At 40.2% G+C, this 72,089-nt stretch overlaps 2 pseudogenes across 1 annotated transcript; both read right to left on the bottom strand.

The window, feature by feature from the left end:
• Window positions 1-33,238: 33,238 nt before the first annotated feature.
• Window positions 33,239-34,051, bottom strand: LOC147636510 (peroxidase 70 pseudogene; annotated as a pseudogene).
• Window positions 34,052-55,956: 21,905 nt separating this feature from the next.
• On the bottom strand, window positions 55,957-58,016 carry LOC147636511 (peroxidase P7 pseudogene; annotated as a pseudogene). The gene has a single exon (XR_015266558.1). The product of XR_015266558.1 is annotated as a peroxidase P7 pseudogene (transcript).
• Between the last annotated feature and the right edge of the window lie 14,073 nt (window positions 58,017-72,089).

Genomic DNA, 72,089 nt, shown 5'->3' on the forward strand with positions numbered 1-72,089 from the left:
ATTTAACTTAGAAATTCTAAAAATAGGAAAGAGACTATACATATATATAAAAAGTGTGCAAAGATAAGTGTGATTTTATCCTAAGACGAGAGGGTGCATGCAAGCAAGGAGGGGAAAAGTCATTATTGATGTGCTAGCCATGATGGCAAAACACAAGGCAAGCAAGGCATCGTTGAAGACTAGCCTCGTGCTGTGCAACACACAAGGCAAGCAAGGCATTGTTAAAGACTAGCCTCGTGCTATACAACACACAAGGCATTATTGAAGACCAGCCTCATGCTGTGCAACACACAAGGCAAGCAAGGCATCATTGAAAAATTGCCTCGTGCTATGCATAACGCAAGGCAGGCACGACGGGTGATCATTGTCTGCCCGCGGTGCGGGTAAGGCAATGTTGATGAACGATGGTAACACACGACAACAAGACATCATTGAAGGGTTGGCCACAACTTGCAAGGCATTCTCACACAATAGCAACAACATGGAAAGGTTGCAAGCGAAAGTGCATGCAAGCAAGGTGGTTGGTTATGATAAAGAGGGTGGTTTTGTTAAAGGGCTAGCTGACTGCAAGAAGGCATCACATGGCTACAAAAAGGCGTCACATGGTGCAAGGTATCATGCACAACAATAGATTGTATGCGAGAGTAAACAAAGCAAGGCGGGTGATCATTGATGTGGCTTTACAAGAAAATGTCACACACAATGCAACCCTAGTAAGGGTTTGAATGGCAAAAGCAAGGCTAGAGAATGTGGTTGCTCATGGCTTGCACACAAGGCTGGAAAGGTGGCATCAAGGGCTAAAGCAAGGTAGTGCTTAGGACCGCAATCAAGCCACCACAAGGGGCTATTGAGCAAAGCAACATCAACACCAAGTGTTAAGGCAACAAGCCTAGCAGCGTCAAGCACAACGTGGGTGATAAGCTTTCCAAGGAAACAAGGGAAATTAGTGTAGAGAGATGAAAACAAGTAGCATAGGTTTTCTCTCTCTCTTTCTCTATGTCAATATGGGTTTTAAATTTCAACCACCTCTAGGATGAGGTAAGGTACGCCTCTTCCTCATAATGGAAGGCTCTCTCTCTCTCTCATGGAATGAGACTCTGCCCCCAAGCCTCATGTCATTTACCATGCACAGGTGCTGGCAAATCATCTAGGTGAGCAGTTAGCATTTTACTAAGAAATTCTAAAAATAGGAAAGAGACTATACATATATATAAAAAGTGTGCAAAGATAAGTGTGATTTTTTCCTAGATGAGAGGGTGCATGCAGCAAGGAGGGGGGAAAGTCGTTATTGATGTGCTAGCCATGGTGGCAAAACACAAGGCAAGCAAGGCATCATTGAAGACTAGCCTCGTGCTATGCAACACACAAGGCAAGCAAGGCATTGTTGAAGACTGGCCTCGTGCTATACAACACACAAGGCATTATTTAAGACTGGCCTCGTGCTGTGCAACACACAAGGCAAGCAAGGCATCATTGAAAAATTGCCTTGTGCTATGCATAACACAAGGCAAGCACGACAGGTGATCATTGTCTGCCCGCGGTGCGGGTAAGGCATTGTTGATGAACAATGGTAACACACGACAACAAGACATCGTTGAAGGGTTGGCCACAACTTGCAAGGCATTCTCACACAATAGCAACAACATGGAAAGGCTGCAAAAGCAAAAGTGCATGCAAGCAAGGTGGTTGGTTATGACAAAGAGGGTGGTTTTGTTAAAGGGCTAGCTGACTGCAAGAAGGCATCACATGGCTACAAGAAGGCATCACATGGTGCAAGGTATCATGCACAACAACAGATTGTATGGGAGAGTAAACAAAGCAAGGCGGGTGATCATTGATGTGGCTTTACAAGAAAATGTCACACACAATGCAACCCTAGTAAGGGTTTGAATGGCCAAAGCAAGGCTAGAGAATGTGGTTGCTCATGGCTTGCACAAGGCTGGAAAGGTGGCATCAAGCGCTAAAGCAAGGTAGTGCTAACGATTGCAATCAAGCCACCACAAGGGGCTATTGAGCAAAACCACATCAACACCATGCGTTAAGGCAACAAGCAAGGTAGTGCTGACGAATGCAATCAAGCCACCACAAGGGGCTATTGAGCAAAGCAACATCAACACCAAGTGTTAAGGCAACAAGCCTAGCAGCGTCAAGCACAACGTGGGTCTGTACACAAGCCTCTTATTAAGAGAGTGACGTGTAAACACTAAAGGTGTGTACACCACCCTCTTATTAAGAGAGTGATGTGTAAACACTATATAGGTGTGTACACCCTCTTATTAAGAGAACATAAAATTTGGCCTTGGTGCCTATATAAATCATTGTTCATGGTGGAAGCACACTATAGGTGTGTAAACACTATAGTGGGGTGTAAACACACCTATAGCGTAGACACTATAGGTGTGTACACACTATAGTGGTGCGTAACCACTAAAGGTGTGTACACCACCCTCTTATTAAGAGGGTGGTGTGTAAACATCATATGTGTGCACATCACCCTCTTATTAAGAGGGTAGTGTGTAAACACTATAAGTGTGTAAACATCATATGTGTGCACATCACGCTCTTATTAAGAGGGTAGTGTGTAAACACTATAAGTGTGTACACCCTCTTATTAAGAGAACATAAAATAGGGCCTTGGTGCCTATATAAATCATTGTTCATGGTGTAATCTTTTTCTATAATTGGTTGGTGCATCTCTCTCTTCCTCTTACTCTACCTATCTCTCTATCTATGTGAGAACCATTAGTAGTTAAGGGATAATGGGCTCTCTATGCCTACATTGAGTATCCTTGTAGATATGAGACAGTACCTCCATATACTAGTTGAAGTTGGAGATGGTCTTAAGAAGTGACTTAGTTTATAGTTTACTTCCATATGACCCTATGGGTTTTAAATTTCAACCACCTCTAGGATGAGGTAAGGTACACCTCTCCCTCATAATGGAAGGCTCTCTCTCTCTCTCTCTCTCTCTCTCTCTCTCTCTCTCTCTCTCTCATGGAATAAGACTCTGCCCCAAGCCTCATGTCATTTGCCATGCATAGGTGCTGGCAAATCATCTAGGTGAGCAGTTAGCATTTAACTTAGAAATTCTAAAAATAGGAAAGAGACTATACATATATATAAAAAGTGTGCAAAGATAAGTGTGATTTTATCCTCGACGAGAGGGTGCATGCAAGCAAGGAGGGGAAAAGTCATTATTGATGTGCTAGCCATGATGGCAAAACACAAGGCAAGCAAGGCATCGTTGAAGACTAGCCTCGTGCTGTGCAACACACAAGGCAAGCAAGGCATTGTTGAAGACTAGCCTCGTGCTATACAACACACAAGGCATTATTGAAGACCAGCCTCATGCTGTGCAACACACAAGGCAAGCAAGGCATCATTGAAAAATTGCCTCGTGCTATGCATAACACAAGGCAAGCACGACGGGTGATCATTGTCTGCCCGCGGTGCGGGTAAGGCAGTGTTGATGAACGATGGTAACACATGACAACAAGACATCGTTGAAGGGTTGGCCACAACTTGCAAGGCATTCTAACACAATAGCAACAACATGGAAAGGTTGCAAGTGAAAGTGCATGCAAGCAAGGTGGTTGGTTATGACAAAGAGGGTGGTTTTGTTAAAGGGCTAGCTGACTGCAAGAAGGCATCACATGGCTACAAAAAGGCATCACATGGTGCAAGGTATCATGCACAACAACAGATTGTATGCGAGAGTAAACAAAGCAAGGCGGGTGATCATTGATGTGGCTTTACAAGATAATGTCACACACAATGCAACCCTAGTAAGGGTTTGAATGGCAAAAGCAAGGCTAGAGAATGTGGTTGCTCATGGCTTGCACACAAGGCTGGAAAGGTGGCATCAAGGGCTAAAGCAAGGTAGTGCTTAGGACCGCAATCAAGCCACCACAAGGGGCTATTGAGCAAAGCAACATCAACACCAAGTGTTAAGGCAACAAGCCTAGCAGTGTCAAGCACAACGTGGGTGACAAGCTTTCCAAGGAAACAAGGGAAATTAGTGTAGAGAGATGAAAACAAGTAGCATAGGTTTTCTCTCTCTCTTTCTCTATGTCAATATGGGTTTTAAATTTCAACCACCTCTAGGATGAGGTAAGGTACGCCTCTTCCTCATAATGGAAGGCTCTCTCTCTCTCTCATGGAATAAGACTCTGCCCCCAAGCCTCATGTCATTTACCATGCACAGGTGCTGGCAAATCATCTAGGTGAGCAGTTAGCATTTAACTAAGAAATTCTAAAAATAGGAAAGAGACTATACATATATATAAAAAGTGTGCAAAGATAAGTGTGATTTTTTCCTAGACGAGAGGGTGCATGCAGCAAGGAGGGGGGAAAGTCGTTATTGATGTGCTAGCCATGGTGGCAAAACACAAGGCAAGCAAGGCATCATTGAAGACTAGCCTTGTGCTATGCAACACACAAGGCAAGCAAGGCATTGTTGAAGACTGGCCTCGTGCTATACAACACACAAGGCATTATTTAAGACTGGCCTCGTGCTGTGCAACACACAAGGCAAGCAAGGCATCATTGAAAAATTGCCTTGTGCTATGCATAACACAAGGCAAGCACGACAGGTGATCATTGTCTGCCCGCGGTGCGGGTAAGGCATTGTTGATGAACAATGGTAACACACGACAACAAGACATCGTTGAAGGGTTGGCCACAACTTGCAAGGCATTCTCACACAATAGCAACAACATGGAAAGGCTGCAAAAGCAAAAGTGCATGCAAGCAAGGTGGTTGGTTATGACAAAGAGGGTGGTTTTGTTAAAGGGCTAGCTGACTGCAAGAAGGCATCACATGGTGCAAGGTATCATGCACAACAACAGATTGTATGGGAGAGTAAACAAAGCAAGGCGGGTGATCATTGATGTGGCTTTACAAGAAAATGTCACACACAATGCAACCCTAGTAAGGGTTTGAATGGCCAAAGCAAGGCTAGAGAATGTGGTTGCTCATGGCTTGCACAAGGCTGGAAAGGTGGCATCAAGCGCTAAAGCAAGGTAGTGCTAACGACTGCAATCAAGCCACCACAAGGGGCTATTGAGCAAAGCCACATCAACACCATGCGTCAAGGCAACAAGCAAGGTAGTGCTGACGAATGCAATCAAGCCACCACAAGGGGCTATTGAGCAAAGCAACATCAACACCAAGTGTTAAGGCAACAAGCCTAGTAGCGTCAAGCACAACGTGGGTGACAAGCTTTCCAAGGAAACAAGGGAAATTAGTGTAGAGAGATGAAAACAAGTAGCATAGGTTTTCTCTCTCTCTATGTCAATATCTCTCTATCCTTCTCTCTAAGTGAATGGTTAAAATTATAATTACCTTGCTTATCAGGGATTAACAAGACTATGGTTGATTGGTTTTTCTTCTATTGTGGCACATAATAATTTCTTTGAGTGCTTGTGCTTAGGAATAATCACTATTTGAATCCCCTCTCTAATCTCCCTAATCTTATCTTAATCTCTCCCACCTCAAGGAGTAACTAAGTCTATATTAGGGAATTTAGAAAAATCCCAATTTTCGTTTTCATATGTTTAGGACAAATTAACCAATAATAGGTTGTTAAAATGCATTGATGTATTTTCTCCAAATTGCATATTTATGATATTGAGGCTTACAATACTCAAAGCATGTACTATATTTAAGGAGGAGAGTCTTATGGGAATGCTTTATAGAAATGGACATTATCTCTATCACGAATTGTGTAACCACACTCATCTTGTTGCCTCAACCACATTTCAAAAATATATAGAAAATATCTTTTGATCAATTCAAAGTCATTAATTAAAGAAAAACCCTTTACAAGGATAGCATGTCCTACTTCAAACTCAAACTTCACAAATATCTTTACTTCCATGAACTCATTAATGAGTGTGTCAACTTGATGATGTCCTTATGTCCATTTATATAACTACCAATATGGCATTGATTATCATATTTGTTTATAAGCTAGCCAAAGATAATGATGGAGATAGAAATATGATATCTACAAATCCAAGAAAATAACAGTTCTAGATAGACCGATTATTCAAGATAAGGCCTTAAGACACTTATAAATTACTATGACTTTAAAGAACCAATTCTCATTCTACTAAATAGTTTGAATGAAACATAATGACAAATAATGGACACTTAATATGGATGAGACATTGCAATCAAAACTCATAGTCGGCAAAGAGCACATCTCCCTCCTTGAGGTTGTTGGATATGCTCCATCACATGAACACATAAACATCCCATTGGTAGAGTTCAATTCAAGGGTCATTAAGGTATTAATATTGGCCCTTTTCACTCTTGTAACAAGTTCTCAAAGCAACCACGATCAACACGCCTTCATCCACCTTCTTTGGAGGTATTCTTAGAGGTAAGAGGTGGAGATAATCAAGGAGGGGATTATGCAGAAAGCTTAGTACCTAATCACTAGTTAATCTCATGTACCCATAGCCTATTTAAGAGGCATCAAACTAATGGCATTCAACGTCTATTGCCTATCATTTACAACATTATTATGATTAATGCTAATCACTATTATCAACCTCCTTAATTAACATTTGGTATTAAGAGCCAAGGTTCATCCTTACTATGCTGCAACCATTCAAAGTGCACTACTGAGGTGATCCTGATGTAACCGCATCATGCTGTAGTAACTTGACGTTCATTGTTGTGGTGGCGATCCTGCTGGTGACTCAACTCAAAGTTTGCTGCTGTGGTGTGGAGATCGTTCTGTCAACTTAACTCGAAGTTTGTTTGCTATGGCGATGCTGCTGATAACTCACGCATCAATTACAATGGGTGATCCTCCTTGTTAAGATATTGAGCTCAACTAGTGCTACGACGGCAGACATTGATGACTCGCCTAGGTGATACCTTCCACATCTACACCACTGACATGGTTGGTAAGATTATGGTGATACGCAGCTAGTGGGATGACAGGCTGTGTGATTTTGGATTACTAGAGATTGGCATAGCTATCGCGCCAGCTCATTTAGTCCGGTTCACATTATGGACCAACCTTTGTATGTTGTAGTAGTGATTACTAACCCATATAGTGTGTAATCTTATCTTTATGTTATGTTTGTTGAGTAGACCATCTCTCTCTTGTGTCTTGCTCTCTCTTGTGTGTGTGTGTTTTCTTGCCAGGGTTTGAAGCTCTCCCTCTCCCCCACATTCTCTTTATGGTATCAAAGCCTAGTTCATGTTAGCTAAGGAGCAGGGATTTCACTGACGTAAATGAGAACATGTGAACATGTTAATAACATATGTTAATAACACAAAAAATCTTGTGATCACATGTTATATTCACAAAGCTTTCACAAGGGCCTAAAAAAATTATCTTTGTCGGGCATAAAAAATCTTCTTAGGTGGGCACTGACCTGCTATTATGTGAAGATGGTAACATGAGAACATGTGAATAGCTTATTTCCCATGTGTAGCCAAGCTTTTAAGGGGTTCCCAAATGGCAAGTGACCTGTTATTTTGTGAACGGTAACATGAGAACATGTGCATAACTTGTTCACATGTGTTATTATCACAAAAAATCTTGTGATCATGTGAATATTAAATCCCTGCTAAGGAGGCAAGCAAGAGGCAAGAACAAGCAAGGAAGGAAGTGGTACTACACTGGTAAGAGCACCATCATCTCTTTCCCCGCCTCAGTAGCTTTGGGAGATACACATCTTTGATTGAGGAGCAATCTTCGCGGGAGCAGAGCTATAGAGCAAGTATGCTATCCTATTGGACAATAATTTTTCGGCCACATTCACGTTTCGGGCGCGTTACGGGCCTCGTTTCGTCACTCCAAGGTATTTTCAGTAGTTTTTTGAATTTGGTGCCATTCCCTAAAGGCAAGAAAGATATTGAGTGTATAAAGGTGAAACATAACAATGATGATAGCATAAGCAGGTCCAACGCTAGATTGGTAGTCAAAGGATATGTGCAGACACATGGGATCGATTATGAGGAGACATTTGCCCCAATTGCAAAGATAGTAATTGTGAGAGTTGTGATTGCGGTGGCTGCAGCGCTAAAGGCTGGTTTTAACATCAGATGGATGTCAAAAATGCGTTCTTACATGATGACTTGCAAGAAGAGGTGTATACGGACCAGCCACAAGGTTTTGAGTATATAGGTCACCCAGAGTATGTGTGTAAACTTCGTAAGGCCTTGTATGGGCTGAAGCAAGCTCCATGAGCATGGCACGACAATATTGCTAAGTATCTTGTCACTATTGGTTTTCATATGGTAGATGCAAACAAAATGGCAAGCTTAGTGCGGATGCAAGTTATGTGTTGGAGGATCCCACCATGTACAGTAGGAAGATTTTGGGGAGTTTGATCTATGTCACGATCAATAGGCCAGATTTGAGCTACACTATTGGCTTAGACACCCATTTTATGCAGGTTCCGTGCACAGTGTGCGACGCACACTTCAAAATTTGAGGACCATTATTGATTATGCATTGTTTTATGAAGCAGGTGTACCATTGGAGCTATATGGGTACACATATGCAGATTGGGGAAGTAGCAGCTCAGACACGAGATGTACCAGTGGATTTATGTTTTCATTGGGAAGTGCTACTGGAGCAAAAAGAAGCAACCCACAGTTGCCTTATCGGGTATAGAGGTAAACTATAGAGGAGCTCCGGTGGTAGCATGTGAGGTAGCTTGGTTACATTAGCTACTTGCTGATTTGGGGTTGCATGTGGAGAGAAAGATTGTTATATATTGTGACAATCTTAGCAGTATACAGTTGGCCACGAACACAATTTTCATGCATGGATGAAACACATTGATATGCATTACCACTTCATCAGGGAGAGAGTCCTGGCACGTGACATCGACTTGGCCTATGTCAGCACATAGGATTAGATTGTTGACATCCTCATGAAGGCCTTAGGAGCTGAGAAGCTCTGCAGATTTTGCGATATGCTTGGAGTTCGTGAGATGGAGTTGAGCTTGAGGGGGGGTGTTGAGATGTCAAGCTCAACATGAGCAAACACTCACGAGGCGCCTGCATGACCGTTTGACATTTATATCACTGGCGGGTTTGGTAGCTAGCACCGACATATCTTCATCAGAGATTCTACAGCTGTACTACACTGACTAGTCCACATCTATCCACTCCTCTTAGTGTGTTCACATTATGGACCGCTTGTATATACTCTATTATGTGTATTGGTCACTTTATCTTCTTTGTAGACCTCTTTTTTTGTGTGAAGAAGAAGAATTTTCAGCCTCTCACCTTGTGTGTTGTCTTCTAGGGTTTGTGTCAGTGTGTGTGTGCTTGTGCAAGAGCTCAAGCTCTCTTCTCCCCTGCATCTTTTCACCTCACCCTGGCTAAATATAAGGAGATACCCATCAGAAAAATCAATAAACGATGGACTAGAAAATAGGTACCTCACCCTAGCTAAATAAAAAGGGATATCCCTTATAAATTTAAAATTAAAAATTTCAAAGGAAGTAGTAAAACGAGTGGACAAAAGCGCTTGAGATGGAGAAAAGAATAAAGGAGACTAAGAAGAAAGCAAAGGGATGCAGACTGGTGACGGAGAGTCTACAAGGAAGCTTATATTGATTAAATAAATGGTTCTCTAATCACTAGCTTTCTTGAAACATCTTAGGATGGGTGGGCCCCAATGGGGGAAAACCTGGTCCATGGTACGATCTGTTGAAGGGTTGGCCACAGCTTGCAAGCCATTCTCACACAATAGCAACAACATGGAAAGGCTGCAAACAAAAGTGCATGCAAGCAAGGTGGCTGGGTGTGACGACAAAGAGGGTGGTTTTGTTAAAGGGCTAGCTGACTGCAGAAATTGGTTTAGGAGAATCAACCAATAATAGGTTGTTAAAATGTATTGATGTATTTTCTCCAAATTGCATATTTATGATATTGAGGCTTACAATACTCAAAGCATGTACTATATTTAAGGAGGAGAATTTTATGGGAATGATTTATTGAAGTGGACATTGTCTCTATCACAAAATGTGTAACCATACTCATCTTGTTGCCTCAACCACATTTCAAAAAATATAGAAAACAACTTTTGATCAATTCAAAGTCATTAATTAAACAAAAACCGTTTACAAGGATAGCATGTCCTACTTCAGACTCTAACTTCACAAATATCTTCACTTCCATGAACTCATTAATGAGTGTGTCACGATTATGACGTCTGTATGTCTATTTATATAACTACCAATATGGCATTGATTATCATATTTGTTTATAAACTAGCCAAAGATAATAATGGAAATGATATTTGCAAATCCAAGAAAAATATAGTTCTAGATAGACCGATCATTCAAGATCAGTGCCTTATGACACTTATAAATTACTATGACTATAAAGAACCAATGCTCATTTTACAAAATAGTTTGAATGAAACATAATGACAAATGATGTAAACTTAATATGGATGACACATTGCAATCAAAACTCATAGTCGGCAAAGAGCACATCTCCCTGCTTGAGGTTGTTGGATATGCTCCATCACATGAACACATAAACATCCCCTTGGTAGAGTTCAATTCAAAGGTCATTAAGGTATTAATATTGGCCCCTTTTACTCTTGTAACAACCACAATCAACACGCCTACATCCACCTTCTTTGGTGATATTCTTAGAGGCAAGAGGTGGAGATAGTCAAGGAGTTAATGTAGGAGGGGATTATGGAGAAAGATTAGAACCTAATCATCAGTAGTTAAGGTATTAATATTGGCCCCTTTTACTCTTGTAACAGGGTCTCAAAAAGCAACCACAATCAACATGCCTACATCCACCTTCTTTGGTGACATTCTTAGAGGCAAGAGGTGGAGATAGTCAAGGAGTTAATGTAGGAGGGGATTATGGAGAAAGATTAGTACCTAATCATCACTAGTTAATCTCATGTACCCATAGCCTATTAAGGAGGCATCGAACTAATGGCATTAAGCGTCTCTATTGCCTATCTGTTTGCAGCATTCTAATGATTAATGCAAATCACTATTATCAACCTCCTTATTTAACATTTGGTATCAAGAGCCAAGGTGCATCCTTACAATGTTGCAACCATTCAAAGTGCACTACTGAGGCGATCTTGATGTAACCGCATCATGCTATAGTAACTCGAACTTCGTTTTGCTGTGTGGCAATCCTATTGGTGACTCAACTCGAAGTTTGCTGCTGTGGTGGCAATCGTGCTTGGCAAGTCAACTTGCTGTGGGGCGATGCTACTGATAACTCACCCATCAATTACTGTGGGCAATCCTCCTTGTTAAGATATCAAACTCAACTAGTGCTACGTCAGACATTGATGACCCACCTGGGTGATACCTTCTGCATCTACACCACTAGCATGGTTGGTGAGATTATCGGTGATATGCGGCTAGTGAGATGATAGGCTGTGTGACAGCCATTTTGGATTACTAGAGACTGGCATAGTTATAGCGCAAGCTCATTTAGCCCGGTTCACATTATGGACCAACCCTTGTATGTTGTAGCAGTGATTACTAACCTATATAGTGTGTACTCTTATCTTTATGTTATGTTGGTTGAGTAGAGAAGAAGAAGATAGAAGAAAATTGAAGTATCCATCTCTCTCTTCTGTCTTGCCCTCTCTTGTGTGTGTGTGTTTGCTTGTTGCTAGTAGGCTACAGAAGATCGCTACGCAAATGCAACCAAATCAAGGGAGCACATCGGGAATGCCGGTACTTACATATAATCATTGTGGCATAGATCATTTGATTGCTCAATGTCCACATAATCCTAGTGCACCCAAGATTACGCCATTGAATTTGGTTGAGGTTACCAACCAGGCATGAGGAACCACACCTGTTGTACCTGTGAATGTAGTTACATGATCAATGCTTCAAAATCAAAACTACATTCTCGAGGAGAGGGATACTGCATCAATTGCTCGAGCCAAGAAAAAGAAGATGTGGCGGAAGAGATCGCTTAATGCCACGAGCTCCAAGCCTAGTTCCAAGACTAACATAGGAACAGGATACGACCCCGTGTATATGAATGATCCTGAAGATGATTCTGATTCAATAGAAACCATGGGGACCAAAGCCAGTACCTTAAGAGAGGAACCCACTCGGGAGCTCAATGAAGGGGAATCAAGCGAATACATAAATAAGGGGAAATAGAAGGAAACTTCCTCGGCCCCACAACCAAGTCAGTTAATGCCCTCTCGACCACCCAAACTGACTGAGACTCCCCAAGACAAGCCATGTGGGCCAAAAACCCTGAAAAAGTTTGGAACTGACCCAAACCCAATTGAGGAGATTGAACAAGTGCAACACTTAAGGGGTTTGGTGGAAGAAACACAAAGAGAACTAGAGCCAAACCCGAGAAGAATCAAAATTCTAGACACAGTGTTTCCTACACAAGTTCAGCCTCACAGGAGCCATAAACCGTTAGCTATACCTAGTATCATTCGGGAAGAAAGTGAGGATAGGACATCAGGAAGTGGGCAAACACCCTTCTTGCTGGAAAGAATGTTTAGTGAGGGAATGCCTGACCCCATCGAAGAGGAAGTGATTCCATCTTCACATCAAGGGGCGATGTCTCGAAAAGTACCGTTGAATGTGTCCAAACTAATGGATTTCATGTCCTCTGAAATCAGAACCATGATCATATCCAAGTTATACAGAGATCCTGAGCTATTCTTAGCTCTTCGAGCATTTCTCAATGGAGAACTGAAGGCGGGGTTACCACAATTTGTAAATATGGATAGACCCGACACGCTTCAAGATGAAGGGGAACATTGGGATCTACAACCCAACCTAGATGAAGACTCAGTCGTTGAAATACCTATTAACAAGTTCGGACAGTACTTTGAAGGTGACGAATCTAATGCAACCCTCCCCATTACTACCAACGGATTAACTCTAAAGGGAATCCTTGATGGTGGTGCTGGAGTGAGCATTGTGACTAAAAACTGTTGGGAATCTATGGGAAGACCTCACCTTGAAGTCACAAACATAGTGGTTAAGATGGCAAATGGAACTATTGCTAAACCTATTGGGATGCTAAGGGACCTTAAGATCAAGGTTCTAGGATACAAGGTAAGACATACCTTCATTGTAATGGATTTCTCCAAGCATCCTATGTCATATCAAATGATCTTAGGACGTCCTTTCATGAGGGAAGCACAAATGGTGCATGACTGGTTGAAAAACCATGACTACCTACAATTCTAGGACTCTGTCATTCGAGTTGATCTTGAGAATGGTCGTGCACATCCTTTAGGAAGCAAGATTATCATCGATAATCGATCGGATACCACTATTCACTCCACCCCATTAAGGTATTGCTATACATGCAAAAAAGAGATTGATGATGGGAAAGATTCTCCTTATATGGATGTCCTACCGGGTATGACTGAGTTGGATAACGTGGATTGGGTACACCTAGCGGCAACCACCATAGATACATGGGGAAATAGAGGCACAAGTTGGGTAACACCTGAGGAGCAAGATATGCCATCGTTAGTGCCAATAAACATGATAGGTGTTATGCACTTGACTCCTGATGGCGAGAAAGCGGCAAACTCCACTGACACTGAAAGTAGCGAGGACTCTGACCAATGCAACTCTGAGTATGAATCTCAAGAAGAAACTGACTCTGAGCCTGATGGGGGGGTGAATCAAATATTCACCCAAATGTGGAAGCAAGGTGCTCAAGGCCTAGGATAGTGACCTCCTACAGTTCACCTGAAAGTGAGGGGGACACAAGTGAAGATCGACCAAGTGAGTTCGAATTTGACAGAAACGAAAATCAAAAACTTGGTAAGAAGAAAACGAGACATAAGCGACAATGCTATCAAGCTAATGTACGAACTGCAATAAACAAGGAGAGATCCACTGCAGAATGGCTTAGTTATGTAGGAGCTATTGATGCTCATCGAAAGTTAGCGGGGCGGATAATTGGGGACCATACCTCCAAAGTGTCATGTGGTGTATTCCGCAACCTCATGACGTCACCCAATTAGAAATCGAAGAGAAGCCGAAACTAAGTCGTACTGGGAGAAGGCGGCAAAACCAAGAGTTAGCTCAGCAACAACAAAAGGAGGCGGAATTAAAAGAAAAAAGCCTGGCACAACAAGAACCAGTAGACTTATACCCCGCACCCGAGCATTTCAAATCATTTACCATAGGGGAACGTAAAGTGGTCTACACAAAAGCCCAACGAATGCCTACCAATGGGAGTAGCAGTGTCTACGATGGCCCTACGGGTAGTTAAGGAGATAGACTTAGCAGATCTGGGTGAGGAGTCAAAACCAGTTTTTATTGCTCAAGACCTCACCAAGATGGAGGAAGCTACGCTCAAGAAGCTTCTTAAGGAATTCAAAGACATATTTTCTTGGACATATCATGATATGAAGGGTGTTCCACCCTCGGTGGTGCAACACACGATTCCAATGATTAGCACTGCTAAACCAGTCCAGCAACGTCCGTACCCAATGAATCCTAAATATGCAAAGATTGTACAAGAGGAAATTGAAAAGCTTGTAAAATGTGGATTCATATACCCTATTGAGAACTCATAATGGGTTTCTCCAATAGTCATCGTACCAAAGAAGAATGGGAAACTCAGAGTGTGCGTTGATCTCAAAAAGGTTAATGCAGCCACCAGAAGGGATCATTACCCCCTTGCCGTATTCTGAACATGTGCTTGAAAGAGTTGAAGGCAAGGAGGCATATAGCTTTTTAGATGGGTACTCTGGGTACAATCAGATCACAATTGTAGTAGAGGACCAAGCTAAAACAGCATTTATCATGGAGTTTGGAGTGTTTGCCTTTCGCATCATGGCCTTTGGCTTGACCAATGCACCTGCAACATTTCAACGATTGATAAACACAACCTTCAAGGAATATCTAAGGGACTTTTGTGAAGCTTTCTTAGATGATCTTTGTGTTCATTCCTCTTGGGACGAGCACTTGATGTGTTTACGAAAAATATTTGAAAGGTGTAGATTATATCGCATCTCCTTGAATCCTTTCAAATGCCAATTTTGGGTTAAACATGGAGTTATCTTAGGGCATATAGTATCCAAAAATGGGATTTCCACGGACGAGAGTAAAATCAAGGCCATTTTGGAATTGCCCCCACCCACCAACTATAAGGGAGTCCAATGCTTTATGGGCCATGTTGGTTATTATCGAAGGTTTATTCTATTCTTCGCCGAGATAGCTCAACCATTGTATAAGCTTCTCATCGAGTTTATTTGGACCGAAGATTGTGACTGTGCATATGAGCTATTAAAGAAGGCCTTGGCGAGTGCTCCAATCTTGCAAATGCCTAACTGGGATTTAATCTTCCATGTGCATATTGATGCATCAAACTTTGCTATTGGGTGTGTGTTAACTCAACCTGGAGAACACAAACTAGACTACCCCATTAGCTTTGCTAGTCGCCAGTTGAACGATACTGAGATGAACTACACCACTACAGAGAGCGAGAAGGGTTGGCAATGATATATGCAGTAAGGAAATTTTGTTATTACCTTCTTGCCACCAAGTTTTTTTTCTATGTGGATCATCAAGCATTGTTGTATCTGGTAAACAAACCATGCTCCACAGGAAGAATCACACGATGGCTATTGATTCTTCTTGAGTTTGATTTCACTGTTGTTGTGAGACCTGGCAAAAAACATGTTATGGCTGATTATTCGTCTCGCATACCTAATGGTGAGGCTCCTACGGGAGTTGATGATGACTTACCTAACACTTCCCTGTTCATGGTGGAGACAATGCCTGAATGGAGTGAGAAGATTGTTAACTTTTTGGTTAATAGCTTTCCACCCAAGGAGCTTCGTAAAGATCTAGCTCGAAAGCTGATCAAAGAATGCGAACCCTATTGCCTGATAGCCGGGACTCTTTATAAAAGAGAAAAGGATGACATTCTTAGGCGTTGTGCCTGAGAGGATGAGTATCTATACATTTTGCAAGAGGCACATATGGGCGTAGCCGGTGGTCACTTCTCAGGAGACTTAACTGCGTGAAAGATCTTACAATTAGGGTATTGGTGGCCCACTATGTTCCAAGATGCATCACTTTTTGTAAAGGGTTGCGATGAATGCCAACGATACAAGAAACCCCAGCGGCGAAAAGATCAGATGCCCCTACATCCAATCAAAGTAAACCAACCATTTGAAAAGTGGGGTTTAGACTTTGTAGGTCCAATTAGCCCAGTGGCACACAACACACAATCTCGCTATATTATTGTGGCCACTGACTATATGACTAAATGGGCTGAAGCGAAAGTGACACGTAAGGTAGATGCAAGGACAACAGCCAAGTTCCTCTTTGAAAATATAATCACACGCTTCGGTTGTCCTTTTGAACTTGTGAGCGACAATGGTACACATTTTATAAATGAAGTGATTAAGGAGCTCACAAAAAATTTCATGATATCCCATCATAAATCTACTCCTTACTATCCGCAAAGCGAATGGCCAAGCCGAGAGTACCAACAAGACTTTAATCTCTGTTTTGACAAAGACAGTTGAAGCTCATCGCACAGATTGGGATCTAAAGCTTACGACAGCTTTATGGGCCTATCGTACTGCGTACAAAGTGGCTATTAGTTGCACACCATTCAAAATGGTATCTGGCCAAGAAGCAGTCATGCCGTGGGAATTTGTCATTCCTAGTCTTCGTGTTGCTACTCAAGAGGGTTGGGATGGTAATCCCTTAGTAGAGCGTCTATATATCCTTGAGCAGCTAAACAAAGAAAGACAATTGGCTATGTACAATGCCCTTGTGGAGAAGGATAGAAGGAAAAAATGATTTGATCACCACCTAAAGGACAAGGACATCAAGGTTGGGGATAATGTCCTAATGTATGGAGTGCGTAATGAAAAAAAGAAGCTTAAATATGCTGGTAAGGGACCGTATAGAGTATGTGAAATTACCCCACAAGGTACCATCCGAGTGGAGACTCTCGATGGAGTTGAAACCATTGGATTCCTTAATGGGAGTAAATTCAAAAGATACTATGACCCCCTGAGCCAAGAGGAGTTACATGCAATCTATCACAAGAAGGCAACTAAAGAACAAGCTGAGCTTAAGAAGATACAAGCGAGAGTTGAAGCCAAAGAACATCAACAGCGTGCTAAACGACAACGAGAAGCCAACTTGGGGATTACACAAGCATTTTTTGAGGAGGCACATGAGGATTCACTGGAATCTGACCTGCCTCTAAGTTACAAAGTCCTTACGGGGAGGTGCTGTATAATGCATTATTGGATACAGGAGCTCAACACAATTTTCTATCATATGGCGTGTGGTGTCAACTTAGAAAACCACCTTTATCCAAGAGTGCTATCCAAGTTAAAGGAATCAACAAGAAGAAAACCCCTGTCTCAGGAATTCTGCACACTCCAGTTGCCTATGACAAGGGGACCATAATTCAAAGCTTTTTGGTTATGCCTGCTGGTACCATGGAAGGGACTGTAAACTTAGGGCACAAATGGATGTTGGCCACCAAGTGCAATATCGATTGGGCAACCAGACGAGTCACAACGCAAGAACCAACACTCAGTATGACCGTTCAAAATCTCGCTCCTAAGCCATCAACTCTGGACAAAATGCTGGATAACGAAAAATCACAAAATCCACTGGCAAAACCATCTTTGATTGTTTGCCACCCCTCTAATGCTTCAACACCAAGAGTGGAAACAAGCACTGTGGTCTCCAAGGCTCTGCTTACTATGCCAAAGAGTACATACAAATGGGTCCCAAAAGCTTCATTAACAGCTAGTTCCCCTGCTCAATCTCGTTCAGATAGGAAGCCTCATAGAAGGAAAGCAGCTACCCACCCGAGAAAGGGCAATGTAACATCACGATGGATCCCTAAAAAATTATTAGTAGCCCAAGGGTATTACGAAGGGAATGACCAGATTTGGGTCCCTAAGCATAAGCTGAATCCCTCTACATCACCTGTTAAACCTTGCAAACAAAATGTTGCCACCCCAATGACAATTCAAGACCGTGGTAAAGGAAAGGTAACAGAGTGCTCCGCACCACTTCTTCCAGAGCTAGTTTGGATTCCCAAACGATATCGATCAATACCACCTCTAGCTCAGGAAGGGGGGAGCCACATGAAGCTTCTAGTTCCTCATGCCAGGCACACATTGATATAGAAGTTTCTTCATGCTCTACACCTACTCTTGTCAACACCCAACAAGAGACCAATGAGTCTATGTCTCCCCTTGTAATAGTATCATCGGAAACAATTTCCTCCATTCGTTCATGGGAGCGTACACTACCATCTCTGCAATTTGATGTGGCCACAAGGGTCATAAAAAGCTATTTGCCCACATCACTACCTATGACCCGCTGAACAAATTGGTTCCAAAAGGTTGCAACATCATTGCAGAAAATATGATCTACCCAAGGAAAGGGGGAGCATGTACTCACACTCGACATTCTATTGCTTCCTCCTTAACCTTCTCCCCTGACCATATAATTGCCAAATTCAAGGGGATGTATATATATAGCTTCATACACAAAAAAGAAAAGAAAAACAAAAAATAGTAAAAAGAGCAAGAGCATATTAAGAGCAAAAATATCCATATACAATTAGGAACTAGATTGACCTGTCATCATAAACCTACTGATGCTATATCTATGTTTGCAGATATGGCAAATGCACGAGCATCACACACTTCATCCACTCCCACCTTTGGTGAAAGGTATCATTTGTACCTTTCTCAGATATTTCACATGTGCTATCCTGTAATTGAAACTGAATGGGATCATATAGATGTACTAGCTAGAGAGGAAAATTTTGAGGAATTAGAATGGCTAATTCGCCTATTGACCATGACTGACCCCTACTCCATAGAGGACATATCCCTGATAGCCCAATGCTTTCCTTTTCCACAAGATGACTATCCTCGCATGGTTACATTCTTGATGAGTTTATGTGGATGGGAAAACGAAAAGGAAATATCTGACAATGATGAATGGACGGATGAATCTCATGGAACTACCGAGGCTGACTTTATTTATGTGGATGATGCGGATAGAGGCTTAGCTTTAGGGCTAGAGCCAGGACTCTACAACATCGTCTTACCATATCCTCAGTAGTAGTGTGGTGACTGATAGGTAGGTTAGTGCTTTCAAGTTGTTTCTAGTTTTGAGTCCTTAAACGAGTCTTTTATTTTTTCCATTGATGTGCCTCTCGAGGTATAGTGTTTGTTAGTTGGTTGTACAGGTTAAAAAGTTGAGATGGGTTTGCTTCCAAGGCCTGAGACTACCGCAATGTTCATTATAAATATCTACATCAAATTGCCAGCTTTCTCATCAAATCCAGGAGATCTCCAATTTACAGGTGTGATTCTTCCATGCCTACTATCTTTAATTTTTCCTGTTCAATTAAGGCATGACCACATGGAACTTGTCAAAGCACTACTTAGTTTTTGAAGTTACCTAACGTGCTAGTGTAAATCATTAATAAGTTTAACCTTATTGGATATATTCTTGAGAATGCATGAAGTCTTTAGTTAGCCTGGAATATGGTTGTCTTAAGTCTAGGGTTATAACCATCTTAATGTTTGAACACCTGGCTGTGTGTGTGTTGACCTCTAGGACATAGCTTTTACCCCTTGTTAAAAGGATGTAAGAACACATTTTAGTTCAGGAGCGAAGATCAAAAGAAATATATATATTTTTTTAAAAAGCCTACAATAAATGGCAATGCAAGTCTATTATGTGCTCTAAAGTTGGCCTATCGTCTTATTGACACTTGGTAGGCGAGGAGTATTCTACTCCAAACCGATGCCTTGGTTGGTAGGGGGTAGCCTTGCCTAAGGTGAACTAATAGATTCCTGGATAATGCTTTGTGTTAAACATGGTACTTGGATCGATGTTAGTTTTGCCTTAGGGAGGTCTCCATTGTGTGTAAAAATTGTCACGTGCATAAAGAAATAAAGGCAAAAGGCTCCTGTAACTCTGATGTTTCTTGTGTTCCTAGGCTCGTGGTATAAACTTGTTCTTAAAGTAAACACATTGTGGTCATCTGTTTATTGATTAAGCTTGGATATTTTCCCTGACTCAGGTCAGTTATAAACCTTGATTAACCTTTGACACCTTGCTAACTCTTGATTTACTTTCAATAATTTTAAACTCCTGTTAATTTGCTACACTAGCTCATTCATGTGACCCCTTAAACTAAGTTCTCATAGCAACATCCATTGTGGTCTAACATGCTTGAATTTATTACAATTTATATCTTTTGAATTTCAGCATACTTTCACTCTACTTCCCTGTTTTGTAGACAGTCTACCACAACAAACCCTATCGAGCTTACCATGCCATGGATTCCGAGGACAGAATCTACATCAGGAAAGGGGGCATGTTAACCTATGACGGTGATTTACTTTCAATAATTTTAAACTCCTGTTAATTTGCTACACTAGCTCATTCATGTGACCCCTTAAACTAAGTTCTCATAGCAACATCCATTGTGGTCTAACATGCTTGAATTTATTACAATTTATATCTTTTGAATTTCAGCATACTTTCACTCTACTTCCCTGTTTTGCAGACAGTTTACCACAACAAACCCTATCGAGCTTACCATGCCATAGATTCCGAGGACGGAATCTACATCAGAAAAGGAGGCATGTTAACCTATGTGACGGACATCCTAAACCTATGAACGGACATTGAGACGTACTATGTTTTACGTCATGTAGTTAATTTAAGTATCCTGAGTCATGGGCCGGGCTTGTCGGCACCATATGCAAAGGATAAAGGGATTGGGTGATCGCGCGGATGAGAGGCGCACCTTGAATATCAGTAGGATAAAGGTTATGATCGACCGGCCATGTATGGGTGCCCATGTGTGAACGGCCAAGTCACCTATCAAAATCAAATGTAACCCTAAAACTCTCATTCTCATGTGTTGAATACAGAAGTGCTCTTGCCTTATCTTCTTGGTTTCCTTCTCCTGCGTGAGAGAGAGAGAGAGAGAGAGAGAGAGAGAGAGAGAGAGAGCGATCGAGCATTGTGTGGCGGCACGGCGGCGGCGAGGCGGTAGAGCGGCGACGGCGGCTCCTTCTTCACTGCGACACGGGAATCCTTCACGGCGGCGGTTTGAGCGGTGAGTGACACACCTTTTGCATTCTGTTTGAGCTTGCTTTCCTGGTTGTATGCTTGCAGCCATTCGTGGCTCGCATACGGTGTTCGGCAAGGCCCCAGCCACGACTTGTGCGGTAAAAGCACACAGTGATTGTAGTGGCTACAACTAAAGGCTGGTTTTTACATCAAATGGATGTCAAAAATGTGTTCTTGCATGGTGACTTGCATGAAGAGGTGTATATGGACCAGCCACCAAGTTTTGAGTATACAGGTCACCCAAAGGATGTGTGTAAGCTTCGTAAGGCCTTGTAGCAAGCTCCATGAGCATGGCATGATAAGATTGTTGAGTAGCTTGTCACTATTGGTTTTCATATGGGGCAGATGCAGATCACTCTTTATATGTGCGCAAGAGTGATAAGGCTATTGTGATCATCACCATTTATGTAGATGATCTTATTATTGGGGGTGACAACTTGGAAGAGATTGAGCATGTGAAAAGTCTTCTCAAAAGGAAGTTTGAGATGAAGGATTTGGGAGATCTGTGCTACTTTTTAGGAATTGAGGTCATTCGCACACATAAGGGTATTTGGTTGTACAGAGACAGTATACATTGGACATGTTGTCCAAGTATGGGATGGCTGATTGTAAGCCAATCTTAGTATGATTAGATAAAAATGGCAAGCTTAGTGCGGATGCAAGTTATGTGTCGGAGGATCCCACTATGTACAGGAAGGTTGTGGGGAGTTTGATCTATGTCATATTGAGTAGGCTAGATTTAAGCTACACTGTCAGCTTAGACAGCCAGTTCATGCAAGTTCCGCGTACAGTGTGCGGCGACGCACATTTCGATATTTGAGGGCCATTGTTGATTATGCATTGTTTTATGCAGCATGTGTATCATTGGAGCTATATGGGTATACAGATGCAGATTGGGCAGGTAGCATCTCAGACAGGAGATGTACCAATGGATTTATGTTTTCATTGGGGAGTGCTGCTATGACATGGAGCAGCAAGAAGTAGCCCACAGTTGCCTTGTCGAGTACAGAGGTAGAGTATAGAGGAGCTGCGGTGGCAGCATGTGAGGTAGCTTGGTTACGTACGTTGCTTGCTGATTTAGGGTTGCCTGTGGAGAGAAAGATTATCATATATTGTGACAATCTTAGTAGTATACAGTTGGCCAAGAACCCAATTTTCATTGAGGTGGATTACCACTTCATCAGGGAGAGAGTCTTAGCAGGCAACATCAACTTGGCCTACATCAGCAAATAGGATCATATTGCTGACATCCTCACACGAAGGCCTTGGGAGCTAAGAAGCTCCGCAGATTTCGAGATATGCTTGGAGTTAATGAGCTGGAGTTGAGTTTGAGGGGGAGTGTTGAGATGTTAAGCTCAACATAAGCTGACACTCACGAGGTGCCTCCATGACCGTTTGGCATTTATATCACTGGTGCGTTTGGTAGCTGGCACCAACATATCTTCGCTAGAGATTCTACAACTAGACTACATTGACTAGTCCACATCTACCCACTCGTCTTAGCGTGTCACATTACGGACCGCTTGTCACACACTTTATTATGTGTGTTAGTCATTTTATCTTCTTTGTATACACTTTATTATGTGTGTTAGTCACTTTATCTTCTTTGTAGACCTCTTTTATTGTGTGAAGAAGAAGAATTTTCAGCCTCTCACCTTGTGTGTTGTCTTCTAGGGTTTGTGTCAGTGTGTGTGTGTGCTTGCAAGAGCTCAAGCTCTCTTCTCCCCTGCATCTTTTCACCTCACCTTGGCTAAATAAAAGGAGACACCCATCAGAAAAATCAATAAACAATGGACTAGAAAATAGGTACCTCACCCTAACTAAATAAAAAGGAATATCCATAAAAAAAACTAATTAAAAATGTCAAAGGAAGCAGTTAAAAGAGTGGACAAAAGCACTTGAAATGGAGATAGAAAATGATATTTGCAAATCTAAGAAAAATACAGTTCTATATAGACCGATCATTCAAGATAATGCCTTATGACACTTATAAATTACTATGACTATAAAGAACCAATGCTCATTTTACAAAATAGTTTGAATGAAACATAATGACAAATGATGGAAACTTAATATGGATTACACATTGCAATCAAAACTCATAGTCGGCAAAGAGCACATCTCCCTGCTTGAGGTTGTTGGATATGCTCCATCACATGAACACATAAACATCCCCTTGGTAGAGTTCAATTCAAAGGTCATTAAGGTATCAATATTGGCCCTTTTTACTCTTGTAACAAGGTCACAATCAACACGCCTACATCCACCTTCTTCGGTGATATTCTTAGAGGCAAGAGGTGGAGATAATCAAGGAGTTAATGTAGGAGGGGATTATGGAGAAAGATTAGTACCTAAATCTCATGTACCCATAGCCTATTTAAGAGGCATCCAACTAATGGCATTAAGCGTCTTTATTGCATATCTGTTTTGTAGCATTATTATGATTAATGCAAATCACTATTATCAACCTCCTTAATTAACATTTGGTATCAAGAGCCAACGTGCATCCTTACAATGTTTCAACCATTCAAAGTGCACTACTAAGGTGATCCTGATGTAACCGCATCATGCTGTAGTAACTCGAACTTCGTTGCTGTGGTGGCGATCCTATTGGTGACTCAACTCGAAGTTTGCTACTGTGGTGGCGATCATGCTGGCAAGTCAACTCGAAGTTCGTTGTTGTTGTGGCGATGCTGCTGATAACTAAGGCATCAATTACTGTGGGCGATCCTCCTTGTTAAATGGAGCTCAACAATTTCTAAGTCGGACATTGATAACCCGCCTGGGTGATACCTTCCACATCTACACCACTGGCATGTTTGGTGAGATTATGGGTGATATGCGGCATTTGGGATGACAGGCTGTGTGACACCATTTTGGATTACTAGAGACTGGCATAGTTATAGCGCGAGCTCATTTAGTCCGGTTCACATTATGGACCAACCCTCGTATGTTGTAGTAGTGATTACTTACCTATATAGTGTGTACTCTTATCTTTATGTTATGTTGGTTGAGTAGAGAAGAAGAAGATAGAAGAAAATTCAAGTATCCATCTCTCTCTTGTGTCTTGCCCTCTCTTGTGTGTGTGTGTTTGCTTGCTAGGGTTTGAAGCTCTCCCTCTCCCCCACATTCTCTTTATGGTATCAGAGCCTGGTTCGTGTGAGAGCTAAGGAGGCAAGCAAGAGACAAGAATAAGCAAGGAAGGAAGTGGTACTACACGGGTAAGAGCACCATCATCTCTTTCCCCTTTTTGGTTTAGGTACAACACCCCCTCAGTAGCTCTGGGATCTACACATCTTTGATTGAGGAGCTATCTTTGCAGGTGCAAAGCTATAGAGCAGGTATGTTGTCCAATCGAACAACATTTTGTCAGCCAAATTCGCGTTCCAAGTGCGTTACGGGCCTTGTTTCATCCATGTGCAAGGTATTTTCAACAGTTTTCTGGATTTGGTGCTATTGCCTAAAGGCAAGAAAGCTATTGGGTGTATAAGGTGAAACATAACAATGATGGTAGCATAAGTAGGTACAACGCTAGATTGGTAGCTAAAGGATATGTGCAGACACATGGGATTGATTGTGAGGAGACATTTACCCCAGTTGTAGAGATGGTAACCGTGAGAGTTGTAATTGTAGTGGCTACAACGAAAGGCTAGTTTTTACATCAAATGGATGTCAAAAATGCATTCTTGCATGGTGACTTGCAAGAAGAGGTGTATATGGACCAGCCACCAGGTTTTCAGTATACAGGTTGCCCCCCAGAGGATGTGTGTAAGCTTTGTAAGGCCTTGTAGCAAGCTCCATGAGCATGGCACGATAAGATTGTTGAGTATCTTATCACTATTGGTTTTCATATGGCAGATGCAGATCACTCTTTATATGTGCGCAAGAGTGATAAGGGTATTGTTATCATCACCATTTATGTAGATGACCATATTATTGGGGGTGACAACTTGGAAGAGATTGAGCATGTGAAAAGTCTTCTTAAAAGGAAGTTTGAGATGAAGGATTTGGGAGATCTGTGCTACTTTTTGGGAATTGAGGTCATTCACACACCTGAGGGTATTTGGTTGTACTACATAGATAGTATGCATTGGAGATGTTTTCTAAGTATGGGATGGCTGATTGTAAGCCAATCTCAGTATGATTAGATCAAAATGGCAAGCTTAGTGCGGATGCAAGTTATGTGTTGGAGGATCCCACTATGTACATAAAGGTTGTGGAGAGTTTGATCTATATCACGACCAGTAGGCTAGACGAGCTACAGTGTCGGCTTAGACAGCCAGTTCATGCAAGTTCCACGCATAGTGTGACGCACATTTTGGTATTTGAGGGCCATTGTTGACTATGCATTGTTTTATGCAGCAGGTGTATCATTGGAGCTATATGGGTACACAGATGCAGATTGGGCAGGTAGCATCTCAGACAGGAGATGTACTAATGGATTTATGTTTTCATTGGGGAGTGCTGCTATGACATGGAGCAGCAAGAAGCAGCCCACAGTTGCCTTGTCGAGTACAGAGGTAGAGTATAGAGGAGCTGCAGTGGCAGCATGTGAGGTAGCTTGGTTACGTAAGTTGCTTGCTGATTTGGGGTTGCATGTGGAGAGAAAGATTGTCATATATTGTGACAATCTTAGTAGTATACAATTGGCCAAGAACCCAATTTTCATGCACGAACGAAACACATTGAGGTGGATTACCACTTCATCAGGGAGAGAGTCGTAGCAGAGGGAACATCGGCTTGGCCTACGTCATATTGCTGACATCCTCACATGAAGGCCTTGGGAGCTAAGAAGCTCCGCAGATTTCGAGATATGCTTAGAGTTAATGAGCTGGAGTTGAGTTTGAGGTGGAGTGTTGAGATGTCAAGCTCAACATGAGCTGACACTCACAAGGTGCCTCCATGACCATTTGGCATTTATAGCACTGGCGCATTTGGTAGCTGGCACCGACATATCTTCGCTAGAGATTCTACAACTAGACTACACTGACTAGTCCACATCTACCCACTCGTCTTAGCGTGTTCACATTATGGACCGCTTGTATACACTTTATTATGTGTGTTAGTCACTTTATCTTCTTTGTAGACCTCTTTTATTGTGTGAAGAAGAAGAATTTTCAGCCTCTCACCTTGTGTGTTGTCTTCTAACGGTTTGTGTCAGTGTGTGTGTGTGCTTGCAAGAGCTCAAGCTATCTTCTCCCCTGCATCTTTTCACCTCACCCTGGCTCAATAAAAGGAGATACCCATCAGAAAAATCAATAAACGATGGACTAGAAAATAGGTACCTCACCCTAACTAAATAAAAAGGGATATCTATTAAAAAAACTAATTAAAAATGTCAAAGGAAGTAGTCAAAAGAGTGGACAAAAGCGCTTGAAATGGAGAAAAGAATAAAGGAGACTTAGAAGAAGAAAGCAGAGGGATGGAGACTGGTGAAGGAGAATCTACAAGGAAGCCAATACTGATTATATAAATGGTTCTCTAATCACTAGCTTTCTCGAAACATCTCAGGATGGGTGGGCTCCAGTGGGGGAGAACCTTGTCGATGGTGCCCTGAGATCACCAATGATCGGAATATCGATAATTAGGACACTCACATAGGCATGGCTCAACACTGCATCTGCGTATTCACTAAGGGCCTATTTACATGAAAAATCTTTGAAAACATTATCTATAGAATATATGCACGCACGTTCCAATCTACACATGCCATGTTCCATTATACAAATGTATGTTCTCATCAATGCATGCACACTCCCATGTTTCATTTGTGCATGTACGTTCACTTTTGTGCTTACACATACAAATGCATGTACGCTCTATGTACACATGTTCCTAAGATTGGTATGTGAATGCATATACACTCTATGTATGCATGTTCTTAAGATTGGCCTATGAACATATGTACCAACCTACATAGATACACTCCCAAGAAAAAGCCATATAAACAAAATTCCCCCGTCTTATTTTCCACTATTCACTCTCCAGCTAGGTAGACTCTTGCAAATTGTAACTTGAAATCCTCCTAGTATCCCAGCCCTATGTCTCCCCCAATGGAGCCCCAATGTGATCACGGTAGCTACATCAAGGGCATCAGAGACCTCCCCAGACACACAGTGCTGCTCACACCACCCACCAAGAAGAGGAAGGCCACAAGGTCCCCAAACTCTTGGAGTATTAGGTGAATATAGCCACCAATTTCTCCCGTCTCTCGGAGTGGATCTACTCCAAGAAGTCGAAGGCAACTTGATCCACAACAAGATCCGGTCATCAAGAAGAAATTGGAGCATAAGCTCATCATCCATCACACATAGGATTGCTACCAGGTCACCAAACAGCCAAAGATCATGGAGCACATGGATAGAATCAAACTCGGTAGGTAAGCCAATATTGATTATATAAATGGATATAGCCACCAATTTCTCCCCTCTCTCGGAGTGGATCTACTCCAAGAAGTCGAAGGCAACTTGATCGACAACAAGATCCGGTCCGAGAAGAAATTGGAGCATAAGCTCATCATCTATCACACATAGGATTGCTACTAGGTCACCAAATAGCCAAAGATCATGGAGCACATGGATAGAATTAGACTAGCTAGGCTAGTAGCTCTTCCAACTTGAGGGCCATACCTTAGCACATGCTCTAGATTTATTTCTTCTTGTCACACATATCTCATTAGTACTAGCACATCCAAAGATTCGACAGGAGATGACTTGACATTGGCCCTATAAGAAACTAAGTGGAGCATGGGGGGTGGCCATAGACATCATGAGAGGCCTAGTCAGCAAGGGGTGAAGTGGGAAGACATTTTTAAACTTGCTCTCCCCATCCCAGATCTTCCCCAATCACACACAAGCTCATGGGTAAAAAACCTGTGTGGTGGTGACCCGAGCTTCTCTAGGCCAAGTATGGGAAGGAGTACTGCTATGCTCCTAGGAATCCCTATTTGTTTCCTAACAATAAAACAAAGATGGGCCTACTATTGGAAGGAGTATTGCTATGCTCCACGGTATCCCTATTTATTTCCCCAATTGAACGAAGATGGGCCTAGGACCTCTTCGAGCAAGGACACCCAAAGCTGTAGTTTAATTTTCCCTGGATATCTCTTGCTTCTCTAGGCCAGTATTGCTATGCTCCCAGGTATACCTATTTATTTCCCAACTTGAACGAAGATGGGCCTAGGACGTGTTTGAGAAAGAGCTAGAGAAAAACCCAAAGCTATGTGTTGGTGACCCTACCTTCTCTAGGCAAAGCATTGGAAGGTGTACTGCTATGCTCCCAAGTATCCCTATTTATTTCCCATTCGAACAAAGATGGGCCTAGTATTGGAAGGAGTAGTGCTATGCTCCTAGGTATCCCTATTTTTTTTCCCAATCAAATGAAGATGGTCCTCGGACCTCTTAGAGCAAGAGAGCCCAAGGTTGTAGTTTAATTTACCCTGGATATCTCCACCTTCTCGAGGCCAAGTATTGGAAGGAGTACTGCTATGCTCCCAAGTATCCCTATTTATTACCCTGGATATCTCCACCTTCTCTAGGCCAAGTATTGGAAGGAGTAGTGCTATGCTCCCAAGTATCCCTATTGGAGGGAGTACTGCTATGCTCCCAAGTATCCCTATTTATTTCCTAACTTTGAACAAGGTGGACCTAGGAACTCTTCAAGAAAGAGCTAGAGAAAAACTCAAAGATGTAGTACAATTTCCACTAGATATCTCCACCTTAACCACTCGTCCTTCTCCATGAAGAATGGATGCTTTGCACAATGCAAAAACTCATCCAAGTGATGAGGTGTCCGACATGGTCATTACTATTTGCTTTTTTTAGCTCATCATTGTCCTCTTGGTGGAGTTTCCAAAAAGTATTTCAAGCAAGATTATGGAGACCCCTAGAGTCTTAAGAAATACATAGAAGTTCCCATAAGAATGTGATGCTTGTCAAAGATTGGGCCAACCTAGCATTGCATAATCGGATATGCCACATAATCTAATATTTCCCCCATTGAATCGTAGTGGGGTCTTGATTCTGTAGGACCATTCAAACTTTGTGCTCACACCACAGTGGCAATAATTATATTCTAGTGGCAATAGATTATTATACCAAGTGGGTTGAGGCTTAGGCTTTAAGTGATAATAAAGCCACTTTAGCTGTGCCAAATTTTTGTATGAGTTGATTTATGACTAGATTCATTGTCTGATTAATCAAGGAAGTCATTATTAATAAAGTCATGAAGAGCTTGACTCAACATTATAACAAAGTCATGAAGAGCTTGACTTAACATTATATGAAGTCATGAAGTGGTTGACTCAACATTATATGATTATTCATTTACAAAATTAGAATGTATCCATAAGTAAATGGCCAGTCTGAATACTGCAACAAAATTTTGAAAAAAAAATCTAAAAAAGGAAATCAATGAAAATAGGATAGATTCGGAAGTGAAACTTTGTTCGGATCTATATGGGCACTCCAAAGTGCTTAGAATTCAGCCAAACGGGACACAATAGGGTACACACCTTTTCAGTGGCATACAATCTCTAAGTAAAGGCTCCCATGTAATTTGTGGTTCCCAATTTATGGTAGAAATTTCAACCAGATTATCTATAGAGGATTCTGAGGAGCACTGAATGCAACAATTACATGCTCTTATTGAAAATCAAATCTGGCATTGTCTACCATCATCTCAAAAGTTTTTTGTGGATTGGAATGTAAAGTTTGGATTTTCAAAGTTAGTAATGCAGTTATTTAGTTTAATTTCGGGATGGATCCACATCTAGGAAAGTTGAGGTGGATGTGGGATTATTGTTTCTAGTGGACTTGGAACATGAAGTTTTGAACTTAATACTTAGGATGATGTCAACCTAGCTAAAGTTGTGCATGGTTTTAGATTGAAATCTTATTTTGACATATAATTGAAAGTGTTTCCTCATATGTTATTTTTATCAAATTTTTGCATGATGAGTTCTTTATCACGTGTCACCACACATGCTTTGAATTGCGGAAAGAGTAACTTGAATGTAATTATTAATCAAGGAGGAAATTTTCATTGGTTGTTTTTGTCACAAGGTCATCTCGATTTGTGATTGTCTTAACTGTGGTGATTATGATTGTGGGTGTAAAGTGATTTCCCATTGCAACACTCGTTTATGCTTTACTTTTGCTCCATTTTCAATTTTTTTTAACGAAATGATTACCCATAGTACTACTTAATTGTCAAAAAAATCCATGGGTATTTTTATGTTTGCAAATGAGGTTACTTGGGACAAAATTATGTACACTGAGCTAGCACGCTTAGATAAAGAACCTAAACCCTAGCTCATGCAAAACAAAAACTACCCATATTTGCACTATCCAGGTATTCTAGCAAGCCCAAGCACAGTACGTCCTCTGACTTTTGCTTTAGGACAGTAGGATATGCTGCACTTTGCTAAGAAAATAAGGAATGATAGCACACTAGAAATAGTGAAGTTGAGAGAGCAGCTGCAAAAACAACAAGGATAGCAGAGGTAGTAGAACTAATCTATTCAAAAGAGACTGGAGCATGCGTTACAAATGTTTCATGAAAAGATTACATGTATGCCTATTCATCAAAAGAGATTGGAGCATGCATTACAAAAGTTTCATAAGAAGATTACGTGTGTGTAAAGAGAATGCCTTAAGGACTTGCACATGAAGAATTGAGTTGATGTGTTGAGGCCTCGTTCACAACATGAAGTCGTGAGATGAGGGTAGCATGAAGTCCTCATGAAGTCGTGAGATGAGGGTAGCATGAAGTCCTCACGAGGATTCGATATATCTCCTTTTGAGCTTGGGGAAGTCAATAGTCACACGAACCCATATATCAAGGTGAGAGAAAAGGTGTTTAGTGTTGTGCATGGTAGTGAGCACATAGAATTAGCATAATGGTACATTTCTTTATGCCAAAACGATGAAGGTCACGAGGTGACGACATTTTTTTTAAATAAAAATTTAAGGAGTTTTGTATTATTAGTATCGATAAGATACAGCAAGCACTTCTTGGGTGTACAGGAAGGAATGTATACGCTATGGCACGTCATTAGAAGTTGTGTCCTGAATGCCATATGGGAAAACAGGAATGCGGCAAGAGCCCATCAAGGCGCTGGTAGGATCATTTCTAGCTCAAGACAATTTGTGAAAGAGCTCCCTTTAGAAGCTTAGAAGCTAGCCACAGATATTGGTAGTAAGATAAGATCAGTCACTGCTAAACTTCTTGGTAAGAAGCTAAGTAAACTGAAGATGTAACCCCTGGTGTCTGTCGACATTCTCTTGATGCGTGATGATTCCCATTGAACCATAGTGGGATCTTGATTTTGTAGAACCATTCAAACTTCGTGCTCACACCAAGGTGGCAATAATTATATTCTAGTGGCAATAGATTATTATACCAAGTGGGTTGAGGCTTAGGCTTTAAGTGATAATAAAGCCACTTTAGCTATGCCAAATTTTTGTATGAGTTGATTTATGACTAGATTCATTGTCTGATTAATCAAGGAAGTCATTTTTAAAATAAATTTATGAAGAGCTTGACTCAACATCATAACAAAGTCATGAAGAGCTTGACCTAACACATTATATCAAGTCATGAAGTGATTGACTCAACATTATATGATTATTCATTTACAAAATTACAATGTATCCACAAGTAAATGGCCAGTCTGAATACTACAACAAAATTTTGAAAAAAAAATCTAAAAAGGGAAATCAATGAAAATAGGACAGATTCGGAAGTGAAACTTCGTTCGAATCTATATGGGCACTCCAAAGTGCTTAGATTCATAGCCAAATGGGACACAATAGGGTACACACCTTTTTAGCGGCATACAATCTCTAAGTAAAGGCTCCCATGTAATTTGTGGTTCCCAATTTATGGTAGAAATTTCAACCAGATTATCTATAGAGGATTCTGAGGAGCACTGAATGCAACAATTACATGCTCTTATATTGAAAATCAGATCTGGCATTGTCTACCATCATCTCAAAAGTTTTGTGGATTGGAATGTAAAGTTTGGATTTTCAAAGTTAGTAATGCAGTTCTTTAGTTTAATTTCGGGATGGATCCACATCTAGGAAAGTTGAGGTGGATGTGGGATTATTGTTTCTAGTGGACTTGGAACATGAAGTTTTGAACTTAATACTTAGGATGATGTCAACCTAGCTAAAGTTGGGCATGGTTTTAGATTGAAATCTTATTTTGAAATATAATTGAAAGTGTTTCCTCATATGTTATTTTTATCAAATTTTTGCATGATGAGTTCTTTATCACGTGTCACCACACATGCTTTGAATTGCAGAAAGAGTAACTTGAATGAAATTATTAATCAAGGAGGAAATTTTCATTGGTTGTTTTTGTCACAAGGTCATCTCGATTTGTGATTGTCTTAACTGTGGTGATTATGATTGTGGGTGTAAAGTGATTTCCCATTGCAACACTCGTTTATGCTTTACTTTTGCTCCATTTTCAATTTTTTAAACGAAATGATTACCCATAGGACTACTTAATTGTCAAAAAAATCCATGGGTATATTTATGTTTGCAAATGAGGTTACTTGGGACAAAATTATGTACACTGAGCTAGCACGCTTAGATAAAGAACCTAAACCCTAGCTCATGCAAAACAGAAACTACCCATATTTGCAGTATCCAGGTATTCTAGGAATGCGGCAAGAGCCCATCAAGGCGCTGGTAGGATCATTTCTAGCTCAAGACAATTTGTGAAAGAGCTCCCTTTAGAAGCTTAGAAGCTAGCCACAGATATTGGTAGTAAGATAAGATCAGTCACTGCTAAACTTCTTGGTAAGAAGCTAAGTCACTGCTGAACTTCTTGGTAAGAAGCTAAGTAAACTGAAGATGTAACCCCTGGTGTCGACATTCTCTTGATGCGTGATGATTAATTGGTAAGAAGCTAAGTAAACTGCCTGGTGTCGACATTCTCTTGATGCGTGATGATAAATGGGCAAGGTTTGTTTGCATATAAAGGTGCAAACGGAGGTACGGTTGAAGCGGCTCGGCGCCTCCCCATGGGAACCTGAGGCTAGAGCCTGAGCTCCCATTCCATGTTTCCCTTTGGAACCTTAGGCTAAACGAGGATTAGCACTAGCGGTTGACCGCCCCGCATTGCGTGCGGACCTGGCCTTGAGATCCCGTGAGGGTTGCGATGTTGCCCATCTTAATCATGGCTGCTGCAAAGTCCCGAAAGAAGGTGGCCTGGTTGTCGGCGTAGCCGGCGACCTGGTCGTGGGTGGCTCCGGGCGTGGAGTAGAGCACCTCGTCGGAGTGGAGCAGGCCCCGGCCCTTGAGGAGGTTGGTGTAGTAGCGGTTGTCGAAGAGGGTGGGCGTGCCCACGTCCAAGTTGACGAAGGCGCTGGAGGCAGAAGGGCACTGGAGGAGCAAGGAGTCACGGTAGGACGAGGCCAGGGCCGTGGGGTCGTCGACGGTAGTGGGCGGCTGCAAGCGGGAGCTGAAGGTGGCGCAGTTGGCCTTGCCGATGGTGTGGCCTCCGGACAAGGCCACCATGTCGCTGGCGGAGAGGCCCACGGCGGCGAAGTTGGCTACCAGATCGCTGACGTTGAAGTTGAAGCCGGGGAGGAACTGGTTGGCGAGGGAGCGGTTGGCGGAGAGCCCGTCGCGCCGTCCCAGCAGCACGCGGTAGAAGGGGCCGCTACTCACAAGGACGGAGTCGCGGGCGGCCATGGCCAGCACGTCCGCACAGGAGACCACTCCCGGACACTGGCGCTCCAGCGCGGCCTTGATATCGTCCACCACGTGGAAGCCCCGGAGGGAGTTGTTGTTCGGGCGGGCCTCCTGCTCCCCCTCCAGGACGCCCGGGATGCTCTTGAGCAGCAGCGAGCCGTCGCAACCCTGCACGAAGCAGTCATGGAAGTGGAGGCGCAGCAGCGAGCCCGCCATGCGCGCCTCTGTGGCCACCGCATTTTGCACCACCTCTCTCACAATCGACTCCGCGTTGGGACAGCTGCGATCGTAAAAGGCAACGCTTAGACCTAGTGGTACTGCCGGGCCCCTTAATCCATGCGCCGCGGCGCTCACGAGCGACCAGCTGCAAACTAGTGTGAGGATGAGGCTCGTCGCTGAGTGCAGCATATTCTTGAGTGGGCTGCTGGTGGAGAATGACGTAAAAGAGATCCGACGTAAAAGCGGACCCCGAGTCTCTTCCCTTTATACCTTCACCCCTCATGAGCGGCATGCATGCACCATCCACCTCAGCCAGAGAGTGGTCAGAGTAGCGCGTGCGTGTACTCCATCCACCATCCACCTCATGAGCGGCATGCATGCACCATCCACCTCAGCCAGAGAGACCGCTTCCAACTTCCACGCAGCCATCTATATATATATATATATGCCGTCCACATCCATATATATATATATATATCTATATATATATATATATGACGTTAGCAAACGGCGAAGACTCGTCCATTGACAAATTCGCAGCTCGAGGCTAAAAGGTGTTTAACAAAAAGCGGAAGCTTTTTTTTTTTGGGGGGGGGGGGGGGGTAAGCCTACCATTCCCACTCCTCGATCCAAGGCGTCGTATTTTCTTTGAAAGATCTCTCTTACCCTGTGTACTTAATTAATGTAAAAATTTTGAAGCTATGTAATTATTGTAGAGAGAAAAAATGCGTAAAGCGTATTTTGCATTTATAGGTAAACAAACTCTTCTCAAAGCTTTAACAATAATTTCTTTTAGTTGGAAAACATTAAGAATAATTAAGAAATATCAGGGTCCGCATGTTCGAGAAAATTAAATAAGGCCTCGAGGGCCTATGTGCACATGTTGTGAGTGGACCCCAGTATTATTAAGGTAAAAATTTAAAGATGAGTGAATTTTGAAAAATGGAGGCCAAAAATAGATTGAGTACGTGCCATTTTCCCTGTCGTAAGAGTATTGAGCCAAAAATAGTAAGGCTTTCCTTGTTAAATAGAGCGATTAACCCTGTGTAGGTGTTGTGTGTGCACCATTATTAAATTAAATTTGGCAAAGGAGGGTAAAATGACTAAGGCTGGCAAAACCAAGGGTGGAATTGGGTAGGTCGTAAGCCATTTGTGGGATGTGGGAAGTGGGCCAAAACTGGATGGCGTGGTCTCCCCTATTAGTTAACTTTGGTAAAACTTAAAGGCACATGCATATCTGAAGGCTCACTCTAGCCCACAATTTGACTAATGCATGGCCCACAAAAATCTTGAGTAAACTGAGCCGTGAGGAGTGCCTAGAATTCACTTTAGTTTAGTGTAGTTTTATGGTAGGCTAACCATACACTTGGCAAAGGTAGTTGGGCATGTAAAACCTACACACTTGATAGCTCCTAGTTCAGCCCTACAACCATGCCTGAAATTTGCAACCCTGCCTTGGGCTTCAAACTTTACGGAATTGATTGCATTCCCCCCCACATAAAGAATCCACATGTCTCTCTCAAACTAGGGATATTCTTGCACTAAGTTCTCCTCTTTCTCTCCCATATGGCATTTTATGTTGGAAAGAATCTCCACTTGATTAAGTATTCCCATAATATCCTATTTCCACTTGTCAATGATGATGAAGAGACAATAGCTTTATTACTAAATAGTATGCTTGAAGAATATGACAATATTGTAACTACACCTCTGAATGTTTTGCATCTAAAAATTCAAGATGTGGAGTCCTCTCTTATGGGAGGATATAAAAAGAAGCACCTATGACATGAAGTCTATGAGGTGGATCAAGCATATCTCACGCAAAAGAAGAATGGAGAACCTCCTCAATGCAATCATTATGGTAGGATTGGCCATCTCACAACGAATTGTTATCACAAGGATAAACCAAATCTCCAATGCACAGCATTTGGAAAGCTGGGACATCTTGTAGAAAAATGCTATAACAACAAGGATGAAGAAAACATTGCTAGCACCTCTACAGTTCAAGCAAAAAGTGCACTATGCAACCATGTAAACGCCTCGTATGATGATGAAGATGAATCATGGGCTTTTTAAAGGCATGTAATGATCTACATTTTCGATATATAAATCACCTATAACCACCTATACTGTAGGTTATGTGACATGTCTATGTCCACATTATCTCTCACTTGGCCATGTAGCCCTCAAAGGGGAGATTGATGGGAGTGTTGGGTCCCCATGCCCAACTCATGATAGTGCACATGAGGCACTATGTTTCATGTAGTTATGATGGGGCTTTGGAGGGATATGCTATGCTTAGAAAATACCTAGGACCATGCATTTTTATTTCATGTAGATCTATGCTCATAGGAGCTATGTTCAATGTATAGATCAAGGAGGGTGTTGGATATGCTCCATCACATGAACATATAAACATCCCCTTGGTAGAGTTCAAATTCAAAGGTCATTACGGTATTAATATTGGCCCTTTTCACCAGGGATTTTATATTCACGTGATCACAAGATTTTTTTTGTTAATAACACTTGTGAACATGTTATTAACATGTTCACATGTTTTCATGTTCTCAAAATAGCAGGTTACCAGTGACCTGGTAACCTGCCGAAGCCCGCCGGGCTTTTTGTTTTCCCGGCGGGCCCGCCGGGAAATTCCATTTTCCCGGCGGGAAAAAAAGTTAAAAAAAATGGTCAAAATATATTCATGTTCACAGTCATTCCTACCATTTTTGGGCCTTCTGGACTCATTTATGATGTCAAAAGTTCAAAATTCTTTGTACAAAAAAAGTTATCTCTAAATTTATCACCTTAAGCTCGATTACCATCAATTAGATCTTATTATACTTTCAATTGAGTCTTATTGACATCAATTAATATCCAATTGAGTCCAATTGGTATCAATTAAGTCTAATTGGGTGTCAATTGATTGATTGGGCTCAATTGACATCAATTGACACCCCATTGGACTCAATTGGGCTTAATTGGATTCAATCAATTGACACCCAATTGGACACAACTGGGCTTAATTGGACTCAATTGACATCGATTAACACCCAATTGATGTCAATTGAGCTCAATTGACATCAATCCTAGTCAATTGATATCCAATTGATGCCAATTGAGCCGAATTGACACCAATTGCACTCAATTGGTACCCAATTGATGTCAATTGAGTCCTCAATTAACATCAATTAACACCCAATTGACATCAACTAATACCCAATTGAGTCAAATTGATATCAATTAAGTATAATTGGGTGTCAATTAATCAATTCGACTCAATTGATATCAATTGACATCCAATTGGACTCAATTGACATCAATTGGGTGCCAATTGAGTCCAAGTGACACCCAATTGATATCAATTGCATCCAATTGGGCTTAATTGACATCAATTCACACCTAATTGATGTCAATTGAGTCCAATCCGGTTCAATTCACACCCAATTGATGTCAATTGGGCTCAATTGACATCCAATTGATGTTAATTGGACTCAATTGACATCAATTAACACCCAATTGATGTCAATTGAGCTCAATTGACATCAATCGTAGTCAATTGACACCCAATTGATGCCAATTGAGCTTAATTGATATTAATTACACTCAATTGGCACCCAATTGATATCAATTGAGTCTGATTAGACTCAATTAATATCAATTAATATCTAATTAAGTCTAATTGATATCAATTAATACCTAATTGAGTCAAATTGATATCAATTAAGTCTAATTGGATGTCAATTGATCAATTGGGCTCAATTGGTACCAATTGACATCCAATTGGACTCAATTGACATCAATTGGGTGCCAATTGAGTCCAAGTGACACCCAATTGATATCCATTGCATCCAATTGGGCTCAATTGACATCAATTCACACCTAATTAATGTCAATTGAGTCCAATCACGTTCAATTCACACCCAATTGATGTCAATTGGGCTCAATTGACACCCAATTAACTCAGCCCAATTGATATCAATTGAGTCTAATTCAAACTCAATTGAGTCTAATTACATCTAATTGGACTCAAGTGACATCAATTAACACCCAATTGATGTCAATTAAATTGAATTAACATCAATTAACACCCAATTGATGTCAATTCAGCTCAATTGACATCAATCGTAGTTAATTGACACCCAATTGATGTTAATTGAGCCAAATTGGGCTTAATTGACATCAATTGCACTCAATTGGCACCCAATTAATGTCAATTGAGACTCAATTCACATCAATTAACATCCAATTGAGTTCAATTGACATCAATTAATACCCAATTGAGTCAAATTGATATCAATTAAGTCTAATTGGGTGTCAATTGATCAATTGGGCTCAATTGATATCAATTGACATCCAAGTGGACTCAATTGACATCAATTGGGTGCCAATTGAGTCCAATTGACACCAAATTGATATCAATTGCATCCAAGTGGGATCAATTGACATCAATTCACACCTAATTGATGTTAATTGAGTCCAATTAGGTTCAATTTACACCCAATTGATGTGAATTGGGCTCAATTGATACCCAATTGATATCAATTTAGCTTAATTGATACCTAATTGATATCAATTGGACTCGATTGACATTAATTAACACCCAATTGATGTTAATTGAGCTCAATTGACATCAATTGTAGTCAATTGATACCCAATTGATGTCAATTAAGCCAAATTAGGCTTAATGGACATCAATTACACTCAATTAGTACCTAATTGATGTCAATTGAGTCTAATTGAGCTCAATTAACATCAATTAGCATCCAATTGAGTCTAATTGATATCAATTAACACCTAATTGAGTCAAATTGATATCAATTAAGTCTAATTGGGTGTCAATTGATCAATTGGGCTCAATTGATATCAATTGACATCCACTTGGACTCAATTGACATCAATTGGGTGCCAATTGAGTCTAATTGACACCCAAGTGATATCAATTGCATCGAATTGGGCTCAATTGACATCAATTCACACCTAATTGATATCAATTGAGCCCAATTGATATTAATTGAGTCTAATTCACACCCAATTGAGTCCAATTGCATCTAATTGGACTCGATTGACATCAATAAACACCCAATTGATGTCAATTAAACTCAATTAATATCAATAAACACCCAATTGATATCAATTGACTCCAATTGGGTTTAATTGATATCAATTGACTCCAATTGGGTTTAATTGACACCCAATTGATGTCAATTAAGTCCAAATAGATACAATTAGGCTCAATTGACACCTAACTGATGTCAATTGAGTCCAATTGGATTCAATTGAGTCCAATTGGGTTAAATTGGATGCAATTAGGCTTAATTGATGTCAATTGAATTAAATTGGATGCAATTTGCCCAATTGATGTCAATTGAGTTCAATTGGATGCAATTAGGCTCAATTGACACCTAATTGATGTCAATTGAGTTCAATTCATACCCGTTGTGTCCAATTGAGCTCAATTAACACCCAATTGATGTCAATTGGGCTCAATTAACATCAGTTAATACCCTTTTGAGTCCAATTGATGTCAATTGAGTCCAATTGGGTGTCAATTGATATCAATTGAGCCCAATTGATCAATTAATACCCAATTAGACTTAATTGATATCAATTGGACTCAATTCATTCAATTTAGCATCAATTATAATCAGTTGACACCCAATTGATATTAATTGACATCAATTAGGTGTTAATTGATGTCAATTAAGCCCATGTGATATCAATTGTGTGTCAATTGAATCTAATTGATGTCAATTGAGCCCAATTGACATCAATTGTGTGTCAATTGATACACAATTAGCTTCAATTGGGCTCAATTGACATCAATTGACACCCAATTGATGTCAATTAGGCTCTATTGACACCCAATTAGACTCAATTTGACTCAATTGACATCAATTGACACCCAATTAGACTCAATTTAGCTTAATTAAGTTTAATTGAACTCAATTAGACTCAATTGATATCAATTGACACCCAATTATACTCAATTTGACTCAATTGACACCCAATTAGACTCAATTTTACTCAATTGAGTCTAATTGACATCAATTGACATCAATTGGGTGTCAATTGACACCCAATTGATGTGAACTGATGTGAATTGAGCTCAATTGCATCGAATTAGGCTCAATTGACATCAATTGACACCCAATTAATATCAATTGATGTGAATTGATGTCAATTGAGCTCAATTGCATGGAATTAGGTTTAATTGACACCCAATTAATATCAATTGAGTGCAATTGAGCCCAATTCAGCTCAGTTGTAATCAATTGACACCCAATTGATGTCAGTTGCATCCAATTTGGCTCAATTGAAACCCAACTGATGTAAATTGAGTCCAATTGATGTTAATTGGCACCCAATTGATGTCAATAAGGTTCAATTGATGTTAATTGACTCCCAATTGATGTCATTTACATCCAATTGAGCTCAATTGATACCCAAATTATCCAATTGAAGTCAATTAGACTTAATTGACTTCAATTGTGTTAATTGGATATTAATTGATATCAATTAACACCCAATTGCTATCAATTGAGTCTAATTCGGCTTAATTGACACTCAATTTACATCCAATTGGGCGTGAATTGAGCTCAATTGTATCATATTAGGCTCAATTGACATCAATTGACACACAATCGATCACACAATTGAGTGCAATTGAGCCCAATTGATATCAATTATGATCAATTGACACCCGATTGATGTTAATTGCATCCTATTGGGCTCAATTGAGCACAATAGGATGCAATTAACACCCAATTGAGTGTCAATTGAGTGCAATTGAGCCCAATTGAGCTCAATTGATATCAATTGACACCCAATTGATGTCAACTGAGCTCAATTGAGCTTAATTGATATCAATTGACACCCAATTGATGTCAACTGAGCTCAATTGAGCTTAATTGACATTAATTGTAATAAATTAACACCCAATTGAAGTCAATTGGACTTAATTAATATCAATTAACATCCAATTATTATCAATTGAGTCCAATTCGACTCAATTGATACTTAGTTTACACCCAATTTATGCAAATTGGGTGTAAATTGGGCTCAATTGCGTCGAATTAGGCACAATTGACATCAATTGACACCCAATTAATAGTAAATCAAGTGTAATTGAGTCCAATTGGGCTCAATTGAGTGCAATGATGTCATGGACAATTGAGTCAATTGATGTAAGTATAGTTAGATTTAATTGGTGTGTCAATTGAACTTAAGGCCAGCAAATTATACAAAACTTTTTCTGTGCCAAGAATTTTGAACTTTTGACATCATAAATGAGTCCAGAAGGCCCAAAAATGGTAAGAATGACTGTGAAATGAATTTTTTATTTTTTTTATTTTTTTATTTTTTTATTTTTTTAATTTGTCCGCCGGGAAAATGGGTTTTCCCGGCGGGCCCGCCGGGAAATGTACATTTTCCCGGCGGGATTACTGGCAGAGAAGGTTTTTGTAGGTCATAAAAAATGCCCGTGAATATACATTGTGATCACAAGAATTTTTATGTTAACAACAGGTTTTGTTAACGTGATCACGAAATTGTGAAGACGTTAATGAAATCCCTGCTTTTCACTCTTGTAAAACAAGGTCTCAAAGCAACCATAATCAACATGCCTACATCAACCTTCTTTGGAGATATCGTTCGAGAGGAAAGAGGTGGAGATAATCATGGAGGTAATGTAGGAGGGGATTATGGAGAAAGATTAGTACCTAATCACCAATTAATCTCATGTACCGAGAGCCTATTTGAGAGGCATCGAACTAATGGAATCAAGCATCTCTATTTTTTATCATTTGCAGTGTTATTATCATTAATGCTAATCACTATTATCAACCTTGGAGAAAGATTAGCACCTAATCTCCAGTTAATCTCATATACACGGAGCCTATTTAAGCGGCATCGAACTAATGGAATCAAGCATCTCTAAGGGTGTGTACACACTAAAGTGGTGTGTAAACACTAAAGGTGTGTACACCACCCTCTTATTAAGAGAGTGACGTGTAAACACTATACGTGTGTACACGGTCTTATTTTAAGAGAACATAAAATTTGGCCTTGGTGCCTATATAAATCATTGTTCATGGTGGAAGCACACTATAGGTGTGTAAACACTATAGTGGGGTGTAAACACACCTATAGTGTCTACACTATAGGTGTGTACACGCTATAGTGGTGTGTAACCACTAAAGGTGTGTACACCGCCCTCTTATTAAGAGGGTGGTGTGTAAACATCATATGTGTGCACACCACATCTTATTAAGAGGGTGATGTGTAAACACTATAAGTGTGTACACCCTCTTATTAAGAGAACATAAAATAGGGCCTTGGTGCCTATATAAATCATTGTTCATGGTGTAATCTTTTTCTATAATTGGTTGGTGCATGTCTCTCTTCCTCTTAATCTATCTATCTCTTTATCTATGTGAGAACCATTAGTAGTTAAGGGATAATGGGCTCTCTATGCCTACATTGAGTATCCTTGTCGATATCAGAGAGTACCTCCATATACTAGTTGAAGTTGGAGATGGCCTTAAGAAGTGACTTAGTTTATAGTTTACTTCCATATGACCCTATGGGTTTTAAATTTCAACCACCTCTAGGATGAGGTAAGGTACGCCTCTCTCTCATAATGGAAGTCTCTCTCTCTCTCTCTCTCTCTCTCTCTCTCTCTCATGGAATAAGACTCTGCCCCCAAGCCTCATGTCATGAGCAGTTAGCACAGGTGAGGTAAGGTACGCCTCTAGGATGAGATAAGGTACGCCTCTCCCTCATAATGGAAGGCTCTCTCTCTCTCTCTCTCTCTCTCTCTCTCATGGAATAAGACTCTGGCCCAAGCCTCATGTCATTTGCCATGCATAGGTGCTAGCAAATCATCTAGGTGAGCAGTTGCATTTAACTTAGAAATTATAAAAATAGGAAAGAGACTATACATATATATAAAAAGTGTGCAAAGATAAGTGTGATTTTATCCTAGACGAGAGGGTGCATGCAAGCAAGGAGGGGAAAAGTCATTAATGATGTGCTAGCCATGGTGGCAAAACACAAGGCAAGCAAGGCATCGTTGAAGTATAGCCTTGTGCTGTGCAACACACAAGGCAAGCAAGGCATTGTTGAAGACTGGCCTATACAACACACAAGGCATTATTGAAGACCAGCCTCATGCTGTGCAACACACAAGGCTAGCAAGGCATCATTGAAAAATTACCTCGTGCTATGCATAACACAAGGCAAGCATGACAGGTGATCATTGTCTACCCGCGATGCGGGTAAGTCAGTGCTCATGAACGATGGTAACACATGACAACAAGACATCGTTGAAGGGTTGGCCACAACTTGCAAGGCATTCTGACACAATAGCAACAACATGGAAAGGCTGCAAAAACAAAAGTGCATGCAACCAAGGTGGTTGGTTATGACAAAGATGGTGGTTTTGTTAAAGGGCTAGCTGACTGCAAGAAGGCATCACATGGCTACAAAAAGGCATCACATGGTGCAAGGTATCATCACATGGCTACAAAAAGGCATCACATGGTGCAAGGTATCATGCACAACAACAGATTGTATGGGAGAGTAAACAAAGCAAGGCGGGTGATCATTGATGTGGCTTTACAAGAAAATGTCACACACAATGCAACCCTAGTAATTTGAATGGCAAAAGCAAGGCTAGAGAATGTAGTTGCTCATGGCTTGCATAAGGCTGGAAAGGTGGCATCAAGGGCTAAAGCAAGGTAGTGCTTACGACTGCAATCAAGCCACCACAAGGGGCTATTGAGCAAAGCAACATCAACACCAAGTGTTAAGGCAACAAGCCTAGCAGCATCAAGCACAACGTGGGTGACAAGCTTTCCAAGGAAACAAGGGAAATTAGTGTAGAGAGATGAAAACAAGTAGCAATGTAGGTTTTCTCTCTCTCTCTCTCTCTCTCTCTCTCTCTCTCTCTCTCTCTCTCTCTCTCTATGTCAATATGGGTTTTAAATTTCAACCACATCTAGGATGAGGTAAGGTACGCCTCTCCCTCATAATGGAAGGCTCTCTCTCTCTCTCATGGAATAAGACTCTGCCCCAAGCCTCTCTCTCTCATGGAATAAGACTCTGCCCCAAGCCTCATGTCATTTGCCATGCACAGGTGCTCGCAAATCATCTAGGTGAGTAGTTAGCATTTAACTTAGAAATTCTAAAAATAGAAAAGAGACTATACATATGTATAAAAAGTGTGCAAAGATAAGTACGATTTTATCCTAGACGAGAGGGTGCGTGCAAGCAAGGAGGGGGGAAAGTCTTTATTGATGTGCTAGCCATGGTGGCAAAACACAAGGCAAGCAAGGCATCGTTGAAGACTAGCCTCGTGCTGTGCAACACACAAGGCAAGCAAGGCATTGTTGAAGACTGGCCTTGCTGTGCAACACACAAGGCAAGCAAGGCATTGTTGAAGACTGGCCTTGTGCTAACACACAAGGCATTATTGAAGACCGGCCTCATGCTGTGCAACACACAAGGCAAGCAAGGCATCATTGAAAAATTACCTCGTGCTATGCATAACACAAGGCAAGCATGACAGGTGATCATTGTCTGCCCACGGTGCGGGTAAGGCAGTGTTGATGAACGATGGTAACACACGACAACATGACATCGTTGAAGGGTTGGCCACAACTTGCAAGGCATTCTCACACAATAGCAACAACATGGAAAGGCTGCAAAAGTGAAAGTGCATGCAAGCAAGGCGGTTGGTTATGACAAAGAGGGTGGTTTTGTTAAAGGGCTAGCTGACTGCAAGAAGGCATCACATGGCTACAAGAAGGCATCACATGGTGCAAGGTATCATGCACAACAACAGATTGTATGGGAGAGTAAACAAAGCAAGGCGGGTGATCATTGATGTGGCTTTACAAGAAAATGTCACACACAATGCAACCCTAGTAAGGGTTTGAATGGCAAAAGCAAGGCTAGAGAATGTGGTTGCTCATGGCTTGCACAAGGCTAGAAAGGTGGCATCAAGGGCTAAAGCAAGGTAGTGATGACGACTGCAATCAAGCCACCACAAGGGGCTATTGAGCAAAGCAACATCAACACCAAGCGTTAAGGCAACAAGCAAGGTAGTGCCGATGATTGCAATCAAGCCACCACAAGGGGATATTGAGCAAAGCAACATCAACACCAAGTGTTAAGGCAACAAGCCTAGCAGCATCAAGCACAACGTGGGTGACAAGCTTTCCAAGGAAACAAGGGAAATTAGTGTAGAGAGATGAAAACAAGTAGCATAGGTTTTCTCTCTCTCTCTCTATGTCAATATCTCTCTATCCTTCTCTCTAAGTAAATGGTTAAAATTATAATTACCTTGCTTATCAGGGATTAACAAGACTATGGTTGATTGGTTTTTCTTCTATTGTGGCACATAATAATTTCTTTGAGTGCTTGTGCTTAGGGATAATCACTATTTGAATCCCCTCTCTAATCTCCCTAATCCTATCTTAATCCCTCCCACCTCAAGGAGTAACTAAGTCTATATTAGGGAATTTAGAAAAATCCCAATTTTCGTTTTCATATGTTTAGGATAAATTAACCAATAATAGGTTGTTAAAATGTATTGATTTATTTTCTCCAAATTGCATATTTATGATATTGAGGCTTACAATACTCAAAGCATATACTATATTTAAGGAGGAGAGTCTTATGGGAATGCTTTATTGAAATGGACATTGTGTCTATCACGAATTGTGTAACCACACTCATCTTGTTGCCTCAACCACATTTCGAAAATATATAGAAAATATCTTTTGATCAATTCAAAGTCATTAATTAAAGAAAAATCGTTTACAAGGATAGCATGTCCTACTTCAAACTCAAACTTCACAAATATCTTTACTTCCATGAACTCATCCAAAGATAATGATGGAGATAGAAAAATGATGTCTACAAATCCAAGAAAATAACAGTTCTAGATAGACCGATTATTCAAGATAAGGCCTTAAGACACTTATAAATTACTATGACTATAAAGAACCAATGCTCATTCTACAAAATAGCTTGAATGAAACATAATGACAAATGATGGAAACTTAATATGGATGACACATTGCAATCAAAACTCATAGTCGGCAAAGAGCACATCTCCCTCCTTGAGGTTGTTGGATATGCTCCATCACATGAACACATAAACATCCCCTTGGTAGAGTTCAATTCAAGGGTCATTAAGGTATTAATATTGGCCCTTTTCACTCTTGTAACAAGGTCTCAAAGCAACCACAATCAACACACCTTCATCCATATTCTTTGGAGGTATTCTTAGAGGCAAGAGGTGGAGATAATCAAGGAGGGGATTATGGAGAAAGCTTAGTACCTAATCACTAGTTAATCTCATGTACCCATAGCCTATTTAAGAGGCATCGAACTAATGGCATTCAGCGTCTCTATTGCCTATCATTTACAACATTATTATGATTAATGCTAATCACTATTATCAACCTCCTTAATTAATATTTGGTATCAAGAGCCAAGGTTCATCCTTACAATGCTGCAACCATTCAAAGTGCACTACTGAGGTGATCTTGATGTAGCCGCATCATGCTGTAGTAACTCAAAGCTCGTTGTTGTGGTGGCGATCCTGCTAGTGACTCAACTCAAAGTTTGCTGCTGTGGTGGAGATCGTGCTGTCAACTTAACTCGAAGTTCATTTGCTGTGGCGATGCTACTGATAACTCACGCATCAATTACAATGAGTGATCCTCCTTGTTAAGATATTGAGCTCAATTAGTGCTATGACAGTGGACATTGATGGTGATACGTAGCCAATGGGATGACAGGCTGTGTGGTTTTGGATTACTAGAGATTGGCATAGCTATTACGCCAGCTCATTTAGTCCGGTTCACATTATGGACCAACCTTTGTATGTTGTAGTAGTGATTACTAACCCATATATTGTGTACTCTTATATTTATGTTATGTTTGTTGAGTAGAGAAGAAGAAGATAGAAGAAAATTTAGGTATCCATCGCTCTCTTGTGTCTTGCTCTCTCTTGTGTGTGTGTGTTTGCTTGCCAGGCCTCTCCCCCACGTTCTCTTTATGGTATCAAAGCCTAGTTCATGTGAGAGCTAAGGAGGCAAGCAAGAGGTAAGAACAAGCAAGGAAGGAAGTGGTACTACACTGGTAAGAGCACCATCATCTCTTTCCCCTTCTTGGTTTAGGTACAACACCCCCTTAGTAGCTTTGGGAGATACACATCTTTGATTGAGGAGCTATCTTCACAGGAGCAGAGCTATAGAGCAAGTATGCTATCCTATTGGACAACATTTTTTCGGCCAGATTCACGTTTCGGGTGTGTTACGGGCCTCGTTTCGTCACTCCAAGGTATTTTCAATAGTTTTTTGAATTTGGTGCCATTACCTAAAGGCAAGAAAGCTATTGAGTGTATAAAGGTGAAACATAACAATGATGATAGCATAAGCAGGTCCAACGCTAGATTGGTAGCCAAAGGATATGCGCAGACACATGGGATTGATTATGAGGAGACATTTGCCCCAATTGCAAAGATAGTAATTGTGAGAGTTGAGCTTGAGTTGAGCTTGAGGGGGGGTGTTGAGATGTCAAGCTCAACATGAGCAGACACTCACGAGGCGCCTGCATGACCATTTGTCATTTATATCACTGGTGGGTTTGGTAGCTAGCACTGACATATCTTCGTCAGAGATTCTACAGTTGTACTACACTGACTAGTCCACATCTACCCAGTCCTCTTTGCGTGTTCACATTATGGACTGCTTGTATATACTCTATTATATGAGTTAGTCACTTTATCTTATTTGTAGACCTCTTTTATTGTGTGAAGAAGAAGAATTTTCAGCCTCTCACCTTGTGTGTTGTCTTCTAGGGTTTGTGTCAGTGTGTGTGTGCTTGCAAGAGCTCAAGCTCTCTTCTCCCTTGCTTCTTTTCACCTCACCTTGGCTAAATATAAGGAGATACCCATCAGAAAAATCAATAAACGAGGGACTAGAAAATAGGTACCTCACCCTAGCTAAATAAAAAGGGATATCCATAAAAAAATTAATTAAAAATGTCAAAGGAAGTAGTAAAACAAGTGGAAAAAAGCACTTGAGATGGAGAAAAGAATAAAGGAGACTAAGAAGAAAGCAAAGGGATGGAGACTGGTGAAGGAGAGTCTATAAGGAAGCCAATATTGATTCTATAAATGGTTCTCTAATCACTAGCTTTCTTGAAACATCTTAGGATGGGTGGGCCCCAATGGGGGAAAACCTGGTCCATGGTAGGATCTGTAGGAGACTGGTGAAGGAGAGTCTATAAGGAAGCCAATATTGATTATATAAATGGTTCTCTAATCACTAGCTTTCTTGAAACATCTTAGGATGGGTGGGCCCCAATGGGGGAAAACCTGGTCCATGGTAGGATCTGTTGAAGGGTTGGCCACAGCTTGCAAGGCATTCTCACACAATAGCAACAACATGGAAAGGCTACAAACAAAAGTGCATGCAAGCAACGTGGCAGGGTGTGACGACAAAGAGGGTGGTTTTGTTAAAGGGCTAGCTGATTGCACGAAGGCATCACACGGCTACAATCAGGCATCACATGATGGTGCAAGGTATCATGCAAAACAACAGATCGTATGGGAGAGTAAACAAAGCAAGGCGGGTGATCATTGTTGTGGCTTTACAAGAAAATGTCACACACAATGCAACCCTAGTAAGGGTTTGAATGGCAAAAGCAAGGCTAGAGAATGTGGTTTTTGCTGATGGCTTGCACAAGGCTCGAAAGGTGGCATCAAGGGCTAAAGCAAGGTAGTTCTTAGGACTGCAATCAAGCCACCACAAGGGGCTATTTGAGAAAAGCAACATCAACACCAAGTGTTAACGCAACAAGCCTGGCAACGTGGGTGACAAGCTTTCCAAGGAGACTAAGGGAAATTAGTGTAGAGAGATGAAAACAAGAAGCATAGGTTTTTTCTCTCTCTTGCTATGTCAGTATCTCTCTATCCTTCTCTCTAAGTGAATGGTTAAAATTCTAATTACCTTGCTTATCATGGATTAACAAGACTATGGTTGATTGGTTTTTCTTCTATTGTGGCACATAATAATTTCTTTGAGTGCTTGTGATTAGGGTAATCACTATTTGAATCCCCTCTTTAATCTCCCTAATCCCATCTTAATCCCTGCCACCTCAAGTAGTAACTAAGTCTATATTAGGGAATTTAGAAAAATACCAATTTTCGTTTTCATATGTTTAGGAGAATTAACCAATAATAGGTTGTTAAAATGTATTGATTTATTTTCTCCAAATTGCATATTTATGATATTGAGGCTTACAATACTCAAAGCATGTACTATATTTAAGGAGGAGAATCTTATGGGAATGCTTTATTGAAGTGGACATTGTCTCTATCCACGAAATGTGTAACCATACTCATCTTGTTGCCTCAACCACATTTCGAAAAATATAGAAAACAACTTTTCATCAATTCAAAGTCATTAACTAAACAGAAACCCTTTACAAGGATAGCATGTCCTACTTCAGACTCTAACTTCACAAATATCTTCACTTCCATGAACTCATTAATGAGTGTTACGATTATGACGTGCGTATGTCTATTTATATAACTACCAATATGGCATTGATTATCATATTTGTTTATAAGCTAGCCAAAGATAATAATGGAGATAGAAAATGATATTTGCAAATCCAAGAAAATTACAGTCCTAGATAGACCGATCATTCAAGATAATGCCTTATGACACTTATAAATTACTATGACTATAAAGAACCAATGCTCATTTTACAAAATAGTTTGAATGAAGGATATGCTCCATCACATGAACACGTAAACATCCCCTTGGTAGAGTTCATTTCAAAGGTCATTAAGGTATTAATATTGGCCCCTTTTACTCTTGTAACAACCACAATCAACACGCCTACATCCAACTTCTTTGGTGATATTCTTAGAGGCAAGAGGTGGAGATAGTCAATAAGGAGTTAATGTAGGAGGGGATTATGGAGAAAGATTAGAACCTAATCAGCACTAGTTAAGGTATTAATATTGGCCCCTTTTACTCTTGTAACAAGGTCTCAAAAAGCAACCACAATCAACATGCCTACATCCACCTTCTTTGGTGACATTCTTAGAGGCAAGAGGTGGAGATAGTCCTAAGTCAAGGAGTTAATGTAGGAGGGGATTATGGAGAAAGATTAGTACCTAATCATCACTAGTTACTCTCATGTACCCATAGCCTATTTAAGAGGCATTGAACTAATGGCATTAAGCGTCTCTATTGCCTATCTATTGTTGCAGCATTATTATGATTAATGCAAATCACTATTATCAACCTCCTTATTTAACATTTGGTATCAAGAGCCAAGGTGCATCCTTACAATGTTGCAACCATTCAAAGTGCACTACTGAGGTGATCTTGATGTAACCGCATCATGTTGTAGTAACTCGAACTTTGTTTGCTGTGTGGCGATCCTATTGGTGACTCAACTCGAAGTTTGCTGTTGTGGTGGCAATCGTGCTTGGCAAGTTAACTTGCTGTGGGGTGATGCTACTGATAACTCACCCATCAATTACTGTGGGCTCAACTAGTGCTACGTCGGACATTGATGACCCACCTGGGTGATACCTTCTGTATCTACACCACTAGCATGGTTGGTGAGATTATGGGTGATATGCGGCTAGTGGGATGATAGGTTGCGTGACAGCCATTTTGGATTACTAGAGACTGGCATAGTTATAGCACAAGCTTATTTAGTTTGGTTCATATTATGGACCAACCCTTGTATGTTGTAGTAGTGATTACTAACCTATATAGTGTGTACTCTTATCTTTATGTTATGTTGGTTGAGTAGAGAAGAAGAAGATAGAAGAAAATTCAGGTATCCATCTCTCTCTTCTGTCCTGCCCTCTCTTGTGTGTGTGTGTTTGCTTGTTGCCAGGGTTTGAAGCTCTCCCTCTCCTCCACATTCTCTTTATGGTATCAGAGCCTGGTTCATGTGAGAGCTAAGGAGGCAAGCAAGAGGCAAGAATAAGCAAGGAAGGAACTAGTACTACACGGGTAAGAGCACCATCATCTCTTTCCCCTTTTTGGTTTAGGTACAACACCCCCTCAGTAGCTCTGGGATCTACACATCTTTGATTAAGGAGCTATCTTTGCTGGTGCAAAGCTATAGAATAGGAATGTTGTCCAATCGAACAACATTTTGTTAGCCAAATTCGCGTTTCAAGTGCGTTTACGGGCCTCGTTTCGTTAGTGCAAGGTATTTTCAACAGTTTTCTGGATTTGGTGCTATTGCCTGAAGGCAAGAAAGCTATTGGGTCGATAAGGTGAAACATAATAATGATGGTAGCATAAGTAGGTACAATGTTAGATTGGTAGTTTAAAGGATATGCGCAGACACATGAGATTGATTATGAGGAGACATTTACCCCAGTTGCAAAGATGGTAACTATGAGAGTTGTGAATGTAGTGGCTGCAGCGAAAGGCTAGTTTTTACATCAGATGGATGTCAAAACTGCATTCTTGCATGGTGACTTGCAAGAAGAGGTGTATATGGACCAGCCACCAGGTTTTGAGTATATACGTCACTCAGAGGATGTGTGTAAGCTTCGTAAGGCCTTGTAGCAAGCTCCATGAGCATGGCACGATAAGATTGTTGAGTATCTTGTCACTATTTGTTTTTATATGGCAGATGTAGATCACTCTTTATATGTGCGCAAGAGTGATAAGGGTATTGTGATCATCACCATTTATGTAGATGATCTTATTATTGGGGGTGACAACTTGGAAGAGATTGAGCATGTAAAAAGTCTTCTAAAAAAAGGAAGTTTGAGATGAAGGATTTGGGAGATCTGTGCTACTTTTTGGGAATTGATGTCATTCGCACACCTGAGGGTATTTGGTTGTACAGAGACAGTATGCATTGGACTTGTTGTCCAAGTATGGGGGATGGCTTATTGTAAGCCAATCTCAGTGTCATTAGATCAAAATGGCAAACTTAGTGTTGCGGATGCAAGTTATGTGTTGGAGGATCCCACTATGTATAGAAAGGTTGTGGGGAGTTTGATCTATGTCATGATCCAGTAGGCCAGATTTGAGCTACACTGTCGGCTTAGACAGCTAGTTCATGTAAGTTCCGCGCACAGTGTGTGATGCACATTTTGGTATTTGAGGGCCATTGTTGATTATGCATTGTTTTATGCAGCAGGTGTATCATTGGAGCTATATGGGTACACAGATACAGATTGGGCAGGTAGCATCTCAAACACGAGATGCACCAATGGATTTATGTTTTCATTGGAGAGTGCTGATATGACATGGAGCAGTAAGAAGCAGCCCATAGTTGCCTTGTTGAGTACAGAGGTAGAGTATAGAGAAGCTGCGGTGGCAGCATATGAGGTAGCTTGGTTACGTAAGGTGCTTGTGCTGATTTGGGGTTGCATGTGGAGAGAAAGATTGTCATATGTTGTGACAATCTTAGTAGTATACAGTTGGCCAAGAACCCAATTTTCATGCGCGGACGAAACACGTTGAGGTGGATTACCACTTCATCAGGGAGAGAGTCTTAGCAGGCAACATCGACTTGGCCTACATCAGCACACAAGATCAGATTGCTTACATCCTCTCACGAAGGCCTTGGGAGCTAATGAGCTGGAGTTGAGTTTGAGGGGGAGTGTTGAGATGTCAAGCTCAACATGAGCTAACACTCACGAGGCGCCTCCACCATGACCATTTGACATTTGTATCACTGGCGCGTTTGGTAGCTGGCACCGACATATCTTCGCTAGACATTCTACAACTAGACTACACTGACTAGTCCACATCTACCCACTCGTCTTAGCGTGTTCACATTATGGACCGCTTGTATACACTTTATTATGTGTGTTAGTCACTTTATCTTCTTTGTAGACCTCTTTTATTGGCATGGTTGGTGAGATTATGGGTGATATGCAGCCAGTGGGATGACAGGCTGTGTGACAGCTATTTTGGATTACTAGAGATTGGCATAGCTATAGCGCCAGCTCATTTAGTATAGATCAAGGAGGGTGTTGGATATGCTCCATCACATGAACATATAAACATCCCCTTGGTAGAGTTCAAATTCAAAGGTCATTACAATATTAATATTGGCCCTTTTCACTCTTGTAAAACAAGGTCTCAAAGCAACCATAATCAACATGCCTACATCAACCTTCTTTGGAGATATTGTTCGAGAGGAAAGAGGTGGAGATAATCATGGAGGTAATGTAGGAGGGGATTATGGAGAAAGATTAGTACCTAATTACCAATTAATCTCATGTACCGAGCCTATTTAAGAGGCATCGAACTAATGGAATCAAGCGTCTCTATTTTTTTTCATTTGCAGTGTTATTATCATTAATGCTAATCACTATTATCAACCTTGGAGAAAGATTAGCACCTAATCTCCAGTTAATCTCATATACACGGAGCCTATTTAAGCGGCATCATCGAACTAATGGAATCAAGCATCTCTAAGGGTGTGTACACACTAAAGTGGTGTGTAAACACTAAAGGTGTGTACACCACCCTCTTATTAAGAGAGTGACGTGTAAACACTATACGTGTGTACACCACCCTCTTATTAAGAGAGTGACATACGTGTGTACACCCTCTTATTAAGAGAACATTAAATTTGGCCTTGGTGCCTATATAAATCATTGTTCATGGTGGAAGCACACTATAGGTGTGTAAACACTATAGTGGGGTGTAAACACACCTATAGCGTAGACACTATAGGTGTGTACACACTATAGTGGTGCGTAACCACTAAAGGTGTGTACACCACCCTCTTATTAAGAGGGTGGTGTGTAAACATCATATGTGTGCACATCACCCTCTTATTAAGAGGGTGGTGTGTAAACACTATAAGTGTGTACACCCTCTTATTAAGAGAACATAAAATAGGGCCTTGGTGCTTATATAAATCATTGTTCATGGTGTAATCTTTTTCTATAATTGGTTGGTGCATCTCTCTCTTCCTCTTACTCTATCTATTCGATATCTCCACCTTAACCACCCGTCCTTCTCCATGAAGAATGGATGCTTTGCACAATGCAAAAACTCATCCAAGTGATGAGGTGTCCGACATGGTCATTACTATTTGCTTTTTTTAGCTCATCATTGTCCTCTTGGTGGAGTTTCCAAAAAGTATTTCAAGCAAGATTATGGAGACCCCTAGAGTCTTAAGAAATACGTAGAAGTTCCCATAAGAATGTGATGCTTGTCAAAGATTGGGCTAGCCTAGCATTGCATAATCGGATATGCCACATAATCTAATATTTCCCCCATTGAATCGTAGTGGGGTCTTGATTCTGTAGGACCATTCAAACTTCGTGCTCACACCAAGGTGGCAATAATTATATTCTAGTGGCAATAGATTATTATACCAAGTGGGTTGAGGCTTAGGCTTTAAGTGATAATAAAGCCACTTTTGCTATGCCAAATTTTTGTATGAGTTGATTTATGACTAGATTCATTGTTTGATTAATCAAGGAAGTCATTTTTATAATAAAGTCATGAAGAGCTTGACTCAACATTATAACAAAGTCATGAAGAGCTTGACTTAACATTATATGAAGTCATGAAGTGATTGACTCAACATTATATGATTATTCATTTACAAAATTAGAATGTATCCATAAGTAAATGGCCAATCTGAATACTGCAACAAAATTTTGAAAAAAAATCTTAAAAAGGAAATCAATGAAAATAGGACAGATTCGAAAGTGAAACTTTGTTCGGATCTATATGGGCACTCCAAAGTGCTTAGAATTCAGCCAAACGGGACACAATAGGGTACACACCTTTTTAGCGGCATACAATCTCTAAGTAAAGGCTCCCATGTAATTTGTGGTTCCCAATTTATGGTAGAAATTTCAACCAGATTATCTATAGAGAATTCTGAGGAGCACTAAATTCAACAATTACATGCTCTTATTGAAAATCAGATCTGGCATTGTCTACCATCGTCTCAAAAGTTTTTTGTGGATTGGAATGTAAAGTTTGGATTTTCAAAGTTAGTAATGCAGTTCTTTAGTTTAATTTCGGGATGGATCCACATCTAGGAAAGTTGAGGTGGATGTGGGATTATTGTTTCTAGTGGACTTGGAACATGAAGTTTTGAACCTAATACTTAGGATGATGTCAACCTAGCTAAAGTTGTGCATGGTTTTAGATTGAAATCTTATTTTGAAATATAATTGAAAGTGTTTCCTCATATGTTATTTTTATCAAATTTTTGCATGATGAGTTCTTTATCACGTGTCACCACACATGCTTTGAATTGCGGAAAGAGTATCTTGAATGTAATTATTAATCAATTAGTAAATTTTCATTGGTTGTTTTTGTCACAAGGTCATCTCGATTTGTGATTGTCTTAACTGTGATGATTATGATTGTGGGTGTAAAGTGATTTCCCATTGCAACACTCGTTTATGCTTTACTTTTGCTCCATTTTCAATTTTTTTAACGAAATGATTACCCATAGGACTACTTAATTGTCAAAAAAATCCATGGGTATTTTTATGTTTGCAAATGAGGTTACTTGGGACAAAATTATGTACACTGAGCTAGCACACTTAGATAAAGAACCTAAACCCTAGCTCATGCAAAACAGAAACTACCCATATTTGCAGTATCCAGGTATTCTAGCAAGCCCAAGCACAGTACCTCCTCTGACTTTTGCTTTAGGACAGTAGGATATGCTGCACTTTGCTCTAAGAAAATAAGGAATGATAGCACACTAGAAATAGTGAAGTTGAGAGAGCAGCTGCAAAAACAACAAGGATAGCAGAGGTAGTAGAACTAATCTATTCAAAAGAGACTGGAGCATGCATTACAAATGTTTCATGAAAAGATTACATGTATGCCTATTCATCAAAAGAGATTGGAGCATGCATTACAAAAGTTTCATAAGAAGATTACGTGTGTGTAAAGAGAATGCCTTAAGGACTTGCACATGAAGAATTGAGTTGATGTGTTGAGGCCTCGTTCACAACATGAAGTCGTGAGATGAGGGTAGCATGAAGTCCTCATGAAGTCGTGAGATGAGGGTAGCATGAAGTCCTCACAAGGATTCGATATATTTCCTTTTGAGCTTGGGGAAGTCAATAGTCACGAACCCATATATCAAGGTGAGAGAAAAGGTGTTTAGTGTTGTGCATGCTAGTGAGCACATAGAATTAGCATAATGGTACATTTCTTTATGCCAAAACGATGAAGGTCACGAGGTGACGCCATTTTTTTTAATAAAAATGCAAGGAGTTTTGTATTATTAGTATCGATAAGATACAGCAAGCACTTCTTGGGTGTATAGGAAGAAGGAATGTATACGCTATGGCACGTCATTAGAAGTTGTGTCCTGAATGCCATATGGGAAAACAGGAATGCGGCAAGAGCCCATCAAGGCCCTGGTAGGATCATTTCTAGCTCAAGACAATTTGTGAAAGAGCTCCCTTTAGAAGCTTAGAAGCTAGCCACAGATATTGGTAGTAAGATAAGATCAGTCACTGCTAAACTTCTTGGTAAGAAGCTAAGTAAACTGAAGATGTAACCCCTGGTGTCGACATTCTCTTGATGCGTGATGATTAATTGGTAAGAAGCTGAGTAAACTGAAGATGTAACCCCTGGTGTCGACATTCTCTTGATGCGTGATGATTAATCGGGAAGGTTTGTTTGCATATAAAGGTGCAAACGGAGGTACGGTTGAAGCGGCTCGGCGCCTCCCCTCCCATTCCATGTTAAGAGGTTATGTTTCCCTTGGGAACCTGAGGCTAGAGCCTGAGCTCCCATTCCATGTTTCCCTTTGGAACCTTAGGCTAAACGAGGATTAGCACTAGCGGTTGACCGCCCCGCATTGCGTGCGGACCTGGCCTTGAGATCCCGTGAGGGTTGCGATGTTGCCCATCTTGATCATGGCTGCTGCAAAGTCCCGAAAGAAGGTGGCCTGGTTTTTGGCGTAGCCGGCGACCTGGTCGTGGGTGGCTCCGGGCGTGGAGTAGAGCACCTCGTCGGAGTGGAGCAGGCCCCGGCCCTTGAGGAGGTTGGTGTAGTAGCGGTTGTCGAAGAGGGTGGGCGTGCCCACGTCCAAGTTGACGAAGGCGCTGGAGGCAGAAGGGCACTGGAGGAGCAAGGAGTCACGGTAGGACGAGGCCAGGGCCGTGGGGTCGTCGACGGTAGTGGGCGGCTGCAAGCGGGAGCTGAAGGTGGCGCAGTTGGCCTTGCCGATGGTGTGGCCTCCGGACAAGGCCACCATGTCGCTGGCGGAGAGGCCCACGGCGGCGAAGTTGGCTACCAGATCGCTGACGTTGAAGTTGAAGCCGGGGAGGAACTGGTTGGCGAGGGAGCGGTTGGCGGAGAGCCCGTCGCGCCGTCCCAGCAGCACGCGGTAGAAGGGGCCGCCACTCACAAGGACGGAGTCGCGGGCGGCCATGGCCAGCACGTCCGCACAGGAGACCACTCCCGGACACTGGCGCTCCAGCGCGGCCTTGATATCGTCCACCACGTGGAAGCCCCGGAGGGAGTTGTTGTTCGGGCGGGCCTCCTGCTCCCCCTCCAGGATGCCCGGGATGCTCTTGAGCAGCAGCGAGCCGTCGCAACCCTGCACGAAGCAGTCATGGAAGTGGAGGCGCAGCAGCGAGCCCGCCATGCGCGCCTCTGTGGCCACCGCATTTTGCACCACCTCTCTCACAATCGACTCCGCGTTGGGACAGCTGCGATCGTAAAAGGCAACGCTTAGACCTAGTGGTACTGCCGGGCCCCTTAATCCATGCGCCGCGGCGCTCACGAGCGACCAGCTGCAAACTAGTGTGAGGATGAGGCTCGCTGAGTGCAGCATATTCTTGAAGCAAAGGAAGAAGAAAGAGGAACTGATCTGTGAGTGGGCTGCTGGTGGAGAATGACACAGATTTACACACTTGGGCAGAAGAGTTAGAAAGAGATCCGACGTAAAAGCGGACCCCGAGTCTCTTCCCTTTATACCTTCACCCCTCATGAGCGGCATGCATGCACCATGTATGATGTGGTGGAAGTGGTCAGAGTAGCGCGTGCGTGTACTCCATCCACCTCAGCCAGAGAGACCGCTTCCAACTTCCACGCAGCCATATATATATATATATATATTATATATATATATATGCCGTCCACATCCAAGCAAGCCTTGACGTTAGCAAACGGCGAAGACTCGTCCATTGACAAATTCGCAGCTCGAGGCTAAAAGGTGTTTAACAAAAAGCGGAAGCTTTTTTTTTTGGGGGGGGGGGGGGGGGGGGGGGGGTAAGCCTACCATTCCCACTCCTCGATCCAAGGCGTCGTATTTTCTTTGAAAGATCTCTCTTACCCTGTGTACTTAATTAATGTAAAAATTTTGAAGCTATGTAATTATTGTAGAGAGAAAAAATGTGTAAAGCGTATTTTGCATTTATAGGTAAACAAACTCTTCTCAAAGCTTTAACAATAATTTCTTTTAGTTGGAAAACATTAAGAATAATTAAGAAATATCAGGGTCCGCATGTTCGAGAAAATTAAATAAGGCCTTGAGGGCCTATGTGCACATGTTGTGAGTGGACCCCAGTATTATTAAGGTAAAAATTTAAAGATGAGTGAATTTTGAAAAATGGAGGCCAAAAATAGATTGAGTACGTGCCATTTTCCCTGTCGTGAGTATTGAGCCAAAAATAGTAAGGCTTTCCCAATACTTGGCTCTTCTCATAGAGTGAGGGAGATTTTTAGTCTTTACAGAGCTTGAAAGCTCTTGCTTTTTAGCTCTTTCTATCATTGATGGTAGAAAACTACATGGGAGTCAATTGCTTGAATGTATCAGCTATAATTATATGTACTTCCTCCTTTAAAGAGATACATCAATTTGTTCTTGGCACTTTTTTGTCACCATGTTGCCACCTCTTCAAATTTTGGCGTTTGTATCATCGCTCTACCATGCTTGGCATGTAGACATTTTTGTCACTTCTTCAAATTTTTGTGTACATATCACATGATTGCTATGCTCGCCATGTAGACATTTTTTTATCATCAGTGATGGAATACCTCGTGTGTTTGTCTTCTTAGTAGGGAGAATATCGTGTGTGTCCAGAGGGTCAACATGCACAACAAGACCGACATTTGGTATTATCAAGAGCCAAGGTGCATCCTTACAATGTTGCAACCATTCAAAGTGCACTACTGAGGTGATCCTGATGTAACCGCATCATGTTGTAGAGTAACTCAAACTTCATTGTTGTGGTGATCCTATTGGTGACTCAACTCGAAGTTTGCTACTGTGGTGGCGATCGTGCTGGCAAGTCAACTCGAAGCTCGTTGCTATGGTGATGCCGTTGTTGATAACTCACGCATCAATTACTATGGGCGATCCTCCTTGTTAAGATATCGAGCTCAACAACTGCTACGTCGGACATTGATAACCCGCCTAGGTGATACCTTCCGCATCTACACCACTGGCATGGCTGGTGAGATTATGGGTGATATGCGGCTAGTGGGATGACAAGCTATGTGAGCCATTTTGGATTACTAGGAGACTGGCATAGTTATAGCGCGAGCTCATTTAGTCCGGTTCACATTATGGATCGACACTTGTATATTGTAGTAGTGATTACTTACCTATATAGTGTGTACTCTTATCTTTATGTTATGTTGGTTGAGTAGAGAAAAAGATAGAAGAAAATTTAGGTATCCATCTCTCTCTTGTGTTTTGCCCTCTCTTGTATGTGTGTGTTTTCTTGCTAGGGTTTGAAGCTCTCCCTCTCCCCCACATTCTCGTTATGGTATCAGAGCCTGGTTCGTGTGAGAGCTAAGAAGGTAAGCAAGAGGAAAGAATAAGCAAGGAAGGAAGTGGTACTACACAGGTAAGAGCACCATCATCTCTTTCCCCTTTTTGGTTTAGGTACAACACCCCCTCAGTAGCTTTGGGATCTACACATCTTTGATTGAGGAGCTATCTTTGCGGGTGCAGAGCTATAGAGTAGGGATGTTGTTCAATCGAACAACATTTTGTCAGCCAAATTCGCGTTTCAAGTGCATTACGGGCCTTGTTTCGTCTCACTGCAAGGTATTTTCAACAGTTTCCTGGATTTGGTGCTATTGCCTGAAGGCAAGAAAGCTATTGGGTGTATAAGGTGAAACATAACAATGATGGTAGCATAAGTAGGTACAACGCTAGATTGGTAGCTAAAGGATATGCGCTGACACATGGGATTGATTATGAGGAGACATTTGCCCCAGTTGCAAAGCTGGTAACTGTGAGAGTTGTGATTGTAGTGGCTGCAGCTAAAGGCTGGTTTTTACATCAAATGGATGTCAAAAATGCGTTCTTGCATGGTGACTTGCAAGAAGAGGTGTATATGGACCAGCCACCAGGTTTTGAGTATACAAGTCACCCAGAGGATGTGTGTAAGCTTCGTAAGGCCTTGTAGCAAGCTCCATGAGCATGGCACAATAAGATTGTTATCTTGTCACTATTGATTTTCATATGGCAGATGAAGATCACTCTTTATATGTGCGCAAGAGTGATAGGGGTATTGTGATGAAGATCACTCTTTATATGTGCGCAAGAGTGATAGGGGTATTGTGATCATCACCATTTATGTAGATGATCTTATTATTGGGGGTGACAACTTGGAAGAGATTGAGCATGTGAAAAGTCTTCTCTCAAAAGGAAATTTGAGATGAAGGATTTGGGAGATCTATGCTACTTTCTGGGAAATGAGGTCATTCGCACACCTGAGGGTATTTGGTTTTACAAGTACAGAGATAGTTGTTCCACGGGAACACTGACGGAAACACGGATTATGGAAGGAGGCCGGAAGCAATTAATGCGAGAGAGTGGGATTGTAGCTATGGGAACATAAAGACGCACATAATTTTTTCATATTTTTGTGCCGAAGTGCAATGTAAATCATTTTAGGCCAATGTGGGTTCTAAATGAGAGTTCTAAGTGTATTAAGCAAGGCTGAATTATGGGGTTGTCTGCCCATGTGTGAAAGAGGCCTAGGGTTAGGGTTAGTGACATCTCTATAAAAGAGATAAAGAAAGAGGACGTTTTTTTGGCCATTCTCAGGGTTAGGGTTAGTGACATCTCTATAAAAGAGATAAAGAAAGAGGACGTTTTTTTGGCCATTCTCATAAGCTATTGACTGAAGCTCTTGAGCTCTCAAGCTATGGCAACTCTCTAACTCTCTCTCTATTGTACTCTAATAAGCATCAAGCTCCAATGACTATAGCTCCACTTCTTTCTCTTAATCTGTTTTAGCATCATTGAAGTAGATTAATCTATGATTAGTTGAATGCTTCTTTCTTTCTCTTGTGTATGCATGCTTGTAGTGTGTGTGTGTAGAGTCTCCATTGATGCAAGCTTTTGCCCACTTTATTTTGGCAATGAGTTATTCATGGACTCTCTCTATGAGCTTGTGGGTTTGTGAATGTATCAATGTTTGAATGGGATTAAGAGATTGCCATGCATTGCTTGTTCTCTTGATTAGTGTAGTGGGTTTAAGGGATTGAGAGATTGATTGAGGTGTTGAATGGTTGAATCATCAAGTGGTGGTTCGTGTATGTGAGCTCTCCCGCAAGGGATAAGCCTTCATGCACTAATCGGGTCGAGTCCTCAGATTGACATTGTGTTTCTCAACACATTTGTTGATCAGTAGTACTCTATGAGCACTATATTGCATGGTAGAGGGAACCGCTCTTCAATGGCCCCGCTGTCGGGGAACGAGTGCCTACATTAGTTGAGCACCATACACATACTACCACGCCTTGTTAAGCTCCAATCGGTTACAAAACTGTTGGATAGAAGAGCAGGCTTTGGGACTAGTTTTGGTACTTATTTAAGACTAATCTATTGTTAAATTCTCTTTAATTGTCTTGCAATTGGAGTGCAATTGGCTAGCTACAATTCTCCCTTGAGGTCAGGACAAGGATTCAACACACGGGAAGGATTGGAGGAAGGCGCTAAACCTGCCAATTTCAATTTGTGTGCGAAAGAGAGAGGCCTGTTTTGCATTTTTGTCATTCTGTTTGAGGATAATTTTTGCTGTCTGAGGTTAATTTTTACAGTTTCAATTTTTTGCATGTTCGTTTTATTTTTTTGTTCTTAGCTTAGTTTAGTTTTCTGCATCTTTAATTTTATGCATTTTAGTTCTCTGTTAAACCTGCACCTGTGTAGAGAAACTGAGATCTGTACACACACATGAAGATTGAACATTTCGAATTCGCTGCAAATCTCATAGCTGCACATGCATTGAGTTAGCTGCAAATCTCACAGCTGCACACGCATTGAATTCACTGCACACGCACTTCAAAAAAGAAAAAAATAATAATAATAAGAAAAGAAGGCAGCTGTGCGTGAACAGCGCACTGCACGGAGAGACCCACACACCGCACCATAAAGACCGCAAACCGCACCGGAGAGTCTGGAAAATTTTTCATTTTCTGTCGCAAAAAATTGGGAGGTTATCTAACTTTTCGAGAGGAGTTAGAAAACACCCATCGTCGAAATTTCGGTCCCGGAACCATTTTCTCATAGTGAGTTTAGTATGGAAAACTGGTAAATTTTTGTAAGATTTCTCCCCAGCCTCTCAAAATGTCCAGCATATTCCCCTGTAATCAATTCCCTCTTCAGAAATATAAGAGATCTCGTCTCTATCTGTTTTGACATAGAGAGAGAAAATATTCTAGAGAGAGAATATTCAGATTATGAATATTTTTGGATAGAAAAATAACTCATCTTATTAAAATAAGTTCCCCTGAAACAGAAATTCAAAAAGAACTTTCCAATGTACAATTGAAATTTATTGGAAATGGGTATAAAGGACCTTAGCCTAAGGGTCTAGATTTTCAAAAAAATTTGAATTATGGTCCAATTAAGGTTCCTATGGACCAATAGCATCAATCCATGTGTAAGGAGGAGATAAATCCAATTTGTAAAAGAAGATACCCAAAAATGAGTAAATACTCACGTAAGATGAAGAGTTGACTATGTACAAGGTTTATTAGTAAGAAACTATGAGTAATATCAAAAATATGAGAGATTTTTGATATCCAAAAATGATTAAATGCTCACATAAGATGAAGAGTTGAAAATGTACAAGGTTTATTAGTAAAAAACTATGAGCAATATTAAAAATATGAGATATTTTGGGTATAATAATTCTATTTTGACACATATGTAAGGAAGGGGAGTCCATTAAAGGAGGTGCATATTTCACATGCTTGAATGAGTTTTAAACTCAAAAATAATGTGATATTTTTATCTCTCCTCTCTCTTGAGTCAAACCAAATCAAAATGGAACCAAACCGAATAAAAAAGAAACTAAACTAGATCTAAATCTAGTCCAAATTCAACCAAACTGAATCTAAAAAATTCTAGAATTCAGTTAGCTTTGGTTAGATCTTCCCTCTCCTATAAATAGAACATGAGTCCTTTGAAAAAAATGGAAGAATTTTACTATACTAGAGTTATGCTGAAATAATGCTAATTTCTACTATTCTCTAAAATTCTCTCCAAATTGAAGAAATTGGAGCTTCCCTCTTTCTTCAATCCCCATTGGTGGCTCCATCAACATACTTAACCAATTGATTGGTTGGGGGCCTCTACCGTGAATAAAGAATCAAGCAAATTGTAACGTAAATGGTGAATTTCGATCTTTTCTATAATTTCTCAATGCTTCTCTCTTCTCAATCCCTCTCAAGCTTGAGAAGCTTAATTGGAATGGTTTTTGAATGCTATTGAAGTTAATTGATGAATGGTAGTGAAGAATTACATAACTAGATGAATGCTATTGAAGTTAATTGATTAATGATAGTAAAGAATTACATAAATTTCTATTTATGCTTAATTCTAATGGTCTTTATGTAATTTCTCTCTCTCACTCAAGAAATGGTCATACTCATGACCTATTCTCAATCCAAATGAAGCTTTTCATAAAGCTTTTCTTTAATCCAAGATTAATCTATGCTTGAGGTCAAATTAATGGCTTTTTTCTATGCTTTTAGTTTATGTATTTCATGAATATTGATGATTCAATCCATTATTAGGTTAATGATCCAATTAGGGATCATTCTAATCATTCTCTTAATGATAAGCTTTATCCTTCAAAATAAATTGAGATTTATCAGTCATAGTAGTGGAGCTATGGCAAAATTTTTATAAAAATTACACATAAAATAATTTCATTCAAAGCATGAAAAAAGAACTTCCTACCATATTCTAGGAATTATCATCCTAGATTAATTAAAAGAATTTTATTGTAATCATGGAGAAATTGATTTTTATGTTATGCATAATTGATGATTATTTTATTATAAAAGTGTTACTTTTATCATATTTGGATTTCATGCATAGAGGTATGCATAAAAATTGATTATTTTATTATAAAAGTGTTACTTTTATCACATTTGAATTTCGTGCATAGAGGTATGCATAAAAGAATTATTATTTTAATATAAAAGTGTTTCTTTTATCATATTTGGATTTCATGCATAGAGGTATGCATAAAAGTTGATTATTTTAATATAAAAGTGTTTCTTTTATCATATTTAGATTTCATGCATAGAGGTATGCATAAAAGTTGATTATTTTATTATAAAAGTGTGACTTTTATCATATTTGGATTTCATGCATAGAGGTATGCATAAAAGTTGATTATTTTATTATAAAAGTGGGACTTTTATCATATTTGGATTTCATGCATAGAGGTATGCATAAAAAGTGATTATTTTATTATAAAAGTGTGACTTTTATCATATTTGGATTTCATGCATAGAGGTATGCATAAAAAGTGATTATTTTATTATAAAAGTGTGACTTTTATCATATTTGAATTTCATGCATAGAGGTATGCATAAAAGTTGATTATTTTATTATAAAAGTGTGACTTTTATCATATTTGGATTTCATGCATAGAGGTATGCATAAAAGTTGATTATTTTATTATAAAAGTGTGACTTTTATCATATTTGGATTTCATGCATAGAGGTATGCATAAAAAGTGATTATTTTATTATAAAAGTGTGACTTTTATCATATTTGGATTTCATGCATAGAGGTATGCATAAAAGTTGATTATTTTATTATAAAAGTGTGACTTTTATCATATTTGAATTTCATGCATAGAGGTATGCATAAAAAGTGATTATTTTATTATAAAAGTGTGACTTTTATCATATTTGAATTTCATGCATAGAGGTATGCATAAAAGTTGATTATTCTATTATAAAAGTGTGATTTTTATCATAATTGAATTTCATGCATAGAGGTATGCATAAAAGTTGATTATTTTAATATAAAAGTGTGACTTTTATCATATTTGGATTTCATGCATAGAGGTATGCATAAAAGTTGATTATTTTATTATAAAAGTGTGACTTTTATCATATTTGGATTTCATGCATAGAGGTATGCATAAAAAGTGATTATTTTATTATAAAAGGGTGACTTTTATCATAATTGGATTTCATGCATAGAGGTATGCATAAAAGTTGATTATTTTATTATAAAAGTGTGACTTTTATCATATTTGGATTTCATGCATAGAGGTATGCATAAAAGTTGATTATTTTATTGTAAAAGTGTTACTTTTATCATATTGGATTTCATGTATAGAGGTATGCATAAAAGATATTCTTTTTATACTAAAAGTGTGATTTTCATCATAAATGGATTTTATGCATAACTTAGATGCATAAGAGAAATTCTTTTATTCTAAAAGTGTAATTCCTACTAAATTGAATTTATGCATAAGAAGATGCATAAAAGATTGATTTTTAAATTCAAAGTGTCATTCTCATCTAAATTGAATTTATGCATAGGAAGATGCATAAAAGAATGAAATTTCAATTCAAAAGTGTTATTCTCATCCAAATTGAATTTATGCATAGAAAGATGCAAAAAAGATGGATTTTTAATTCAAAACTGTCAATTCTCATCTAAATTAAGTTTATGCATAGGAAGATGCATAAGAGATGGAATTTTAATTCAAAAGTGTCATTTTCATTTAAAATGAATTTATGCATAGGAAGATGCATAAAAGATTGATTTTTTTTCTCGAAAATGTTAGTCTCCTTAAATGGAATTTATGCATAAATAAATGTGTAGAGAAATCTTATATCAAATATAAGAATTCTCTTGTATTTTATAAAAAGATATAAGATGTGATAAGATGTGTATGAGATGTGATAAGATGTGTATGGGAAGTGATAGGATGTGATAAGAGGTGTATGAGATGTGAAAAGATGTAATAAGATGTGTATGAGATGTGATAGGATATGATAAGAGGTGTATGAGATGTGATAGAATGTGTTAAGATGAGTTAGGATGTGTTAAGATGTGTATGGAATGAGGTAGAGAGTGTATCTAATGGGATAAGATGTATATGGGATGTGTTAGGGCGAGAATGGATGTAATATGGATGTATGAATGCAGATATGGATGTATGAATGGGAATACAGATGTGTGGATGTACTGGAAATGGAAAAATGGATGTATAAATGAGGATGTGAAAATGGATGTATGCATGTGAATGTGGATGTATGAATGTGAATGTGGATGTGTGAAAGTGGAAATGGAAGTATGGATGTATGAATGTGGATGTGGATGTATGCATGTAGATGCGTATGTATGAATGTGAAATTGGAAGTATGATGTGGACGTACGAACATGGATATGTATGTAGAATAATGAATGTGAAGGTGTATGTGAAATAATGTGTAGTCTATATGAGTAAATGGATGAGAATGAGTACACATTGAATGGAATGTGGAATAAGTAATGTGGTCCGAGAGTGGATAATGTGGAAAGACGAGAGTTCGTTATAGAAACTGTATTTGTGACTGTTTGTAAATGACTGTTTTATGTCAAGAATGCTGGGGAAGCATTTTGACTGTCTTGAGGATTAAGGTCATGAAGACGAACTGATAAAGTTGCAACTGCTGACGGAGAGTCAATGGAGGATGTCTCGCGTAGCAAGGTCGATCGAGGTCTTGACCAGCCTCGGTTCGATTTAAATGGTGAGCTTCCGGTACGGTGGATGAGGGACCAAGGAAGCCGCCTATGAGTGAAGCGCTAGGTTACCTGCGAAGGATCCTAGAGGGTGCTGACCATACGGTGCTCGGGCTCTGGGTCGCCGAAGATACCCACACGTGCGTCGTGGAAGATATTGGAACAAGGAGGAAGAGTTGTTTTTTGAAACCGGGCATGGATCTGGTTGATTGATCTTGCTGGTCCTCAACGGATGAGTCCATCACTCTTTTATATGGGTCTGTGGGTTGATCTTGCTGATCTTCCACGGAGATTCCATTCTATTATATGAATAGATTGCCGGTTACTATGAGCTAGAAACTATGGAAAAGGCCCCTGAGTGAACAGGTGGTGAGCGTTGTGGTTGCCAATGATGCCATAAGTATACCGATGAATGAATGACTGAAAATAAGGATTCAACCATAGACTTTGAGGATTGTCATCAGTGACATAATGGTTTCATTAAAGGATTGTTTTAAAGTTAGCTGATGCTAAGAAAAAGGCAATTTCATATTGGGTGTGTAAGTGGTGAGACTAATTTTATGATTGCATGAACTTCCGGCTAGGGGGCCTTGGAACTCTTTTCCTTGGTACCCGGGACAAAACCTAACCAAATTCTTAATTGGATCCCATCACTACAGTGGTTGGGCGGTTGGCTAACCCATGGGGCTGGATGGGGTTAGGCTGGACTGATGGATCCGTAAATTGAAACTCAATTTCTGTTATTACGATAGATAAAAACACCATATTAGTGAATTTGGGAATTTCCCAATTCCCATCTTTGAATACTTAAAAAAGGGGACATGGAAAACATGTTTGTAAGTTTCTTAAAATCCTATCATATGACCTATCGTTGGAAAGCGCTTGAAAAATGGAATCTAAAGAGCTATAAAGCGCTCATTTTGGATTAGTGGTGTTCAAGTTATGGTTAATCCAAACTTTTGACCACGTGTTTCAAACTTGTGGAAAATTCCCATATTCCCCAATATGGTGTTTAAAGTAAATCCTGGATAGTAATTGTTCTATGGATAGGAATCAACGGCTGTGCCTCTTGATGGGGAAAAAAGCGTTGATCCCAATGATCTAAGTGCAAGTTTCTTCCTTAATCTGATCGAGTATCTTTATAGGTGCAGTCGGATCAGCGTGATCAGTAATGATCTTGACTACGTTAGAGTAAAAAGTTATCCCGGTGGAATCGCCCGTGCTTTCCGAGTAAGGGAAGTTTTTCCGGGTTCGGTTTTGGAAAAACCGACGGATTAGTCTCTTGTCCGGATATTCGTGGACGAGGCCCTGAGTGTGAGACCCTTGTCCCGTGCGAGAAGTGCTACTTCTGCTTCTAGTACCCCGAATCCGTTGCTCGGTGGGGACAGGGATCTCACAGTTGGCATCAGAGCGAATTGGCTAATAAAGATCAACTGAAAAGCCAAATATGTCAAAAATTTATCAAGTAGCACAAAAAGGTTATAGTTGTGTGATTTAATTCATACAAATTGATATTCAAACTAATTTCGTAAATTAGTAATTGGGTCTTCAAATGGAAGTACCGCAATTATATGGAACCCTGACTTGCTTGAGTCTTAGACATGATAGTATTTATCTTATAATTCCAAGTATCATGACTAACCGTATATACCGAGGGTATAACTGCAGCTCTTTACCGACAGTATATACGAGTAAATCTAAGGCTTAAAATTATAAGCATTAATGCTATCAGTTGATGAATTCGAATGTGGTTGATATGATTTTTAATTCTGTTTGTGAATTGATAAATTGATTGGGATTCTGATTGAAAAACGATGACCCCTGAAAATGGGTTGAAATGTAATAAACTGAGCAAAACCACAATGTGGATGATTGGGACGAGTTCCTGTGATGATATTCATAACTAGTATGATGATAATGATTTCAGCAAATCACTATGAGATTAGTGGATTGTGCTGTCAAATTGCTACTGTTAACACTTGACACGGTAGATCAAGTTAAGGGATGACAAATTGAGAACTTACTTGTCTAAAATTTCGGTCTAATGGACCATTATCATGTTAAAGAGATGAATGATATGATTTGAATGAATTGTTATTTAATGATGAGTTCTATTTAAGGGATAATTATCCCCGTATTCTGTTGGGTTGACCAGAATATAAGGAACCCTAGAATAAATTGGATCTTAAGAAAAAGAGTTGTCCTCTACATTGCGAGATGAGGACATCTCGCACTTTTTAAGTGGGGTAGAATGTAGGATTCCTCCCCCATCTTCGAGGTATGTAGGAGTAAGAATATCCCTTTCCTCTCTAAAATAAAAGAAAGATTCTATTTAAAAAGGGGACACTTTCCCCAGAATACTTCTCAGGAGCCCACCTGTTTTAAGGATTCAGAACGATGAGTTTAGAAGTGAGAACCGGTGTTTTGGATGCCAAGGTTTTGGTCATCACTTAAAAGACTGCCCAACTCCTACCATGAAAAGGGCACAGGGAAGTCTAGAACCCAAATTCAGAGACCAATTCCTTCATACCAATCTAATCAGGGTCCGTCTTGGACAAGATTGCTTAACTCCATTAACTAGTTCCGACCCATTGATTAGGGTCGAGATGACCAGTCAAATGCTTGGCGACATAGAGCAACGGATGCAGGCAATTCATAAAGATATAAACGCTGTCCAGGATCGACAGAGACAATATATAGATAAGAAGAGGACAATCAGAGAATTCAAAGAAGCAGTTATAGTCTTCATTTGAATACGGACCAAAAGAATTTCTTTATCTCTATGGGAGTATAAGTAGTTATCCCCCAGATATTGCGGACCAAAGAAAGTAGGTGAATTAGCCTACGAACTTCTTTTATCTCTTCATCTCAAAGTTCTTAATGCCTTCTATAGAAAAATGTGCCAAACCCAAATCAGGGAAAGACGATAAAACTTCAGTGGCAAGATACCGTTGGCTTCTAAGTTACGCTAGCTCCTTCCTTTATATAAGTCGTAACTTTTACTTGTCGCTCACAATAATCTTACTTCCATCGATCTCCTTTCTTTCTTAATCTCCTTCATGGCTTGGCAACAGGAATTAGTTTTATCCATGATGATTTCTCATCTTCAAGACGCAAGCGAGTCTGTGAAGAAGGATTTTATAGAACAGTATGAGCGCTCACTTTTTCCTCACTTAGGAACTTCTGTAGCTCAGACTTAATGGCGGACCTATCAAGATATAACTAGGGTAACACCCTGGGGTCAGCAGCACTTTCGTAACAATGTCCGCTTGGCCATGGTTATTGAAGCCTTGGGTTTGGGTCCCCGATACTACTGCGTCATGAGATCAAGACATCTTGGGTTTTCTGAGCGGGTCTTCTTACTGGCGTGTTTTCTTCCTCATCAGAAGATATGCCTTTACCCCGTCTTTGGCTTGCCTCTCAGAGATCCTTTTGTTAGATCACCTCATACCACTGAGATAGGTGCGGCAATAACCAACAGAATTATTCCCATAGATGAGTTACCTTATACGTGTGCAGCTTGTGAGTGCTGCTTTTGTGATCATATGATGGACGGGCTTATGGAAGTGTAAAGAGTTCTTCTATCCTTACTGTATATGTTCCAAGAATGAATAAAGTTTAAATCTTATTCTTGTCTTGACCCTTACTCTCTTTGAGACTTTTTTATTTGGTGGTTAATCTTAATTAAATCTTTCTCTAAGTCTCATGTTCGTGCATCTCGCGAAATTATCCCAAGTTTGCGAGATGAGGATATCTTGCGTTTTTTAAGTGTCAGAGAATGTAAGATTTCTCCCCAGCCTCTCAAAATGTCCAGCATATTCCCCTGTAATCAATTCCCTCTTCAGAAATATAAGAGATCTCGTCTCTACCTGTTTTGACATAAAGAGAGAAAATATTCTAGAGAGAGAATATTCAGATTATGAATATTTTTGGATAGAAAAATAACTCATCTTATTAAAATAAGTTCCCCTGAAATAGAAATTTAGAAAGAACTTTCCAATGTGCAATTGGAATTTATTGGAAATGGGTATAAAGGACCTTAGCCTAAGGGTCTAGATTTTCAGAAAAATTTGGATTATGGTCCAAGTAAGGTTCCTATGGGCCAATAGCATCAATCCATGTGTAAGGAGGAGATAAATCCAATTTGTAAATGAAGATACCCGAAAATGAGTAAATGCTCACATAAGATGAAGAGTTGACTATGTACAAGGTTTATTAGTAAGAAACTATGAGTAATATCAAAAATATGAGATATTTTTGATATCCAAAAATGAGTAAATACTCACATAAGATGAAGAGTTGAAAATGTACAAGGTTTATTCGTAAAAAACTATGAGCAATATTAAAAATATGAGATATTTTGGGTATAATAATTCTATTTTGACACATATGTAAGGAAGGGGAGTCCATTAAAGGAGGTGCATATTTCACATGCTTGAATGAGTTTTAAACTCAAAAATAATGTGATATTTTTATCTCTCCTCTCTCTTGAGTCAAACCAAATCAAAATGGAACCAAACCGAATAAAAAAGGAACCAAACTAGATCCAAATCTAGTCCAAATTCAACCAAACTGAATCTAGAAAATTCTAGAATTCAGTTAGCTTTGGTTAGAGCTTCCCTCTCCTGTAAATAGAACATGAGTCCTTTGAAAAAAATGGAAGAATTTTACTATACTAGAGTTATGCTGAAATAATGCTAATTTCTACTATTCTCTAAAATTCTCTCCAAATTGAAGAAATTGGAGCTTCCCTCTTTCTTCAATCCCCATTGGTGGCTCCATCAACATACTTAACCAATTGATTGGTTGGGGGCCTCTACCGTGAATAAAGAATCAAGCAAATTGTAAGGTAAATGGTGAATTTTGATCTTTTCTATAATTTCTCAATGCTTCTCTCTTCTCAATCCCTCTCAAGCTTGAGAAGCTTAATTGGAATGGTTTTTGAATGCTATTGAAGTTAATTGATGAATGGTAGTGAAGAATTACATAACTAGATGAATGCTAT

The sequence above is a fragment of the Cibotium barometz genome, chromosome 8, assembly GCF_041138505.1.
Source record: "Cibotium barometz isolate CiBa-2024 chromosome 8, ASM4113850v1, whole genome shotgun sequence".
Classification (NCBI taxonomy): Eukaryota; Viridiplantae; Streptophyta; class Polypodiopsida; order Cyatheales; family Cibotiaceae; genus Cibotium; species Cibotium barometz.